The 70,260-nt window shown below is 34.5% G+C and overlaps 4 protein-coding genes across 16 annotated transcripts; 2 read left to right on the top strand and 2 right to left on the bottom strand.

The window, feature by feature from the left end:
- The first annotated feature begins 15,760 nt into the window (after nt 1-15,760).
- DDB2 (damaged DNA binding 2) lies at nt 15,761-21,295 on the top strand. Of its 2 annotated transcripts, XM_078321758.1 has the most exons (12): nt 15,786-15,930; nt 15,964-16,086; nt 16,723-16,813; nt 17,198-17,328; nt 17,498-17,620; nt 17,724-17,812; nt 18,165-18,285; nt 18,416-18,507; nt 18,607-18,736; nt 19,140-19,388; nt 20,422-20,618; nt 20,822-21,295. In XM_078321758.1, exons 1-12 carry the CDS (start codon nt 15,847-15,849, stop codon nt 21,063-21,065), a joined length of 1,674 nt encoding a protein of 557 aa, XP_078177884.1. In that variant the 5' UTR covers nt 15,786-15,846; the 3' UTR covers nt 21,066-21,295. The 2 variants fall into 2 exon arrangements, with proteins under 2 accessions (XP_078177883.1, XP_078177884.1); XM_078321757.1 differs by having other exon boundaries at nt 15,761-16,086.
- A 317-nt stretch (nt 21,296-21,612) lies between these two features.
- Nucleotides 21,613-28,194, bottom strand: RUS5 (root UVB sensitive protein (Protein of unknown function, DUF647)). Of its 2 annotated transcripts, none has more exons than XM_078321760.1 (15): nt 27,930-28,194; nt 27,797-27,847; nt 27,153-27,292; nt 26,419-26,519; nt 26,156-26,214; nt 25,983-26,029; nt 25,803-25,881; nt 25,496-25,568; nt 25,059-25,148; nt 24,684-24,743; nt 24,264-24,377; nt 23,886-23,946; nt 23,648-23,766; nt 23,274-23,375; nt 21,613-22,152 (listed from the first exon to the last, which is right to left on the bottom strand). In XM_078321760.1, the coding sequence occupies exons 1-15, from the start codon at nt 28,067-28,069 to the stop codon at nt 21,883-21,885; spliced, it is 1,506 nt and encodes a 501-aa protein (XP_078177886.1). In that variant the 5' UTR covers nt 28,070-28,194; the 3' UTR covers nt 21,613-21,882. The 2 variants fall into 2 exon arrangements, with proteins under 2 accessions (XP_078177886.1, XP_078177885.1); XM_078321759.1 differs by having other exon boundaries at nt 27,797-27,862; nt 27,930-28,121.
- Nucleotides 28,195-32,827: 4,633 nt separating this feature from the next.
- Nucleotides 32,828-37,993, top strand: LOC144572409 (flocculation FLO11-like protein). Its single transcript, XM_078321989.1, has 6 exons — nt 32,828-33,490; nt 34,361-34,478; nt 34,908-35,022; nt 35,651-36,321; nt 36,831-37,185; nt 37,581-37,993. The coding sequence occupies exons 1-6, from the start codon at nt 33,295-33,297 to the stop codon at nt 37,824-37,826; spliced, it is 1,701 nt and encodes a 566-aa protein (XP_078178115.1). The 5' UTR covers nt 32,828-33,294; the 3' UTR covers nt 37,827-37,993.
- Nucleotides 37,994-38,079: 86 nt separating this feature from the next.
- Nucleotides 38,080-49,616, bottom strand: LOC144572407 (villin-1-like). Of its 11 annotated transcripts, none has more exons than XM_078321980.1 (22): nt 49,407-49,616; nt 49,036-49,135; nt 48,839-48,907; nt 47,600-47,836; nt 47,131-47,308; nt 46,347-46,479; nt 46,053-46,215; nt 45,215-45,365; nt 44,954-45,039; nt 44,276-44,431; nt 43,670-43,738; nt 43,383-43,451; nt 43,164-43,277; nt 42,528-42,656; nt 41,924-42,071; nt 41,803-41,813; nt 41,256-41,396; nt 40,761-40,883; nt 40,440-40,502; nt 38,946-39,092; nt 38,493-38,607; nt 38,080-38,375 (listed from the first exon to the last, which is right to left on the bottom strand). In XM_078321980.1, exons 1-21 carry the CDS (start codon nt 49,454-49,456, stop codon nt 38,494-38,496), a joined length of 2,451 nt encoding a protein of 816 aa, XP_078178106.1. In that variant the 5' UTR covers nt 49,457-49,616; the 3' UTR covers nt 38,080-38,375; nt 38,493. The 11 variants fall into 11 exon arrangements, 8 of the variants coding, with proteins under 8 accessions (XP_078178106.1, XP_078178111.1, XP_078178107.1 ...); XM_078321985.1 differs by having other exon boundaries at nt 48,839-48,912; nt 49,407-49,465; XM_078321981.1 differs by lacking the exon at nt 49,407-49,616 and adding an exon at nt 49,226-49,269.
- Nucleotides 49,617-70,260: the final 20,644 nt, after the last annotated feature.

Genomic DNA, 70,260 nt, shown 5'->3' on the forward strand with positions numbered 1-70,260 from the left:
CATCTGCTTGAGGCCTCACTACTATCACCTGATGTAGGCGAGGTTCTCCTTGGTGTATTCTGATACGGGTGCTGTCGAGCAGCTTGTTGCCTCTCCCAGTGCTGACGCCTTTGTGGTGGATTTGGAGGTGGTTGGAAATAGCCTGGCTGTGCCGGCCTTGAACCCATCACTTGCACTCTAACCCTTCGAGTGTAGTCGCCTTCCCTTACCCTTAAATTTTTAGGCATTGTACGCGGGTGTTGAGAGGCTATCAATAGTGTGACATTATCAAACTGGTTTGCTTGCAAGCCATAAGGCATAATCTCCTTGATAGTTCCCAGCCTTGCTGTTATGTTGTTCAAAGCTAATGGGTTCCAGAACTGAAATGGTAGATTGTGCAGCCTAATCCATGTTTGATGACCTGGGGGCTGAAAAGCCATGCCAATGGTAGCCGACCAAGCTACTACTTCAAACCTTGCCCCTGTCATGTAGTACGGACCCTCTTGCACTACTGCATCTCTTGTCAGTGCATCTTGACATACAAGGAGGATAGGTGTTCGACCTTCCTTGAGTATCCTGTAGCGGGCGAGTGGGCCTCCATGACGCGCTGCTAGTGTTGCTTGGATGTTCTCCGGCATGTCAGCCGTTACCTCACCCTCTAAGATGTTAATATATGCAGCCCTCTCTAAATACGCATTAACCGGACTTACTTGGGAGTAAGCCGGCAAGAAGACGTCAACCTCATCTGGCCTTTCATCAAGAAACAAATCACCCATGTCTAAACTATCTCTAGTTGCTTGAGCGTATGTTCTTCCTGGTTGTGTTGGTTTTGTTACTGGAGGTTTGGGTTTAGGCTTTACTTCCCTTGGTTTTATAGTTGAAGTGCACCTACCAGCCACATGACCATATTTAAAGCATTTAAGGCATTTCGTAGGCTCTCTACATTGTGCTTTTTGATGACCTGACGCAAAACATCTTAGACATTTTCTTTCCTTGAACAGTTTTATGTAAGCCTTTTCCACCTCGGGGGATGAGAACTGCTTAGTCTTTCTGTTGAGAGGGATTCTTTTTTTCCATCGAGGCATTGCCGTACGCCATCCTTCATCTTCTAGCTGTTGTTGTCCTTCATTGTTGGCTGCTCGGGGTCCACCTTGAAGTTGCCCTAGAAAGCTCTCCTGCTTGCTCTCTACTGTGGTTTTTGGGTTGGTTGTTGGTTTCACTATTCTTTGGAGAATGGTGTAAACACTGTTGATCGTCGTTGTCGGTATTGTTGAGTTGTCTCCAGGGTTTTTGTTTCCTGGGTCGCCTTGAGAATCGCCTCCAGGATCGCCATTCATTTCTCCTTTTTTGGTCTAGAATTTTTCTTTTCTGTTTTTAAAGTTATTTTTGCACTGAATTGGTAATTTGCTTGATTTTAGGCAATTCTCTCAGCAGCAGCCGGGCTTGAGCTTTATTCTTTTAAAAAACAACATATATGTAAGTATCTTTTAGAAGCATGTATTAATATGACAGAGATAAATAGCACACCTTTTATTCATTTTTTTTCTTTTGCAAAATAGTTCTTCAGTGCGTAACAATGTATTATTTACTGAGTGTAACAATAAAAATAAAAAATGTTTGTCTTTTTTTTCTTAAAATAGATCGTAAAGAATTGTTAACTTGTGATTTATTCCTTTTTTTTTCTTGAAGAGGATATACAAGTACCTAGTCCAAAACAACATGAAATTTAGCATAATCTGATATGTTTCTATTAGAAAATTGATGTGCACTTGGTGAATACTGCTAACATTCCGGTTTTATTCTTGAGGTAATAGATTTTATCCATATTTTGTAGGCAACTGTCAGAAAAATAAAATTCAAGTTCTGAGATGGAAGAAGATGAAACAAACAATAATGCAAGTTTTTGGAGTTAAATTAACATACATAATTATCCTACATTCCTACATAGATAGTTAAGTGATTGTGCATGTTGTTTGAACCACAAAAGTTACATGATTCTTGGAGTCATTTACCGCTCAATGTGATTTTCATATTAAATAGTAAATAAATTCAAAAAAAAAAAAATTGGTCTATAAATACATCTTGCTCGTCGACATTCTATATTCACCATTATTTGTTACTTTTGCAAAATAGTACTTTGGTGAGTAACAGAGTATTATTTACTAATTGAGTGTAATAATAATAAAAAAAATAATGCTTGTGTCTTTTTTTTTTTAAATAGTTCGTAAAGGATTGTTAGCCGGTGGTTTATTCTATCATTTCTTTTTCTTTCTTTTTTTGAAGAGGAGATGCAAGTAACAGTCCAATACAACAAGAAATTTAGGAATCCGTATCTATTGGGAATCATAAAGGCCAAACAATTACGTCTTATTTAGAGATTAAACAATTACATCTCATCTAGGGGTCAAATACTTACACCCCGAGGAAGAAGAAACAATCTCCACCTTAACCTAAGACCGTCATATGTCAAAGAGACCCAAAACATAATCTTTAGTGCGGAATACAATACCTGATTCCATGTCATTTGCCATGAAATATCAAACCCTAGGTCAGAGAAGCAACCGTTTCCGTGAGCGCGAGACAAGACTCTAGCAAGCTATTCCTTTCTCGCCCTTTTGGTTTAATCTTAGATTAGGTCTTTCAAAGCAACAAGATCGCTCTTGAGAAATTCTTTCCAAGTTTCTAATATATTTCTCCTCTCAATTTTTTGATGGTGGAAGAAAGGAGAAGGCTCTCAGAATTCTATCTAAGAATAACCTCTTTTTAGAATTCTGAGTTGAGTTGGTTATCTTGTGCCCTGGGGACCCATCTATATATAGTTATACACTTTTGACGATACGAGTGCGTTCGCACTCAGGTCCAGTGTGGGTAAGCCACCCGCACTCTCGTTCAGTGTGGTCCAGTGCGTCCGCATTAGGCTCGAATATTTTTCTGCATTGAACTTCTAAAAAATTGACTAAGTCCTCAGTGCGGGAGTGGAGCCCAGTGCGTCCGCACTGCGCTCGGACTTTTTTCCTGAAGTTTTCAAAAAATTGGCTAAGTATTGAGTGCGTCCGCACTCAGATCCAATGCGGGTGAGCCACCCGCACTGGGCTCCCAAAAATTGGCTAAGTCTGGAGTGCGTCTGCACTCAGATCCAGCGCGGGAGAGCCACCCGCACTGGGCTCCCAAAAGACAGTTTTCTCAATTGCAAATTTCAGAATCAGTCCGTTAATGATTTGATCTTTGTCCAAATTGTTCTACACACTTATGGACTACACCCTATTGAATACATTGATTGTCTAATATCTTAAATCCATATTATATCACTTTAATTGTGACAACCATATATGACAGTAAACAATTCATAATTATATCACATATATGCTCAACGTTGGATTAATATCCAACAATCTCCCACTTGAGCAATATGTTATACTCTTTTAATTATGTATTGTCAACCTTATGTGCGCACATACTTTTCTGTCATCCTTATGTATTCCTAAACCAATTATGTCCATCAATTACATTAGCAAAGGACTAAAGCAGCTTTCGTCACATTTATTTTAGTCGTGACTAGACCATCAATAATCTCAGTACTAACATAACCAAATGACATGAATCATGATGTGGATGTGTAGCATAGAAATTACACGCAATTGTGATCTTACGTGCCAATTTCTAACTAGGTCTCCCACTAAAATCTTGAAACCGAATTTCATAAACTTGTTGTAAAATGCAAAATTCAAATAATCAATTCGCAAATTACATACTCAAATGTAAGGTCAAAAAACTAAATTAGAGACAATGTATACAACAATTCTTTTGCAATGCCATGCATATTACAAAAATAACTTATTTCATTATCCAAAATTATAAAATAGAACATCAAAATAAACAAAAATTAGACTCCCACTAAAACTGAATTTCCTCAATAGCAATTACCCCCATACGAGCAACATGCTCTTCAAACTTATTGGGTGGTAATCCTTTCGTGAGTGGATCCGCTAACATGGAGTCTGTCCCTATATGTTCTATTGTCAACTGACCATTATGTACTCTTTCTTTTACAACCAAGAACTTAATGTCAATGTACTTTGACTTTGATGAACTTCGGTTGTTGTTTGCGTATAGCACAGCCGAATTATTGTCACAATATAATTTTAGTGGTCTCTTAATAGACTCCACTATACGTAGCCTAGTGACAAAATTGCGTAGCCATACACCATGATTCTATGCCTCATGACATGCTACAAATTCTACGGCCATTGTGGAAGATGCTATAAGTGATTGTTTAGCACTCTTCCATGAAACAGCCCCTCCAGCTAACATATAAATGTAGCCGGATGTAGATTTCATGCTATCTTGACATCCTCCAAAATCAGAATCGGTATACCCAATGACCTCTAACCTGTTCGATCTCCGATACGTGAGCATGTGGTCTTTTGTTCGCTTCAGGTACCTCAAGACCCGTTTGGCTGCTTTCCAATAATCTAGACCTGGATTTGATAAGTATCTGTCAAACATGCCAGTGATGAACACAATATCCGGACGCATACACACTTGTGCATACATAATGCTCCCAATGACTGTGGCATATGGATACTTTTGCATTACTTTCTTTTCTAAATTATTCTTTGGGCATTGGCTGAGACTAAATTTGTCTCCTCTTGCCACATGGGTATGTTCTGGTTTACTGTCTTGCATGCCATATCTTTTCATAACCTTTTTGATAAAATTCCTTTGGGATAAACCTAATATACCTTGGGTTCTATTCCTCAGTATTTCAATCCTAAGACAAATGATGCATCACCAAGATCTTTCATCTCAAAATTCTTCATCAGAAATTTCTTAGTCTCATGCAACATATTTATATCATTGCTCGCAAACAATATGTCATCCACATATAAAACCATAAACACAAACTTATTCCCACATAACTTGAGGTATATACATTCATCCACAAGATTTGCCTCAAAACCAAATGAGATAATCACATTGTGGAATTTGTAGTACCATTGCCTAGACGCTTGCTTTAGCCTATAGATGGATTTCTTGAGTTTGCATATCATAGACTTTGTGTCTTCCGACACATAGTTTTCTGGTTGCACCATATAGATTGTTTCCTCAATGTCACCATTAAGAAACGATGTCTTAACATCTATCTTATGAAGCTCCAAATCGAAATGCGCCACTAATGCCAATATAATCCTTAAAGAGTCTTCCAATGAATCTGGAGAGAAAGTCTATTTATAATCGATGCATTCCTTTCGTGTAAAACCCTTAGCGACAAGACGTGTCTTATATTTCTCCACATTACCTTTCGAATCTCTTTTGGTTTTAAATATCCATTTACAACCAATGAGTCTCGCTCCTTTAGGTAATGAAACAATTTCCCAAACGTCATTGTTAGTCATAAATTTTATTTTCTCATTCATGGCATCGATCCATTTTTGAGAGTTAGAGTCTTTCATGGCTTGTTAAAAATTTATGAGGCCATTTTCTAACATACCAACATCAAACTCATGCTCTTGAAGGTAAACTACATAATCCAAAGATATTGCAGACCTTTTCTCTCTAGTGGTCCTTCTTATTGGCACTTCTAAATTTTCTTGAGAGTTTCCAGCATTGTCTTGAACAATCTGGCCAACAACAGCATCATCCAGAATTTCTGAAATTTCACTATGTGCTGTTTGATCTTGTTGAGTTTGGTCTTCAATAATGGTTTCGTTTTTTATAATTGTATTTTGAGTTAAAATGGGTTCAATATCCACAAAACTCTCAACACCCGTGGGAATATTTTCACATTCATCTTCGAATTCAAAATCCATTATTGTATCTCCCCCCCCCCCCCCCCCCCCCACCTCCACAAACTCAACGTCCTCAAAAAAAAAATTATTTCCTGTATCAAAAACTGAATATTTTGTAGGATTGTAAAACTTATAGCCCCTTGATCGCTCGGGATACCCAATAAAATAACAACTAACATTTCTCTCGTCCAGTTTCTTTTCTTGAGGCTTATAAGGCTTTGCTTCAGTTGGACATCCCCACACACACAAATGTTTCAAATTAGTCTTTCGCCCATTCCACATCTCGTATGGGGTTTTGTTAGTTGCTTTTGTGGGTACTTTATTTAGGATATATGTTGTTGTTTTTAAGGCTTCACCCCATAGATTCTTTGGTAAAGTAGTACGACTAATCATACTTCTTACCATGTCTTTAAGCGTTCGATTGCGCCTCTCAGAAACACCATTCATTGCCGGTGAACCGGGCAATGTATACTGAGGCACAATCCCGCATTCATCTATAAAATGTGCAAAATGCCCTTTACACTGTTCACCAGATCCATCATATTTTCTGTAATATTCATCACCACGATCAGATCTAATGACCTTAATGTGTTTGTTAAGTTGTAACTCAACTTCTGCTTTGAAACTTTTGAACATGTCAAGGGCTTCAGCCTTTTCTTTAATTAAATATATGTAGTCATATCTTGAATAGTCATCTATGAAACTAATAAAATACCGGTGACCATTTCTTGTAGCCGTTGAAAACAGACCACAAATATCAGTATGAATTAATTCCAAGACTTCCGAACACCTATTGGTTTCATATTTTCTAAAATTAGTTTGTTTCCCTTTTATGCAATTAATACAAACACCAAAATCTGGAAAATTTAAGGGTTGGAGAATGTCATTTGACACAAGTCTCTCAATTTTATTCTTAGAAATGTGACATAATCACTTGTGTCATAATGTAGCTGAATTCTCATTAGTTAATTTTCTTTTCTTACTATTTGTATCCACATGCAAGGTTTCAATATATGAGCTATTGACATCCAAAGAATATAGATTATAAACATAAAGAAAATCAAAACCAACTTAATTTGAATCATGAAACAAACTAAAGTTTACACTTCCAAAAGTACAAATCCATACTTATCCAATGCAGAAATAAAAATTAAGTTACATTTAAAAGATGGTACAACAAAAGTCTCATACAAATTCAAATAAAATTCTGATTTTAATAATAATCTATAAGTCCCAATAGCCTCAACCTCAACTTTATTGCCATCGCCCAGAAAGATGAATCTCTCATCATCACTTGGCTTCCGGCAATTTAGGCAGCCCTGCAAAGATATACTTATGTGGGTAGTTGCACCTGAATCCATCCACCAAGTATAGTTAGATACAAAAGATAAATTAACTTCCGTACAAACCATAACAAGAGATTTAACTTTCTTAGCACGCCATGCGTGATAATTATGGCAATGAATCTTCTTGTATCCAATTGCACCACAGAAGTAACAGGCAACTTTCTTGCCCTTATCATGTTTCTTGTTGGTGGTTACTGCAACATCCTTATTATCCTTATTCTGATCAGATTTCTTACACTTAGCTGAAGCTTTAAATTTGGAAGTAGCAGCAACATGTGCACTTTCTGTCTTATGTTGTTTCAGTCTTTCCTCTTCTTCCACACAATGGGAGATGAGTTCATTGAGTGGTCATTTGTCCTTTTGACAATTGTAGCTCACCCTAAACTGTCCAAAGTGTGGAGGAAGGGATATCAATACTAAGTGCACCAAGAGATCATCAGAGATCTCCAACTTAAGTGCCCTTAGCTTTGAAACAACGTTAGACATCTCCATGATGTACTCCCTAATACTTCCCTTATCTTTATACTTCATTGAGACAAGTTTAGTCAGGAGTGTACCAATTTCAGACTTTTCATTCTTGACAAACCTTGTCTCAACTTCAGCCAAAAATTCCTTAGTATTAGTAATCGTATCAGAAATTAAGCCTCTAAATACCTCTGGAATGGACATTTTCATAATCATTAGACTCACTCTATTAGATCTATCCCACTTTTCCCCAATCCTTATTTCTTTTTCGGTTGAGGTATCAGTAATTTTGGGACGATCTGTTCTGAATGCTAAGTCTAAATCCATGACACCGAGAGTTATCATAACACTCTCCTGCCAATACTTGAAATTGATACCATTTAACATCGGAATTTCTTTTAGGCTAGTAGTAATGCTAGCTGAAAATTTCGAACAAAAAACACACAAAACAACCACGATTTAGCAAAATAAATTCTGAATTTTATAAATTATGTTCAAACAAAGGCTAAACCTAACCATCTTAACAAAGTATCTGTTTTCATTAATTGATTACCGGAGGGTAAAAGAATTAACTTCTTATGATACTTTGGTGCAATAATAAAGTATTGATGATTCAATAACATATTGACAACATGCCTTCCGGAGGGCCAACATTATTGACATATGTATTAATCGTAATAATCATCACTATACTTTAATATTACTAAATTGTACATAAAATTTCATCAATCACAACTTTCCGGAGGGCCGATGAATGATTACTTCCATTAAATGTACACTTAATTTCCTTTTATATAATGAACTCAATTAACCTTGTCAAAAGAGGCACCGAAGAGTAGAATAATGACTCAATTAATCAATTCAAGATATATATGCTACTACAATGCCTTTGTAAGAAACATAATCTATACTTTAATATAAAATAAAACTGAAATTAATACATGATCTAGAGAGAGATTAAAATTGGAAGCACCTTAAAAAAACCTTTCAAAATTAGAAAGATTTCTAATTTTGTAATTTTCGTTTCAAAAATTTATCAAAAAAATAAATTTTCCAAAACCCTAATTTTCATAACTACTCAAAAAATGCTAAATTAATGGCAGCAGAATCTTGTGTGGCCAAGATAAGCCCCACAAAGAACTCCAAGATCGAATCTTGATTAGAATTTTGCGATTTCAAATGGAAATCTTCGAGCAAACCCTAACCAACTTAATATCTTAAAATTAAGTAGTCTTGATCTTAATTTAAAACATCTTTTGTGCTTCCAAACTTTAATTTTCAGAAAAAAATCAAGAAGGTCGACGAAAAATCAATCAATCAATTCCTAATTCTCTCTAGACCCTTAAAGACCTAATCCTTCGGCATAACCTGGCTCTGATACCACTTGTTGGGAATCATGGAAGCCAAACAATTATGCCTTATCTAGAGATCAAACAATTACATCTCATCTAGGGGTCAAACACTTACACCCCGGGGAAGAAGAAACAATCCCCACCTTAACCTAAGACCGTCATATGCCAAAGAGACCCAAAACATAATCTTTAGTGCGGAATACAATACCTGATTCCATGTCGTTTGCCATGGAATATCAAACCCTAGGTCGGAGAAGTAACCGTCTCCGTGAGCGCAAGACAAGACTCTAGCAAGCTATTCATTTCTTGCCCTTTTGGTTGAATCTTAGATTAGGTCTGCCAAAGCAACAAGATCGCCCTTGAGAAATCATTTCCAAGTTTTTAGTGGATTTCTCCTCTCAATTCTTTAATGATGGAAGAAATGAGAAGGCTCTCAGAATTCTATCTAAGAATAACCTCTTTTTAGAATTCTAAGTTGAGTTGGTTATCTTGTGCCATGGGGACCTATCTATATATAGTTATACACTTCTGGTGACACGAGTGCATCCGCACTCAGGTCCAGTGTGGGTGAGCCAATCGCACTGGGTCAAAAGGAGCGTCCTGATAACTGCCTTAGCTCCGAAAATAGTCTGTATCATGAGTGCGTCCGCACTCTGGTTCAGTGCGGGTGAGCCACCCGCACTGGGCTTAAAATAGAACTTCTGAAATTTGACTAAGTACCCAGTGTGGGTGGTTCACCCGCACTGGAGTCCAGTCCGTCCGCATCAGGCTCGGATATTTTTCTGCATTGAATTTTCAGAAAATCGACTAAGTCCTCAGTGCGAATTGTTCACCCGCACTGCGCTCGAACTTTTTTCCTGAAGTTTCCAAAAAATTGGCTAAGTATTGAGTGCGTCCGCACTTAGATCCAGTGTGGGTGAGCCACCCGCACTGGGCTCCTAAAAGGCTCCCAAAAATTGGCTAAGTCCTGAGTGCGTCCGCACTCAAATCCAATGTGGGTGAACCACCCGCACTGGGCTCCCAAAAGACAGTTTTCTCAATTGCAAATTTCAGAATCAGTTCATCAATGATTTGATCTTTGCCCAAATTGTTCTACACACTTATGGACCACACCCTATTGAATACATTGATTGTCTAATATCTTAAATCCATATTATATCACTTTAATTGTGACAACCATATATGACAGTAAACAATTCATAATTATATCACATATATGCTCAACGTTGAATTAATATCCAATAGTATCACCCCAGATACCTGAGGTGCAAGCTATAAATCTGGACCGTTCTTTTTGTGTGGCACAAATTTCAAAGCATATCCCCTACAGTCACCACTTGTTCCGAATTGAGTTTGGCCCAGTTGAGATTAATTTGGACCGTTCATTTTTTAAAATTGTACCTCAGCTACCTGGGCGGATACGGACTCAAAATTAAGCGTAGTATGATATGTTTCTATTAGAAATTGATGTGCACTTGGTGAATACTGCTAATATTCCAGTTTTCTTCTTGAGCTAATATATTTTATCCATATTTTACAGGCAATTGTCAGAAAAAAAAAAAAAAATCAAGTTTTGAGATGGAAGAAGATGAAACAACAGCAGAGCGAGTTTTTGGAGTTAAATTAACATATGTAGTAAACATAGATAGCTAAGTGATTGTGTACATTATTTGAAACACAAAATTACACGACCCTTGAAGTCATTTATTACTGTAGCACATCCAAATTTGTATAAAAGGACGAGGTGTACACATTTTATTGTAAAATATTCAAAGGAAAGAACTGACCAAATATATATGAGAAGGGATCTAATTATACTTTTTTTTTGTGACACGGATTACATCTTATATTTTCAAAGTCTAAACAGTTGACTCAAACTGTTCAACATAATAGATATATTAAAATGTGCTTGTGGATCAAATTTTACGTTTTTTTTTAATTTTTTACTATTTATTAAGATGGGTACAAAAATTTAATGGCCTGAAAACAACGATTTTGTAAAAAATAAATAGTAAAAATTTCAAAAAAAAAAAAAATTTGATATGCAAGCACATTTTATATATCCATCGTGTTGAAAGGTTTGGATCGACTGTTTGAACTTTGAAAATTTTGAGAGTGTAGAGTGTAATTCGGTGTCACCAAAAAATTGTGTAAGTGGATCCCTCCTCAATATATATGTAGGGGGGTTGGCTACTCTATTTACATAACTAAGTCATTTTTTTCGTTTTCAAAATCCAAAAAATCGATTTGAACCGTTAGATGTGATCTCTATATTGAAAATACTTAGTTGCAAAAATGAAGAACATAACTGTTACATGAGCAAAATCTCAACCTCTGAACTGAAGAATCCTTCATCGTGCTTGAAAGTTGAAACTATAGATTGGTGTATCGCAGAGCTAAGCCAGATCCAGCCCAAAAACCAAAAACAGAGATTCAGTAACAAGTCCTTGCAACATTTTATTTTTCCAAAATCAGCAGCACAATCGTATATAGAAGCCCTCCACCAAAAATAAAGGACTCGTAAGGTTTCCAACAAAATAATTATGACCGCGGACTTTCATAAAAAAAAAGCAAAAAAAAAAAAAAAATTACGGGCAATTTGACAAAGCCAGGAAGGGATTTATTGTTGCAAAGAAATAAGTCGCTTCTTCTGTGGTGGACAAACAGCACAATATACAGAATTTTTTTTATAAACCATAATTAATAAATGGAAAATTACGGAACCAACATGGTTACTTTTTTTTTTTTGAACAACCACAAGGACCAAATGGCTCATTCGGTCTCCAAAATTGCCTTTTTTTTCTAGACCGAATGGCTCATTCAGTCTCACCATGTTTTTTCTTTTTTTTTCCAGTTTTTCATGGATGCCGTCACAGAAGATCCGAATAACACATTTTTTCCACTGACTGAAATGGTCATTCGGTCTTGTGAATGGGTTATTTTTTCCCCGTAGCAGCTCTCCATTTTATCCTTTCCATTTTCTCTAGTTGGTTATTTGTATTTATTGGTTAACTTGAGACTATTTCATTATATAATACAAACTAATTTTAATTCATTTTATAAAGTTGTTATTTGGTTGTCTTAATTCATATGTAGATGTGTTTTAGTTAAGATAATTAATAATTCAAATAAAATGAGGTAAAAGAAAGCGATCTTCATTTAAATTAACGTAATTCAGACATTAAAAGCTGGTTGTTAAACTATCTATGTTCATACAATGACGTAATTCACATTTTATTAGTAAATAATTTATATTTATTTATGAATAAATATTTTATTTTCTTGTGAGACAAAATTATTTCTGAATTAAATTTGAATTATTTTCAAATTACAAATTTTTAATTTATCAATCTGAATCCGAATAATTTATTTCAGATTTTTAATCTATCAAATTGAACCCGAATAATCTATTTGTCACTAAGTATCTGAACACATTACTCTGACAACTTGTTAACACATAAATAAAAAATATTTTCTAAACAAAGAAGTATCAATTATTCAAAATTAATAATACTACTGCAATATATTTAGAAGATTAGCACCAACAAAAATAAAATGTTTCTGTGCAAACGGAAACTTGTGATTTAAAAAAAAAAAATCAAAATCGAATGGTCAATTCAGGATGGGGGATAATAAAAAAAAAATCAAGACCGAATGACTAATTCAGTCTAGGAAAAAAACATTCTTACACCATCGGTCACACGAATCCTTGTGTAAACTAAAAAAAACTGAAAAAAAATGGTGAGACCGAATGACCCATTAGCCTTAAAAAGATTTGCAAGGTAAGTAAAACAAAGTTTATCTTGTAGTTTCTATTGCCTTATTATCTCCTATTTTTTATTGAGAATGGATATGAGCACAAAAATTGAACTTAAAAGTATTGTTTCCGTGGAAAAAAAAAATTCAGTTAGTAATGCGATCGAACAGGACCTTAAATGTTAATTTATGTGGACTGCTAAAAAAATAATGAAATGGCTTTGTTTGGGAAAACTGGAAAAGGTTTATGTACGCTCCGTTGTATTTTGTACATTATTAATTTGTATTATAGATTGTACCGTTACAAAATCATAATGTGTAAATATTATTTTTATATTAATAAAGAGGTTCAAATATTTTTATTTTACATGTTTCTATCATCCCTTCATCTATAGAACTGCAATAATTTAAAATTTAAAATGTAAATATCAAAATAATTTCGTTTATACATATCATTTTTTTTATGCACACGTAAAATATCATGACATTTTAAATTTGTTTTGATTAGTGTCAAGAGCTTGCAAAAATACACCGATGTTGATAAATTCCAGACATTGATTTTCGAACTTATTAATTTGTATAAAACCTAAATTGTAAAGTACTATTTATTATGTATATGTATAGAAAATAATATAAATCTTTTTTTTTAGTGAAAGAAAAAATAATATAAATCATATCTAATGATTTTATTTTGACATTTAAATTTTAAAATTTTATTATTAGAAAATTAAAACGTCAAGACACGATTGAGACAAAAAAAATATTTTAGAAAATTAAAACATGAAGAATAATTGAGATAAAAAAAAATAGAGGCATTTGAATAACATATTCGTCGAATTGACTGACTATTCAGGCTGAATCATTCTTTGAAATTATGTTAAATTGTTAAATAAGTGAAACTATAGATTAGAAGATTAACTTTGAATTCTATTCACACGGGAAAATATTTTATGTACGTAAATAGTCAAAACTAACACTAATTTGAAGCAAATAAAAATAATACTCAGGACAAAATATAAAATTAAGATGAAAGTACATAAAGACCGAGGTACTTAGTTGCAAAAATGAAGAACATAACTGCTACATGAGCAAAATCTCAACCTCTGAACTGAAGAATCCTTCATCGTGCTTGAAAGTTGAAACTATAGATAGGTGTATCGCAGAGCTAAGCCAGCTCCAGCCCAGAAACCAAAAACAGAGATTCAGTAACAAGTCCTTGCAACATTTTATTTTTCCAAAATCAGCAGCACAATCGTATAGGGCTGTAAACGAGCTAGCTCGGGCCGAGCTGGGTCTCAGCTCGGCTCGTTTATTTTGGCCCGAGCCTGGACCGAGCGAGCTGGACCTAGGTCACCCGAGCCGAAATCCCTAGCTCAGCTTGTAACAAACCAGCCCGAGCTAGTTCGCGAGCTAACGAGCTGGCTCGCTGGGCTTTATTGGGCTGCTATTATACAAATTCAAAAATAAAAAAATAAGAAATTTCATTCAAAAAATTTAAGAAATTGTCCCGCAGGCACATCTTCAAGCAACTAAAGTCCATATCCTTTCTTCCCAAATCGAAAATACATCAATTTTGCATAATTGCGCCTTTGAAAATGAGACTAGACTTAAAATTACATGGGACTAAACCCTAAATCCACTGTAGCTTAACGAGCCGAGCTGACCCCTGGCTCAGCTCGTTTATTTTGGCCCGAGCCTGAGTCGAGCTGGCTCGTTAACAGCTCGATCCACTACCGAGCGAGCTGTTAGCAAGCAAGCTAGAGGCGAGCTACGAGCGAGCCACGAGCCGCGAGCTTTTTTGACAGCCCTAATCGTATATAGAAGCCCTCCACCAAAAATAAACGACACGTGAGGTTTCCAACAAAATAATTATGACCGCGGACTTTCTTAAAAAAAAAAAATTACTAGCAATTTGACGATTGCGTATCCTCTGAGATATCTCAACTTTTGCGTGACCGACGTGTTCGGTGCTTATTCGGGAGTGATGTAGGGGTCAGTATTATGTGTGCTTTGAGATTTGTGTAGAACGTATTTAAACGGTTGGAATTTTCCAGATGTCACGCAAAGTTTGAGATATCTCAGAGAATACGAATTCCAATTTGACGAGCCAGGAAGGGATTTATTGTTGCAAAGAAATATGTCGCTTCTTCTGTGGTGGACAAACAGTACACGTAGCATCCTTACGTCCACAAAAACATCCTTCTTTGAGGCACAGTGTTAATTAATCGCTGTGCCTCAAAGAAGCCGTCGACTGGCTGGACTTGGCTCACTTACTATAATAGCACTTTAGCATTCGTATCTTCAAGCAAAATTAATTTAGTTATTTTCTTTTTTACGAAATCATTAGTAATTTAATTTCCAATGAATGGTCAATGCAACACAGTTACACAGAACTAGGGCTTTACAAAAAATTCATAGTTTTTAATTCGATTCGGGTTTAATTTGAAAAAGTTAGTAAAAAATTTGATTCGAAATAGTTCGAAATTATTTCAAACCAAATTCTATTCTCATCTCAATTGAGATGAACTTTTGTAATTTGACATATTTTATGTCCGATTAATGAAATCTGGAGGCGTGATCTCCAAATTTCTACTTCAAAAAATTCAAACTAGATCCAGTTCTTTCGAAATAGGTTCGCGAATTATTCCAATTCGAAATTTAAAGTAACGTGAACCATTAATTTTTGCTGATAACTTAAAAGTTTAAACATAAGCCCATCAACCATAAATCATAATTCATAAGTCGTAATTCTTACTCTCAGATTTAAAATTTTAGATGACTTACATCTCACTTTCGACGACTACAATTACTCTTCCTTATCGTAAAAAAATTCGTAAAATATTCAAAATTAAGTTTATAAAAAATTCAATTTAAAATTAATTTAAATCAAATTCAATTCGAAATTAATTCAGATAAAACTCAAACTCAAACCGAAACCGACAGAAAATTGAATTCGTTTGCAGCCCTACACTAAACTCTAGAAAATTTTCCTCGAGACTCGACCACAACAGTAGAATGTAGAACAAGTTCAGCCAATAACAGCTTCTCTGACATGCCAAAAGACAAAAAAGGAGAAGGAAAAGACAGCTTCCTGTTTATCCCCTTTTCTCTTCCCGCCTTCTCTCTCCTCGGCTCCTTTCACTCTCTCCTGAAAAAACAATGGCGCCTAACACTACAAGAGCGCGATTCGTACATACTAACAGAGAAAAAGAGGAGGAATCCTCCGACGAAGAACCAGTCGAAGAAGAAGAAGAAGAAGAGGAAGATGAAACGGACGAAGAAGAAGAGGAAGATGAAACAACAAAGGTAACCACTCGTTCGTCTTCTGAGAAGGAAGAAAAAATAGTGAAGGAGAAGAAGAAGGAACCTATCACCATTAGCCTTAAAAAGGTTTGCAAGGTAAGTAAAACAAAGTTTATCTTGTATTTTCTATTGCCTTATTATCTCCTATTTTTTTATTGATCGATTCTGAGAAATTTTAACATCGACAATAGATTTCAATACTTACTATGGCAAAGAAAACATAAAATCGAATTTTAATTTGTACCACGTGAGTAAAAATTACTTCTTTTTCTTTTGGGCTTCTACTTGTGTACGGATTATAATGATTGAATTAAATTCGCTACTGTTTCTAATGGCGCCTTTTCCTTTTCGAAGATTTGGTTGTGTCCCGTTGCTTGGATGATCCTTCAATGTCCCTCCCCTATATAAGTACTCTCAGGCGCAAAAGATAGTCTGAACGCAGAAAACCCCCTTCCCCGGTCTAATGTTGCTAGTAATCTTTGCAATTACACGTCAGTTCCGTTTATTCTTCATTTGGGTTGTAAAAGTTCCATAGTATACTGAATTTTTTTGAACGAAGTGATGATTTATAAAGTGCTTTGCCCCATTTATTGCTGATTCCATTGTCATAGAGTTCAACCTCTGGCCGGATATAACTCTTTTGTAAGAAATTAGGAAATAAAACATGGATTTTCCTTTAATTTGGGTTGGATTGGCTAAACCTTTAAGCCCTAAATTGACTAAATATGACAGGTGTGCAAGAGAAAGGGACACGAAGCTGGATTTAAAGGAGCAATATACATAGACTGCCCCATGAAACCTTGCTTTCTGTGTAAAAAACCCGGTATGCAGTCTGTACATTCTAAGTTTTGTGCAAGCTATACGATACATTTTTATTTTACTTGCAAATTGCATCTTTCTAAGTCGCCTGTTTGCAAAGAAGGACCAACTTTTGTGGTGCTTTTCATAGATAAAACACAAAATTTAATTGTGTTAACGTCTTCATTTGCACAACCTTAACTGAATGGTACTGAGGGTAAGCTGAATTTAATTTTTTATCCTAAAGTCAAGGGCATCTTCTTTATTCTTTGGTTCAGTAACATTAGTTCAGCAGTTTTTGTTATTTGCAACAAAAAAATTCTGCTGTTACTTTCAAGCACAGAAATATTTCATAATATTTAAATGTAAAAGATTGTCATTTTGAATTGTTTTGATTTGATGTCTGAAGGGCATACTACAATGACCTGTCCGCATAGAGTGACAATGGAGCATGGCGTAATACCAGCCCAGAAAACGAATACAAAGACTTCAATTGATTATGTATTTCAACGAGAACTTAAGGCCAAACTCCGTTATATGGTAGGCTGTGTATTAATTTGCACAAAGGTCCTTATGCAATGCCACAACAAAGGCCCTCCTAATTGAAGTTACAACCCAATGTTATCGCTGGGTTTGATTTTGATTTTGATCTGAAATTTTACTATCATTTAGCAATAATTTTTTCTTAATTTTTTCATTTTTATTTTAGGTGAAACCTAAATATGTCATACCAAATCAGTTGGAGTGTGGAAATGTTAGGTTTCACGCTAGGCGTATCACATGTCTTGAGTTTCATCCAACTAATGACAATGTTATATTGTCTGGTGATAAGGTACATATGTCACTTGCACTATACATGTATACTATCAAACTCTTCATGCGCACACAATGTTACTGGGCTTTTGATCATTTATTGCTCTTATCTTTTTTATTAGAAAGGAGCACTTGGGATATGGGATTATGTGAAGCTACATGAGAAAACTGTATATGATTCCATACATAGTTGCATTGTTAACAATATCAAGTAAGACTTTTATTGGCCTTTTTTGCAAAACACCTTAGGTATTTGATCTAGATCTCCCTGAAACTTCTAAATACAAAGTAGTTACCTTGTTTAGGCATAAGTCGTGCATTTAAGTGGGTGTTGAAGTTTTGTTTAGAGTTTTAAATATTTTTCATTTCATTTATCCTCTTGGGGCTCCTTTTAATTTTTTTTATTCCTTTTCTTAAATTATTCATAGACCTTCTCCATGGCACAGCTGGAATGTAAGCACATAAATAAAACATAAAGACAATTGTTTGTTGGCGGTGCAATTAAAGATCTGTCATTTGTTGCATTGGAGAATTAAGCTGTTGTTCATTTTTGCTTGGTTTAGGTTTGATTTGAAAAATGATGATAAGTTATATATGGCGTCTTCTGATGGTACAGTTAGCTATACTGACATTGTGACAGGGCTTTCTTCTTGCTTGTTGGATCTAAACCCTAATGGCTGGCATGTAATTAGCATTTATCTTCTCTTTTTACATTGAAGTCACACTCTATTATTTCTGAGTTCTGGTGACTAATCATCCTCATCTTCAATTAAATTGTAGCATTTTTTGTTTATTTGCTTTCTTGTTTACAAAGGGCCCTAAGACATGGCATATGCTTTATGGTATGGACATGAGCAATGAAAAGGGTTTAGTTATAGTGGCTGATAACTTTGGATATCTTTACATGTAAGTTTATTGTCATTATTGATATTCCTTTTCATGTCTTTTCTGGCATACCTTTATTTATTGAAGATGTGGCATTGATTTTTTTTTTCATAAACAAAGGGTGGATAAATGCTCAAATAAGATGGTAGAGAAGCCGATACGAATACACAAAAAGGGTAGCAAGATAACAGGCCTCCATTTCAACCCAGCCCGACCTGATCTGCTTCTAAGCTGTGGAAATGACCATTTTGTGAGTTCCTTATTACAGCCATGACATTTTTAAGCGAGGCCCAACATATTTTGACATTTTTTAAGTTGTCCTTATATGTAATTGAAATGGTTTGTCCCTCAAAATGTTGACAACTTTGACCCTCTAATTAGCATTTATCTTTAGTCTTGAGCCCTGTAGGTTAGTTGTAAGATACAAACTTTATTCAACTCATTTATGGCTCACTGTATTAAAGTTAATGTGCATATATAGGGTGGATTGCAATCATTGTTTGACTTGACCTGACCTTAAATTATCCATCATATAGGATTTGAAAGCTCAGAGTATATCGGGTGTTGTGACCTAATTGGACGCCGGTGTGATATGCAAATATATGGTACTACTGTTTGTAAATGTACCCTCCTGACTGTCACATGTTGTACAGGCCCGGATATGGGATGTGAGACGGCTTGAATCAGGATCTTCACTCGCTGACCTGGCGCATGTACGTGTTGTTAACTCAGCATATTTCTCATTGGCAAGTGGGACCAAGATAATGACAACATGTCAGGACAATCGGATCAGGGTTTGGGATTCTATATTTGGTAACCTTGAGTCTCCAAGCAGAGAAATTGTGCACAGTCATGATTTCAATCGCCATTTGACTCCATTTAGGGCTGAGTGGGACCCCAAGGTACTTAATTGTTATAATTTCTAGAGAAATGAATTTTCTTGCCAATAGTTGTTTAACTCAGCATCACCAAACTACTGAGTGCACTGTTTTGAGTTGGTGTGCAATTTTGCTTTCTGTCCTGGTGTTAACTTATTTGACATAGCACAAACTTTTAAACCCATAGTATCCTGTGCAAAGTGAGTATAATTTTCTTTTTCCATTTGCTTGGCTACAATCTCTAACAAGCAATGTTAGCAGAACCGGACAGGACATCGACCCAGTAAAGCTCCGGTTTGACGGTTCATTGGTCGGACCGATGGTTCAACCAGTTTGACTGCTAATTTTTTAAATATTGCATATTTATTTATAAGATATAATTATTATTATAAATAATTATGTTTTATGTAATAAAATTTGTAATATACATATTAACAATCTACTATAAAAGTAAATTTATATATTACAAATAATAATTTTTTATTAGAAAATAATATATTTATTGTTGCTCAAATGTAGAACTCATTCTTAGAATTAGCATATATAAAATATCATGAAATATTTTTTTTCATCAAAGAAATTTTATAGTTTTAGACTTCATATTAAAATTGAATGACTACATATAAATTCTTTAGTTTTTATGATCAAGTAAACCTCTAATGATCCATATTATAATTAATATTTTGTTTTTAAAAAATAATATTGCAACAAATGTTGGATCATTCTCAAACACATATAGTTATTTACAAAAGTATATTACAAAACATAAACAGCTACACATAGTTAGCCACAGAATAATACATATTATATTTCACTTTTTCTTCTAAAAAGTTGCTAACTTTTTCTGTTATGTTTCTTTGCAGAAAGGAGGGGGTCCTATTTTGAAATAATTATTAGTTTTTTTTTTATTAAAGCATCACATTCTGAGTATTGATTTATAAATCGACATCATCAACAGGCATGAAGTCTGTTGTTTACATTTTCTTGTAGCTTTGTTCTAAATCATAACAATTCATGTGATACCCACCTTATGGCGTATTTTGTAATATGCACTTAGGATGAGACAGAAACAGTGGCAGTAATAGGTCGTTATATAAGCGAGAACTATGATGGTGTTGCGCTGCATCCAATCGATATCATTGATACTGGTACTGGGTCACTTTTGGCCGAGATAACAGATCCAGACATAACCACCATTACCCCTGTTAACAAGCTGCACCCGCGAGCAGATATCTTAGTATCTGGTAGTTCAAGGTAATGTAACATATATATTATCATTGTCTTTCTTAATCAATTCTGTTGTGGCTGCCAAAAGAAGTGTATTTAGTTTCTCTCATCATTGGCTGTGCACATGATTCTGTGATTAAAAATGGGTCTTGCATGTCTTGAATTATCAACAAATTTGAACTGGATATTAGGATTTGTTTTTTTGAAGTTCTTTTTCTTTTCTTTTTCAGGTCTGTATTTGTATGGAAGCCAGAGGTAGAATCAGAAGAATCTCATTCTGAGCATTTAAAAAGGAAGCAAAGAGAATTTATTTACGGCAGTGCTACTGGTAAAAAAAGCAACAGTAAAGGTCCCTATAATGATAGCAGTGATGATGAGGACAGGTTCGGCAAAGATGGGAAGAACAAGGCCAAGAAAACTGAGACTAAATTTACCCATAATGCTACAAAGGGGAAAGGTGCATCCAAGATGTAGTGATGGCCTTTCGCATTGTTACAGTGGCTAACCTTGTGTTGTTGCTATGCAATCAAAGAGGGTGATTTCAAGCTCTCTGTTTTTTATTAGATTTGGTTTAACAAAATGCATTAGTGATAGGCTGTGTTGGAGCCTGGGGCTTCAAATTTTGTATGTCAAATGTTAGTCCTATGTATATTACACAGTTCAGACTTCAAACTGATATGATATTTTAAATGAGTTGTTTGTAATGTCGTTTCTTCTTTCATTTCCCAAAGCTAATGTGGGTTTTAAAAGGCTTTTATGTGTTTTATTATTTGATTTCATGTAACGTGCGAGCTCTGGACGTTTCAGTTTTCCAAAACCTTGCTGAAACAATGTAATTGTTGATTGAAACAGTTCTCGATAAAACATGACTGCCGTGAATATTTAGTCTATAGTTAGGAGCTAGTAATAATTGCTCGATTGTAGTTCTCGGAACAAGGGAAATACAAGAACACTGTATGGAAGTAGTGGATAGGAGGTGATGTTAATCTAACATTTTCTGCCAAAATGCAGATTAGATCTTCCGAAGTTGACTGCAGTGGCAACTCATGTTTGCCGCAAAACAGTGAAACATACAAATTACAACATAATGAGTCTGGTCCTTAATTTAAAATATGAATCGGACCATCATATCTTTCATATAATAAGAGTCTTTATATGAAGAGGAGGGTTCAAATGCCTCCATGTTTTTGTGCTTCCATCTCTCTCCATCATATTTTTAAGATGGGTAGGAAAAAGAACTGCCAGATTTTTAAGTTTCTATAGTGAGTCTTTAGATGAAAGTGTTAACACATCAATCGAGATATGCTGATTCATCAGAGATAAACAGTCTGCTTGGCACCTTTAGGATAATCAAGTCTTTATCCCAGCCAGCTTCTTCTAGCATATCCAGGAAGTCGGCAAATCCATTTTCCAATTTGATAATGCTCTCTTCCAACAATTGATAGTTCATTGACATCAAGTCTACTGATTCATCCTCTTGCAATATCAGTTGTGATCTATGCTTATTCAACCAGTATGCGTGCCATAGGCTTCTTAATACTGTCATACTGTTCGCCCCCTCCTGAATTGAAGGAAATGATAACAATGAAAATGAGGAGTTCAGGAATTTAAATTATTTGCAGTGTTTTAAATTGTTATTTTCATCTGTTATTTTCAAAGTAAGGCTGTTGAATTGTTCTTTTCATCTGCTGTGATTGTCATATCAAGAAGTAAGGCTGCCACTTTCGTTTTCCTGAAAAAACATAGTAGCTATTGCTACCTAATTCTAGTATCATAAACAAACATTTTATTTTATTAGTGATTAAAAACAGAAAAACTAAAGTTTGCTTGTGGAGGCTTTTCTAGCAAAAAACACTCAATATTTTAAACTATATCCAAGTTACCTGCTAAATTTCTCTTTGTCGAGTTTGCAACAATTTCTGGCCATCTAATTAGGATGCTTTATAAGCCTTTTTTTTAATTAAACTAACGAGTAGAATTAGTGTGTTCTTAAGTTCACCAAGTTCCTTTATGAACTCAATTCTAAAACCTATCGGATTGACTTCAAACGACGAATCCAAACAGTTGAAATCCATCTACCTTATGAGTAATGCATCTACATGCGAATATTTTAAATTTTGAAATTAATTTTACATAGAGTCAAGTGGTTAAAAAAAGTTCAAAAAAATGAATACATTAAAATTAATTTATAAACTTCTAATTTTGACCGCTTGACTTTATACTAAATTCATTCAAAAGTTCAAAATTTTCGCATAGATACGCATCACTCCTAAGGTAGATGGGTTTCAACAGTTCAGATTCATTGTTTGAAGTCAATCTAATAGATTTTACAGTTCAGTTCACAAAGAAGTTTGATGAACTTAAGAACACCCTAGTTCTAATCTAAACTAACAACATCTTTTACTAGACCCGAATTAGAAATGTAATCAATTCAAGTCAATGCCCCTGTTGTCCTCAAGATTGTTGTACTCATAAAGAGATTTCTTTAACAGATGAAAAAGATAGGAACAATTCACAGTGCTTGGCCTAACATTAATTCTAGCACCTGGTCATATAGCCATGCTAGTCATTTAAAAATCTGAGGGATGTTGATATTTGCAAACAAGTAAATATGGAGGAAAAAATTGCTAAAACATCATTTATTTGAGAATAATTATTTTGGTTCAGCATGTGAAAACAAACCTTGAAAGTTACAATGAGAGCTAGCCCTTGCTCACTGCTGTTTCTCTGATCCACACTTAGTATGTATTTTTCTTTCTTGTACAACTTCAGAAGCATTTTCACCTATTTGACAAGGTTCCAAAGATAATGAGCTATGCACACAAGAAGGGGCGGAGCCAGACTTTCAAACTATGTAGGTCAATCATATAAAATTTTCATGCTGAGAATGGGGGTCGAATTTACAGTACCCATGACATTTTACTCTAAATTATATTATATAGAAAATCATACATAAATAAAAAAAGAATGGGGAATTGACCCCCATTCATTATACTTGCCTTCGCCCCTGCACATAAGTGTCAAGGGGGGCTGAACAAGGAGAGCGAAATAATTACCCTATCATATGATCCATCTTGACCCACCATAGTCTCAATTGATGCACCAAAAGAAACATATGGCCATGTGAACCTCTCCCAATAAAATATGTTCTCTTCTTTGTTGCAATGCAGATACCCTATATTATTAATAGTCGAAAAGCTCAAAATGAATCACAAAAGGAGGGGAAAAAGGTTGAATCATTTATGAAAGCAACATCATCTCACAGAAAGTCATTGTAAGGAACAGAAAGCTAACCAGGAACTTTGTCAAATGAAACATGAGATTTAACAAGAATTCGAGCTCTCTTTAGGTTTATCTGGCAAAAAAAAAAAAGCCTTCTAATAAACCCACAATGTCGAGCATAATCTTAGTAGATATTTTATGAGCAATGAAGACTTTACAATTATCATCTATACCACAAAGCATAGGAGACACGAGCCTAACATCATTATTTGCATAATTCTTCTGAATTTAGGATAGTGTAAAAGGTATGCAAGTTCTGCAGTTTTGGAGACACTTGGAAATTTTCCCTAACAAACGATGAGGTTGTTATACTAATATAGGAAAGTACAAAGTCAGAAGGGCTTTATTGTCGATCCAAGAGGAAAAATTAGTAGAGAAAAACAACCTTACAGTGCGGAATTTGAGAACAGATAGACACTTATATCGAAGCCAGAGATGGAATAGACGCACAGTTAGCCACGTAAATGCCAGGTTGGTATATGACGATTGCACTCCAGGTGTATCCTTATATCATCGAAGTAAAAATTTCAGTGTACTCGAAATATAATTTCATGTGTACCCATTCATAAATCCAAAATGTTTGTATCCCAGCAAAACGAGAAGATATGCCTAAGCATACCATCTCGCTCACTTACAGCTGTCAACAAGTATGAGAAAGATAAGAGGAATACCTTTGTGTTCTTTGGTCAAATTAGGAGAGGGCATATGCATAATGCACACGTACCATGCTTCAAAGGGTAGCACCTTTTTTGTGGGGACAACAAATAATATTATATCCAAAGAGAAGTTAATAAATAAAAAGGCTCGTACCAAAATTAGAATTCCAACAAGAAGACCAACGAGCTGCGCTGCCACTTCCCAGACTTCTTCCTTTACAATTTCATATTTTATTGATGGAGTTAGGAACATCAAAAGAAAAGAATGAAGGAAAACTGAATATGTGTGCATATAGCCGTATGGGTAGATACTTATGTACCTTTCTTGATAATTTTTGTTCACTTCTTGTGCCAAAATTGAATAACATAACATTTAAAAATGCTAACCCACACATGTAACAGCAGCGTACCAGTGTCAGACCTGACATGTGTAGTACTGAGTAACTTTTGAATTGTAACTATATACTAGTGATTTGTGAATATCTTATTAGAAGAACAATAATGTAATGTATAAAGAAGAAAAGGATACCTTTGCGGCTATTTCACCAAGATTAGAAGAGATGGCGAAATGGTTTTGGATAACCCGAAAAGAGGGATCTTTAAGTCCTCTTGCCACTGCCTGGTTCATGTTTTAATAACTAATAGATTTAAAATTTCATCTTGTCCCAACACAACCTCAAAATTTTACAACCCTCCAAAACATGTGAAAAAATCACTTGCCTCCTTGTTTCTTCATCAAAAGGCCCTAATTATCCCTTTTTGCTCCTTTGTGAATGAGAAAATAAAAAGTAACACTAACGAGGCTTTATTGAAGACAAATTTGAAGCATTGGAGGGTACTTCAATGTTTTGCAAGGGCAAAAACTGATGTTTTCCATGTTTTGTAATGGCATCCATGGAAGAATATGTTATGGCATACAAATGAAATAGCCCTTAAAATAGCATGACCTGTTTATGAATAGAGTACCTTGGTAAGGTTCCCTAAGGATGCAAGTGGAAGGAAATACTCAGGATAAAGTGGTGTGCTCAGTTCGAATATGCTACATGACAAGAAGTTAATCCTTAATCAAAATTTCCAGCAGCTGGGAGTAAAACATTATTTTCTTTTCGAATTACACCTCTCGTTCTCTGATTTCATCCAATGTTAGTTACATGGCCAAGTGTTGTTGTTATTCACATGTATCATAAATTAGTGTTGAATTTTCTCAAAAAAAAACAGGTTAATGGAGCAGAAGTCATATTAATTACGTAAAAATAATAGTTCAAGGGCAGACCTGCCAGCACTACCAATTAAATCAGCATACATGCGCCAGCCTCTTGGATCATCATCAAATAAATTGCCAAAGCGGCCACCTATTGTGTGGAAAAAAGTACTTTTCAATTCTTTGTTGACAAATGAATAAAGCGCACAAAGTAACACTAATAAAAAAGTGATAACCAGTCCACTTTGTTACCAATAAGAAAGCGTCCAATAGCTCCTATTCCATCTTTTGACACCCATCTGTAAGTATCAGAAGGAAGAAAGAAATGTAGTAAAACAAAGAACCTTTATGCTAGCTTTACATTCTGTTTGAAACTCGTTCCAAAAGCACTTCATTTGAAATCTGTTGTTTTTTTAAGGACAAACCTGATAGCAGCAGCAGAAGCAGCAGCTGCACTCCCTGAGAAAGAACCTACACCTACAGCCTATTAAAGAAGAAATGAAGTTTTATTTGAAGCAAAATAGGAAGCTTGGTACAATGAACCTTCTAATAGAAAGTTACTAATGATCACTTTAATTCATAACAATAAACAATTTGTTCAAAGGAGAACAGCATGACATTATTCATATAGTGGTTCTATAAATCTCCAAGAAGATGGCATGAACAAATTTAGAGACAGATACAATACCTTGAGAAGACTAGAAGTGACTATTGTATGACAAACCCATCCAGTCACATTTGTGGGCAATTGCAAAAGCATGTAATCCAAATAATCATCTGAAACCGAACCTGGCAATCAATCCAACAACAGATAAAAAGCGCCTTTAATTGCAAATAATGCCTTGTGTATTAGTGACCAGCACTTGAATCGGTTCATCAAGATGGTTGGTGAGCTTAACTAAAAATTTATTGGAACAGCTAAAAATGACGAATCACAACCGTTGAAACCGATCTACTCCATGAGTAATGTGTTTATATGTCAAAATTAGTAATTTATAATTTTATGTAAAGTCAGGCAGTAAAAAATTGATGAAAAATAAATGCATAAAAATAATTCATAAACATTTATTTTTTTACCACTTGACGTTATACTAAATGAATTCGATAATTTGTAAATTAAAATGCATAACACATGAATAGATCAATTTCAACTGTTCAAATTCATCATTTGAAGTCCGATCTAATAAATTTTGGAGTTACGCTTTTGAAAATGAATAACAATAAATTTGATTTATTGTTATTCATTTTCAAATATCCCAGAAAATTTCTGGACGTGGATTGCAAATACAAGAAATATTGAGTATGATTGGCACAAAAAGCAGAAAGAGTAATCAGAACAAACATATTGTCTTGAAACATAAATAAAATTTCCACAACATAGATAAAATAAAATGTTCTAAACAACTATCTCATTCCCCTTACCAGGATATCCAGCTGGAAGTACAAATTCCTTGAGAAAACTAGGAACTACAAATAATTTATCTCCTCCAGGTGATTTTTCCACTTCAGATTCATTTCTCTCCCAAACTGTTTGCAACTTCAAGTCCTTGTTCAATAAATATCTGTTGAGAGGAGAGGATTCAATTCAACACGTCTGTCTAGAAAGAAACTGACATGCTTGATTAAAGTAGTAATCAATTGGAATCTTTAATACAAAAAATTAAAGAACTTAAAATTTGTTAGTTGGGATTTAATCAGATTAATTTTGGTTAGGTGCTTTGGGGCTCAGTCATTCAGAAATCTGGGAAGATAGAAATCTTAAAATTAGAATAAATATAAAAATCTTCTTAAGTCTCAAAGAACATATGATGCTCACATAAATTTTAGATTTCTTAAAGATAGTAATTAACAGCAATTGTATATATCAGCAATAGCTCAATTTATAATTTATCAGAGTCTCTAATCACCATATCTTAAATCTTAATATAATGCAAGCAAAAATGAAGTCTCCTAATTTCGTATGTTCATTCGGATATTATTACAAAATAATTTGACTACATCAATATTTAGAGAACTTTCAAAAGAGAGCAGGAATATTTAATTGCAATCCTTCTTCAAAGAAGTACCTCTTGGAAGAACCATCGCTGTACCTCTCGACGAGCAGAGAGTGCGGTTTTCTACAATTCGAAACACTTCGTTGTTTTAGCAAATCGATTTTCTAGCAATGACAAAAAAATAGAAGTTCAAGGAATGTACTACTTCAGTTTAACAGTATGTCCGACTTGCTTGTCTGGCCCATTGTCGACTGAGAAGCACGCTCTAATGGAGGTATGAGAGAGCGAGAATGGGTTGGGATTTAGATACGAAGCGCGGATATGGACTGTCGGATAGCTTATCATTTTCTCTTTCTTTTTTTTTCTTTTTTTTTTATTCTCTCTTGAAAACGGATGGCCCGATGGAAACCTGGATAGAGAAGACAGATCGAGAGGAACTAAAGGATCGGGTTAACATAAAATTTTGGCGGATATTTAGAGTGTGTCTATGGCACTATGCATGTTACCATTTGGTTAATATTTGACTTTTCAAAATTATAACGGTCGATCCGAATTGTTCATCTTCTTCTCCATATTAATACGTGTTTGGAGACCAAATTTTACATTTTTCAAAAAAAATTTACTATTTTTTTAGATTTATTGAAAATCACTGTTTTTGGATGGTCCAGAATTTGCAGATCAAGTAATTTTCTAAATATCTAAAAAAATAGTAAAAAAAATTCAAAAAATGTAAAATTTGGTCTCCAAACACATATTAATATGGAGAACAAGATGAACGGTTCGGATTGACCATTAGAATTTTGAAAACTCAAATATTGAGACGTAGCAACATGATGGATATATTAAAGTCTAAATAGTCGATCAAAACCATTCAACATGATGGATATATTAAAATATGCTTGCAGATCAAATTTTACATTTTTTTTGAATTTTTTTACTATTTATTAACGATTTTGTAAAATACTTAATAAATAGTAAAAAAAATTTAAAAAAATATAAAATTTGATCTACAAGCTCATTTCAATATATTTATTATGTTGAACGATTTTGATCAACTGTTTGGACTTTAAAAATTTTAAAAATATAAAGTATAATTCGATGTCACTAAAAAAATATGCAAGTGGATCCCTCCTCAATTAAAATACACACTTAACCAGTTAGAAGAGATCATAAAAAAAAAGTTCGAAAATTCAATTGGACTCTCAATCACACAAATCCTATAACAAATGTCACTTATGGATCGATCGCTGAAACTTAAAAAATCGGTAAAAACAAGTATAGAGCCATTGGCAATCGTTGGCTTATTTCAGTTAAATAGGATCTTGATTGCTTTGTATTTTTCTTTGCATACTTAATTTGTTGTTATTTTTTTTATTGACCAAATCTTCTCTTATGATCACAATATTTCATATTTAACTAACTTCAATTGGTGGTGTAGAGAATTTCACCACGAAATTCATAAGCTTTTATAACCTAGAACACCATCACACGACAGTCCGACATGCTTAAGGGATCCAGAATAGATTAATTACCGTAAGGACGGGCGTCAACGGGTACGATATGGATCAAGTTGAGACATTTTTATATTCGTACTTGTTATGATAAGGAAAAAAATATTTATTTTTATTCGTCTTTTTAAATATGGTACGGATTGGATAAACAGAAAAAAAAATATCATTGATACATTTCAATTCGTATTTCCAGTAAAATATTTTTAAAACAAAAAAAATAAAAAAAATAATAAATACAATTAATTTCTATTATAAAAATTTAATAAAATACAATACTATATTGTATCACACTATCATGTATCATCTTCGTAAATATATATATCTATATATATATATATAGAGAGAGAGAGAGAGAGTGATTAATGTGCATTCGTATGCATATGTCCCGATATGCATACGGTCCAAATTTGAAATTTCAAAATCCAAAACCTCGATCCGAACCGTTCATCTTGTTCTCCATATTAATATGTGCTTGGAGACCAAATTTTACATTTTTTTTTGAATTTTTTTACTATTTATTAAGCCACTTTGAAAATTGCTGATCCAACGGTGGCTGTTGATTTTACTGTTTTGTTAAGCCACCGTTGGATCAGCAAATTTCAAAGTGGCTTAATAAATAGTAAAAAACTTCATAAAAATGTAAAATTTGGTCTCCAAGCACATATTAATATGGAGAACAAGATGAACGGTTCAGATTGATGTTTTGGATTTTGAAATTTCAAATTTGGACCGTATACATATCGGACCATATGCATACGAATGCACATCAGTCGCTCTCTCTCTATTTTAAATTATCTTATATAAAAATGGGTAAGATAATGAAAAAAATCGTTATCCATACCCGATAAGTTAACAAAAAAAATCTCATGCTTACCCATATTTTTGGATATGATATGGGTCGGATAAACAGGTAAAAAGGTGCCATTGATCCCCTACGTAAGGATGGTTTTGTGAATAATTTTTCTTTTATAATTGAGACTTGCATAGTGGTGTCAACGGGTACGGTACGAGTTGGGTGGAAGCATTTTACATTCGCACCTGTTAAGATATCGAAAAAAATCTTTATCCTTACCTGTTTTTTCGAATACGGTACAGATTGAATAAACACATAAAAAAGTGTAATTGACATCTCGATTTGTGCTTTCGATAAAATATTTTTCAAAACAAGAACAAAAAAAAACATAATGAGTACAACTAATTTGTATTAAGAAAATTTAATGAAATACAAATCTTTATTGTATCATGCTTTGTATAAATATATATCTATATATATAATATATTTAAAACTTATCTTAAAATAATAGATAAGATAACAAAAAAAATCGTTACTGTACCCACTAAGCTAACAAAAAATGAATCTTACTCATACTCATTTTTCGATTACCAAACGAGTTGGATAAACAGATAAAATGATATCATTGACACCCCTAGACCTGCATATTGCTCCGATTTGAAAACGCTCGAATATATTTCTGACAATTAAAACAATTTTCCTTTTGGTGTAGTGGAGTAACTGAGCAACCAACTATAAGCAACAGAATCCGTATCCTCTCCGGTATTGCAGAGGATCACCCTCACTTTACGGTTTCAGATTCAATTTCAACCGGTTTGGTATTCGGACTGCAATAGGGGGCAGTATTTTTGGGCTTTGAGATTCGTGCCAAGTTAAAAAGAACAGTTCAGATCTAGTAATTGTAAAAGATTCCCTTATCAGGTATTGGAGAGGATGTGAATTCTAAGCAACATGCATGCCCTTTACATTAACACACTGTTTGAGTTAATTTATTTTGGACCGTCTGATCTAATTTTGGGCCAAGCTGGTTCACGCCTATAACTCACGAGGCTCTTTAATATTAGTATGAATTTAAATCAGACGGTCCAGATTTTAACTCAAACTGTGCGTTATTGCAGATGCAGAGCATGCGAAAATCAATTACATGAATAAAATATTTCACAGGGGAATGTAATGTATTTTGAAAATTTGATGTTCTGTATCGCAATTGTAATTTATTTGCTATGTTGAAAGCAACCTTGAAAATCAATAGTCGGCTTGAGTGAAGTCATTCTATATCAAATGTTTAAATAGTATTTATTACGTTATAACAAAACTGTTTAAAAAAAAAAAATTGAAACCTTTGATTACAATAGTCACCAAAAATAATAATTAAAATCTCTTAGCCAGTTCCAACCCAGTCCATTCCAGCCCGATCGGACTCGACCCATAAGAGTTTCGAGAAGGCCTTAAATGGGCCCTTTGACATATTTTCAACTACGTATTGAAAAACCGAGGGAAATCCAAAATTTTCGAGGAATGGAAACGGAGAGGATTTACTATCACATGCAAAATTTGAACTGCGAAGGCATCCCAAGTAATTTTCAACAAAAGCAAGGGCAGTGAGAGCGAGATGTCCAGGGATGGGACAAATCGGGGCGTACGTAGTGGTTGGCGAGGAACCTTCATACACCAGGTCTATTAAGGTAGAACAACGAGCAACCTTGGATGCAGGTCCCACTTTATAGCTGCTGTATCTATTACACCTCTCATGTACCGGGTTTATCTCTTAATTCCTTTCAACCAAGAAAACGTTCTAGATGCTCTTAGAGTAACGTAAGTGTTACAGGAACAGTGACTGATACACGGGGACCACATAAATAAAAGCTTGAGAAACCATACATTAATGGTAGTATTAAACGACTGTGAGTCTGTGATCAAGGAGCATATACGATAACATAACAGCATCAGGGGTAATAACTAGGTCTCTGTAACTCTGTTACTCCGATACTAGTAACTCCCGGTCGGAAATGTTTTGTCCTCTCCATTTCATGAGTACTGAAGAATCCATTGATTCCATTTATGAATCAGAACTCAAAATTTTTCTAACTAGACAAGTCAAAATTTTCCACTTACAGATATATATTCTCAGATAGACAATGAAGTAATTTCTACTGTATTAATGGAATGCTGTATTTGTTTCTAATTGGAGAAATTGCGAGAAATGGTGCACCGGACGTGGCTACGGTGCTACAGGTAGCTAAGAGGCCTCCGTGCTACGGCTCGGATTTCGAGTTTTCAAAATCCTAACGGTCGATCCGAACCGTTCATCTTGTTCTCCATATTAATATGTGCTTGGAGACCAAATTTTACATTTTTCTGAATTTTTTTACTATTTATTAAGCCACTTTGAAAACCCCTAATCCAACGGTGGCTTAACCCAACAGTAAAACCAGAAACTACCGTTGGATCAGCGGTTTTCAAAGTGGCTTAATAAATAGTAAAAAAATTCAGAAAAATGTAAAATTTGGTCTCCAAGCACATATTAATATGGAGAACAAGATGAACGGTTCGGATCGACCGTTAGGATTTTGAAAACTCGAAATCCGAGCCGTAGCACGGAAGCCTCTTAGCTACCCGTAGCATATTAGCCAAAACCATGGTGCACCATTTATTTACAATGATACTTATATGAGTTTCATTAGTTTTATACTTTTATTCATAGTATTTTTTTCCCCTGTATTAATGGAAGAGAAACTGGAGTCATCCAGTTTAAGAAGACTTGAGAGGAGTGTTATGATTCGTATTTACAGCAGCTGTCACATGCCCTAAAAGCCCCCCTCTCACTCCTCACTTCCTCTCTATCATCTCAATCCCAAATCAAACTCATCCGTCGTAAGCTCTTTCCTTATTCAAATATATATCTTTTTTTCATATATATCCTTCATTGTTTTTTATTTTGCAACTCATATTTCTCGCTTGTCACTCACTCTTTCTCGCCTCTGTTTGGCCCCCTTTCTGCTTGCTTCCCACTTACACTAAGCTCTCACGCTCAAAAATAGACAGCCAGGTAGCTAGATCTGGCCTTGTCGCCATTTTACCCTTTTCTCTTTCACCTCTTTCCTTATTTGTATTTATTATTCTTTTTTGAAACCGCAAATCGCGCAATGTTGGGTGAAGCATTGACAGTACTGTAAGAGAGTGTGAGTATGGATACGTCGATTTTTGTGAGCTGCTTCTGAAAATCCGATTTTGAAGTGCCATTGTTGTTTCTAGAGGGAGAATAAATGAATTTGAACAGGAGTTACAATATGGGGGAGAGAGAACGAGAGACTATGATTCGTAGCGGGAGAACGCTCGGAATGGTGATTAAGGAGAAGGATGAGGAGCTGGCGCTGTTTCTAGAGATGCGCAAAAGAGAGAAAGAAGAGAAGGAGAAAGAGAGAGAGAAAGACAAGGTGGGAAGCACCGATCCAATGCAAGGTAACTAAAGCCCCTAATTAGTGCCAATCAATTTTTTCCTTCGGAATTTTTTTTTAGCCCTAGTTATTGTTTGAACAAATATTTTGCTATTTGGTACAACTACCATAGAAAATAGGAAATAATCCAGTAGACCATCCTGGAATAATCTATTCCTTCCGTTTGTAATTACAAAATGTCCCGGGGGTACATATGCAAACCAATGGACTTCAAAATATGAGTATATTCATTCAAGGAGAGCAACAATATTTCATTCATGCCCTCTTAAAACTTGGTATTTAGCTTCTATTCGGCATGATAGGTATCTCATATGCCTTAAATCGCTGTATCCTCACAGATTGGTGAATTTTCAGCATATATGCCCTCTGATAACTTTAAATTTGCATGTACACCCTCAGAATCTAGTATTTGTATTGTAGCTGAGCAAACCTATGACCTTTTATTTATTTCTTTTGTGTAAATCCAGAAAGCAACAGATAAGATAACTCTACAATAGTGATTTGTATATGTCCATACAATCTCTCTGTTCGTTTGATGTGACCTCTTTCTTTTGTGACTCTTGTCTAGATATAACAAACAGCACTTTTAAAAGCCTAAGTTGAAATACAAGCAACAGGCTTAAATAAATGAAGAGAAGTGAAATCGGTATCATTTTAGTCTGCAGTTTTATATACTTACATGAATGGGTGATTTTGTGTTTTGACCAATGCTGTTTGATATCGGTACTGGTATTCTCTTATAAGACTGGACATTTGTATGGTTTTCAGGGAGGCACCAATTCAAAACCAGATTTACAGAGTTAGATATTTAAATATTGTTGTTTATTTCTGCTGTTTCTGAAAGTCCTTTCTGTTTGGTATATTTCTTAAACAGAGTTGAAAGGAGGGGCTGTACCACACTATAATAAAGTACTTCCTAATACCACATTAGTACGCAAGGCTGGAATCGATGATTTTCTAAACTCCGATAATGACAAGAATGACTATGATTGGTACTTGTGACTTCACATTCTCTTCTTTTATGGATTTCTTCTGAGATTGTTATGCAACCTTTTGTTTCAATACCTTATTCCTATCTAAATGCTGGTAAAATGATCTTTGCATATGTAGCCTTGTAAATATCACTATTTCCATAAGCAGATTATCAAATGAACCTTTTAAGTGGCAACTAAAAACTACCCAAACCAAAAAAGTTATCATACAGTACAGCACCAATAAGAAATTTGCTGAAAGAAGGGATCACAACTAAGAATAGCATATTCATCCAGGAAGAGTAAAATAAAGTGGACTTTTTAGTATACCTCAAGATATCAGCTAACTGAAGAGAAGCAACAGGAAAAAAAAAAAACAAAGCAGGCTAAGGAAAATGTGGGACCATTATGCAAATTTATCCTCACAACGTTGTGTTTGTTTAAATTCAGGCTACTAACACCCCCAGGGACACCGTTGTTTCCATCTTTGGAGTCACAGACAAAAAAATCACCAGTAAGCCGAGTTGGCACCCCCAAATCCCGTCCGACTGCTCTTAAATCCAGGGTACCTCATACCTTCTCTCTTACAATGTGCTGTTCAAGTCCAAAATATCTGCCAAAATAATATAGTCCGAGGCCAATGCAAAGCTCCAGAAGGCTCAAACTAATATGTTGTAAAACTGATACATTATTAGAATTAAACTTTGTGAGATATAGTATTTAACACTTTAAGCATTAGCTTTTGCATATATTTATCTTTATTCTGGACCTCGTGCGCTTGCATTTGCTGCACTTGTACATTAGAGATAAGGTTAACTCAGGGAAGGGCTTGAACAAAAGCCAAAAAAATTGGGCATAATTGGAGAAATTAGAAGTTCATGACCCAATTTTTTTCCTCTGTGTTTTGTACTAGGATTTTGTGTTTAGTTAGCTTAGATATTTAAATGTTTAATGAGGGATTCATTTGCACGAAAATTGATGCCTCTGTGCCTCCAAACATTTGGAGGGATGATAAAGGCAATTGATGTGGACAACAACTTCACTGTGTTGATTCTTATTTTCAAGGCAAATGTATTTCAACATTTCATTTTAGCTTTCTCTCGTGTTAAATTCTTATGTTATAACGGAAGCATCAATTTTCCCTAAATGATAAATTTGTTCACTACTGTTCTGTCTGTTTTGCCCTTGTATAGTTAGCAAATCCTCAAGATCCACCTTTAAGAGGCAGTACTGGTAGCAACCCTCCATCTCGTACTACCTCATCACACAGCCTCACCACCACCCGCAGACCATCCTCGTCAGGTGGCCCCCCGTCCTCCAGACCAGCCACACCAACAAGTCGTACCACCCTCTCCACACACTCCGCTCGACCCTCTCGACCCTCCACCCCCACTTCCCGACCCATCCTGCCATCCAGAACAGTGCCAGCCAAGCCTGTACCAGCAGCATCCAGACCTGCTTCCCGCTCAACAACACCTTCTCGGTCCACTGTGCCGACCAGATCATCTACACCGTCTCGTGCCTCCAGTGTACCAGCCTCACAGCCAAAACTGGTACCGAGCCGTTCTTCTACTCCTACCAGACGAAACCCAAGCAATGCAAATGTAACCACTCCAAATGTGGGTCCAACTGGTCGATCTGCACCTGCTTTGCTTAGTAGATCAGGTATAACTGGTGGGACCAAACCCTCATCAGTTGCAGCACCAGCTACGCGTGCGGCATCTCCAACAGTGAGGTCCCGCCCATGGAAACCTTCTGACATGCCAGGGTTTTCACTCGATGCGCCACCAAATTTAAGGACCAGTTTGCCCTCAGATAGGCCCTCTTCAGCCTCTCGAGGGAGGCCTGGAGTCCCTAGTGCCAGGTAGGCATAAAAGATCAGAAAGATTTGCCAATGAGCTCTTGTGTTTTGAGAAACATTTTTATGTTAGAAATCAGTTGTTATAGAACAAATAAGTGCCAGCATGAATGATTGCAAGTTTGGGTAACATCCCAAGGAAAGAAAAAAATGTGTTGTTACGTACACTGGTTAAGGGACTTCTCTCATTTTTCTCAAAATAGACAGGCCTTACGTGCAAATACTCAAATGCTTGATTCTTTTGCAATATAATGATCTGTTGGGGCATCTTTTACAAATTTCTCAAAAAAAAGATTAGATTCATTTTTAAATATTAAATTTTGTTTATGAGCAGAAATGCAAATTGTTCAAGTATCTGGATTTTTTTAGAAATGCTTTACTCTTTTGCATAACAAAAGAACCAGTTTGGCAACAAACATGAAAAATAAAAATGCATATTCGTATGATGTCATCTTCATATTTTTTTTTTAGAAATTTCTCATATTTTTAGAACTGTTTGTTTTGTATGATGCCAGGTCATCTTCAGTAGATATAGGTTCCCAGCCAAACCCCAGGGGGAGGCGCCAATCATGCTCCCCATCTAGGGGTCGGGCCCCAAATGGTGTCAGTGCTCCAGTGTTGACATCATCAAGGAGAGGTCACATGAATGGTAGTACTGAGCCAAACTCTAACTCTAGCCCGAACCCAGTCGTTATAGGAAACAAGATGGTTGAGCGAGTAGTTCATATGCGACGGCTGGCCCCACCTAAGCAAGAGACTGGTTCCAATGCTGTTCTCACGGGTAACAGACCTGCTCTTTCACCAGATGGTAGCAGTGGATTTGGCCGCAACTTGTCTAAGAAATCCCTTGACATGGCATTGAGGCATATGGTATTTCTCTTCTCTCTAGATTTTTTCCTTGTATTGCTCCTTTGCACCCATACCCCCTAGACCTTTCATATTTTACATTTGTAGAGATATCAAGTGCATGGATAATCTTGTCAATAACAAGAATTTTCTTTTACAATTTCTTATTTACTAGTGGATTAAAAGGATATTAAGTTTGCTGAAGTGGACATACCAACTGTACACTTTGAAAGATTTTAAGGAAATGTAAAAGGTTTGTTGTTTACTCTCCATTTTGTTTTGGTCAGTTTTCAGTCTCTCCCTCAAACAGCCCCAATAACATTTTTCAAATGGAGACCAGGTCTTGGAATTTCTGTTCATCATAGTTCAGCTGTTGAATTTGTTAACATTTATTATCTTAAAAATGCGCAACTATGTAGGATATAAGGAAGAGCATTCCAAACAACCTACGACCACTAATGACAAACATACCCGCATCATCCATGTATAGCATTAGGTCTGGTGCATCAAGCGCGGGACCGACACGAAGCCACCAGGTCAACGTGTCAGACTCACCTCTAGCCACAAGTAGCAATGCTAGCTCAGAACCAAGTGTTAATAACTTGATATGCTTGGAAGGTGCTGAGATTGATGAGGATTTTGTACAACAACCAATCAAATTGTGACATATCTTGTTGCATAGTGCAATATTTTGATGTTCTTTTTTCTGATCTAGATTAGATTGTTTTATCTTTTGGAAGAAGGATCTTAAATTGCTTCTAGTATTGCTGTCTAGGCACTGGACCTTTATGATGCTCCTATGCTATATGGAATCGCATTGTGATATCACGTTAGCTGTTTGTCACTGGGTCATTTTTTTTCAACTTTTCAGAATTAAATTTTGTCATATTTATTGCTTTCGGCCTAATCTTGACTATGTGTAATTAAAAAAATTCCAGAAGCATTATATGCATCTTACGTGTTAAATTTGTCAAAAATAAAAAGGTTATGATAAATGCTACAGCTGTCCAGCAAGCATTATTACATATAAAGGCAGCACATAGTAGTAGTACGTGGTCAATAAATTATACAAATAAAACATGCAACACAAACAAGAACAGCTAATTTTGTCCAAACCAACAACTCTATTAACTTTTGCCCTGAATGCTTCTGACAAAATAAAATACAGGGAATCCTCCAAATGCTCTTTTTATGTGTTATGCTGTTCCGTTGACCTAGTAGGAAAGCAAGTTAAATGGTATCCAGTGAAACAGATAATACAAACATCTCTAAAGTGGCATAGAATTAGCTTTGAGAAATAATGTTCTGGTGAAAAAAATATCAAATTGAACCTTAAAAAAGATCTAGATCAGACTTGAGTTTGTTCTGCCTCCACTTGGGCAGCTTGTCAAATTGATCTTTTGTCATTCCAAATTTTTCTTGGAACTCCTCTGGTGACAAATAATCCTGCAAACCCAAAAAAAGTCCAATGAGAGATCACTTGAAAATCAGAGTTTAGACATATTTTTATTCTAACTTGCTAACATGTCCATAATTCCCATCTTATTTTCTTCAGGTGCTATTTAAACTATTTAAATATTGAAAAATATATCATAAGTGCAGTTATTTGTCGTTACATTATTTTCGATCCCTTACTGGTGGATACATTGACAGTGCTAGAAATTACCAAACAGCAGGGGCCATTTCTCAATTTTGCCAGAAATAAAGGATTCTATTGCAGATTATCCTGAATCCAAAGAGATTTTTTTTTTTGAAACAGAAAAGATTTATGAGAAGAAGCATACCTCACGGCGGGTCACATCTATACCCGCTACAGGTGTCTTACTATTCACCTTCAGAATCTCATAAGGATATACCACAGTGTCTATCTTTTGCAATTCCGTTGCCTGGCTCTGGAACAGTCGCCTCGTCACCGCATCCTTCTCGTCCATCTGTAATATACAACATTTCTTATTATTTTATCGAGATGTGATTTTGATTGCTCAGGTAGAACTGCCCAAGAATCACCACCTGCCAGCCTATTTTTCTCTAAATAGTAATAATACCTTTTTCTGGCCTATCTTTTCTTATGGAACAAGTTACTATGGCTTTTTTTATATTCAGTAACCTTTTCTTGATCTGTTGATAATTTGTTAGATATTTTTGCAGGCTTTACTAGCCTTTAATTCTAATATTTTTTATATAGATATTCTCTTTAGAAAAGCATTTTTGTACAGTAATTAAGCCTTTATGAAATACAGAATTTTTGTAAAAAATCCATATGAAACACAGAATTTTTGACCCCACATTGCTACGTCTTGAAATGCATCATTCCTACAGTAACTTCGTTAAGGGTGTTGATGGGGTATTGTATGAGTCAGGTGGTGTTTCATATCCACATCCCCGTCTAACATTAGTCTTATCCGTATCCTACCATTATTCGTTAAAAGTATTAGCCTTACTGTACCATATCCTTACTGGCTAAAATATTGTATAAAATCAATCTCATCATAATAATAATATATTATATAGTTAAATATACCGATAAACATTATCATATGGAAACAATTTGGGTCCAACCCCCATTAGACTCAAATTATGGGTTCCCATACCGTCCAATTCGCTTTAAATTTTGTGCGCACCTGCTTTAATATTCGTGCCAATTTAGCTCGCGCGGATCAGACGGACTGGGAACCCATCAGACTCAAATTTGTGTCCATGGGTGTCGGACCCAAATTGGTCCCTTATCATATATGATTTTATATTTATCAATTACCTATAGAGTAACTAGGTTTGGAATAGTTCTTGTACACTTATCCGATAAGCTAACGAAAATAATTCTTACCACACCCTTACCCGATAAGCTAACAAAAAATAATTCTTGCCATACCTGCCTTACATGATAAAGGTAGAATAAATGGGTAAAAGGATTTCATTGACACCCTATACTTTGTACTGTAACAGTTGAGCCCAATATTGGTATTTCAGCAGCTGCATTGTCAAGTTGGTATTAAGTCTAATTTCATACCAAAATCTTTTTCTTTCAACTTTTCCCTCATGCACTATCTTTTGGTGGTTTTAGGTTTCATCAAGTCGATTATGTGGAAAACCTAAAATCACCAAGAAAATGTGCGGGATTAGAAAAGAATTGGAATTAGACTAATGCTAACTTGACAATGCAGCCACAGGAGAACCAATACTGGCCCTGACTGTTACAGTTAATCAGTACAAGGCAAGTACTCCTAAATAAGGTTATCTAGCAAATTCGAAGGCCTTAATTGCAGTTGAAGAAAGACAACCTCTGTTTTAGGTGAAGATCCTTTTACGAGGGCCAGCTTTCTCTCAAATGAATTACCGTACATCTGCAGATTTAGTTCAATCCCAAAGAAAAAGATAACAAAAGGCAACAGAAATAAGTTGTCACAGCGAACATATAACAAATTTATAATAAAAGTTGTAACATAACAATCTTGGACATTAGTTGCATCAATGGTCTCGTTGTTTTAGTAATATTGTAAAATTGTTGCACTATAAGGACAGTTTCTAGAAAAATACCAAAAAGAAGAAGAAGAAAAAAGAAGTAAATGAATTGGAAACAAAAGCATTATACAAGTGGTTACATTTGTTTTAGAGGGATCCCAGTCAAAGAAGCAAGTGAAGAATGGGGGCTCGCTACCTTCACCAATTACATAGATCGGTGTACCGATTGACTGTTGATGTATAATCTCTGCCTCAAGATATTTCTAAAAATCATTACATATAGATGTTATGTTAGGAATAATTTTGGATGTACATCCGCAAATATTAAATATGATGTGTCCTAGAAGCTAAGAAATGTCAATTTCCTACTTCTAAACATGGAAATACCAAAAATCCCTCCTCTCCTAATTTCCTTCTACTTAAATGGAAGAAAAAGCAAAACTGCCCATCTCTTCTTCATGTAGATAAACAGTCACAAAGGAGAGGAAGGTTAAACTTTAAACACCTTTGGAAGTAAATGGGAAACTGAGGAATCATTCAGCAGAGACTTGGGTAATAATTTATCATTTTGCAGGATGAATGCATGAAGTCTTTTGACATTTTACAAAGTATCAGGTCAAATCTCAGAAAATTACCTTGCCTAGAAGAAGCGCTTGATCCTTTGATTTGAAGTTGGAAAGCAATCCAACCCAAATAAATATTTCATTATGAGAATCTAGTATGAGGGCATCTTCTGTAGTTAAATCATCTTGTGTGAAGTTGTAAATCTCCTTTCCCTGATAAAGAGGTTCATATGTAATAGCTAATTAGCATCTATTTTCCAGCAAAACACCTTGGGAGTCTTTGCAAACAACACTCAGAAATTGCAATTGCAAATGATAACCAAACATTTTATCCTATACTTTGTAGTAGCTAAGTAGCATACAATTTTTTTATTTCTATTTAACAAAGACACCCAAACAATTTTTGTTGATATTTAAATAGCACTGAACCATCAGATTGTGTGGATCAAGATTTTGATTGAGGATTTGACAATTTTGATCCAAACTCTAGTGAGTGTTTATACTGTCTAGGCTAAATTGAACTAAAATTAAGCAGATTTAGATGTTAATTTACATGAACTAATGTGATATTCCTATTTGAGCTATAAAAAGTGTACGGGTACCTTAGAAATGATCGTACCTTGTAACTATCTGGTAAAGAGAGCAACCAAAACCATCCGTTAGAGCATGGTCTACGAAACAGAAAAACCAACGCATTACTTGTTGAAATGATATTTAGGTTAAAGTATTATGCATGGTACCTTCTTCAAGGCTTCCAGTGAATAATCTCGGATCTTCTGTTGCAAGTCTGGTGTGCCTTTCTTTAGGGTACTCTGATTTTTTTCCTAATATTCGCCAGAAATCGTCAAGTTCTGAATCTTCTCTCACTAAAATAGACTGCTTCAAAGGCTGTCCAAAAGCAAACGCCAGAAAATAGATTAAAACATTGGAGTTCTATATTTGGGTAGATTTTTTTTTTTAATTTTAACTCATGTTCTATATAAAACATAAAAGGAAAATCTTTTCAGGTGTATACATCATGAAATTGGTTCCATTTTTATTTTCTAGTTCTAACAAAGACTGCAATAATTAGCAAAACCCTAGAAACACATCAAGGCATACTAAACAGAAAAACTCTGGAACACAATATTGGAAAAGATTATGTTACATCAAATAGTACGCATCATCTGCAAAGATGAATATTTGACAGAAAAAAAGTAATTAGGATGATTACTGAAACAATAGTACCTCTGCTTTTGGAAAAATACTGCAGTGTAAGTCAAATCTTAGAAGTACTTAAATTATGCAAGGACTCTCTGCAAAGAAAAAGTAGGATCCTAAGGAAGTGGGTTAAATAACACATACACTGAGCCTATCAAGCATTTGATAAAGGAGATCCTCATCATGGGGTGTAGAATAACCTCCAATCCATGTGTAGAAAAAATCTCCCTCTTGTAGTATGTAACAGTAAGATGAATTTAGTGAACTCGGCACCTGTGCATTAAATGAATAGGAGTGAAATAAGTAGTGAAGCCCTCGTTTAGTTCTATATTATATAGATGGACCTTTTGTAATTGCACCTGGCATACCACCATATATGCCATTAAATCATTAATACCCATCTTTTAACAATGGATGGAATTTTTACTCTATTTCAATCAAGTTGCTTCAATACTAATTGTCAGTCTGAACCAAATATTTTAATTTTCTCACCGGCTGATCTGAGTTCATGTTGGCCTAAAAGGAAAAGAGATGAGTTAGGGGCAAAATTACCAGTACTTCACAGAACATGCCCTTTCCCATAAGGTCGGATATTTAAGTTACTTGCAAATTGTGATAGATATTTGATGTTATCAGCAAATAGACCAAGAAATGTATTTTGAAAAAAAAAAATAACATAATTATAAGGTACTTCATGTAACCTAAATCTACAATTCAAATAAAAAAATAACAGAAAATGAAGATTCTAATACAAAATTTTGACCTGACTGTAATACTTACAAGGTCAACCTCAATTGCTTGCACACTCTCATAACCTAATCCTTGAATCCTAAATAAAGATGCATTTTGCTTTTCTTTGTCAGTCGAGTTTTTGTACACTGTGCTTCTCCCCCCCTACATATCAATGCAAACACTGAGCTAAGCTAACAACACTACGGAGTACGGACAATTGCAATATTTTATGGATAATACAAAAACAAATGTAGGATTTAAACAAACCTTAAGTACAATCAATGACTTCAAGATTGAGAAAAACAAGTCCGGTTCTTCACTTTCATGCACTTGAGCCTGAATTTCAGATCTAGAGCATAAAATTTTGATTGAAAAAAGTACTGTACTGGATATTTTGGACTATATCCAGATCAATGTCTTTCCTGCTACACTATAACAATAAATTTTGTTTCTTGTTTTGAGTTGATGGCCCTAATATGTTCTACTGCTAGAAAGTAAGAAACCTAGTACAGATTTAGAAAAGGAAAAACAGTAGAGTAGATAGTAATATATACCATAACGGCACAGACTTTGACTGAGTCAACCATATCAGTTGCGATAGAGACAACATCTGTTCTGTCTTCCTACAACAAAAAAAGAGAAAATCTTAAAAGGCTAAAATGCATCAACAGCACCTTATGCAATCTTATTTTTCATTTTCACATTTACAAGTAAAAATCGTACATTGCTAAATGATTCTAGCAAAGTCTCAAACACAACAATATTTGATATTAGCAAATGACAACAATTGTTTCTGTGATGGAAAAGATACATTAGTTAATTGTGGGCAACTTACCTTTAATGATTCTTCAGTACATAAGCTTTAGATTAAACTCCAACATTGTATAAGTTGTTTATGAAGTATTTAATTGAGTGGTACAGAAAATTTGGAGCATTTTCTAATATTGCATCTAATCAGTTCCTACGTGCAAATAGATAGGAGATACTGGATGTCAACTGTAAACGTGAGATGTATTGGTTATCATTTGCACCATATCTTGGGTACTATTTGGGAATGCTGCCCCCAAAAAAATTTCATTTCTCATTTACAAAGATCCTGCATATGTAGATAATTTCCTTCAAACATTTAGATTTTAGTTTTGTTGGTAGTTATATTGTACCTTTGTGCTTTCCTTGCCTAACCATGCATAGAATAAATGATACTCCTTTGAATTGTGTGTATAATTATACTCTACAATATAGCAGTCTGCAGTGCACAGTTTATCCTTTTCTTCTGTCGGAAGCAACCATTTTTTATGAAGATCAACCAGCCAAACCTGACCAAAAGACATGAGCTTAAAAATGAAGCATTAAAATAAAAGGAAACTTTTCTTGTGTTCCTCCAATCTGAGAAGTGTCCCGTATGTCCCTCTTTATAGCAAAAAAACTAAACCAGATATCCCTGCACAGCAGGCAGGGTCAGCTTTGGGTCGGGCCAGGGTTTTCCCAAAAATGTGGCCCGTCCCCGCTTGCTCCATAAAATGGACAAAAGGCACATGTAACTCCAGTAGGCTATATGCACTTTTCTGTCAATTATACATGCCATTTACAGTTTTTGATGTCATATTATCAAACATACTAAATTGGGATGGGTTGGGCCCTTTTAGAATGCATCACAGGTTCACCTGACCTGGCCAAACAGGCATGAGTTTTGAAAATACCAAACCTTCGTACAGTGATTATTCAAAAAATCGTGTTCATGAATAGTATTCTATTTGTTCTAGAAGCTCCGGGACATTTTTGAATTAACATACAAGGTTAATTGAAAATTTAACAAAAAGTTAAATAGAGAAATTAACCTTAAGGTCCCCACTACAATCGATGGGTGGCTCAGAGTGGTCATCTCGGAGTTCCTTAACGTCATAACCCTTTTGCTTAAATATTGCTAAAACCATAATACAACCAAGAAAGTTATCTTATATTAAAAAAAAGGAAAAGAAGATTTTACTTCAGAAACATATGTAGCGAAGTACTGACAAGGTATATCTTTTCATGAGGAACTGTAGTATTTGAACTAAGCAAAATGTTCATTGGAACTTCTAAGAAAACAAATTACGTACCAGCTACTTTCTCTTTTCCTTCAACATATAATGTTGGAGATGCATTCTGGGGCCAATTATTGAAATAAGACTTAAAATCAGCAATTTCGTTTCCTTCATTTAGAAAAGTTGTACGGGTGCTAGTTGATCTCCCTTCTGAATGCACATAAGCCTGTAAAGAAAGCAATAAATTTCAATGAAGTATATAAATTAATGAGAAACATCAATATGAGCAGCCAACATTCAGCCATACAAGTAAGGTTCAGTAGTATTCCAGGAGGTTCTCAAAAGGATTTACTCCCTTGCTGTGCCTGTAAAATACTGATACTAAATTGACACGTACTGATTTAAGAGTTTTATACCTCTTTTTCAATTTTTACAAGCACAAATTAAGAGTGCCATTTGATTACTACAGTTGTTTGTTATTAAAAAAATATTTTTCTCAATAATTGCCAAACTCCAGACTCACTGCTTGTACATCATTTTGACTCGTTGAATTTTTTTTATTCTCAAGCATACATCCAATGACTGTACTGTATGCTGCGGTGATTAGGAGTTTTCATAGCCTGAAGACTAATTCTCTAGTTCAGTAGGGTAAATATGTAACAATATATTTACTTATATGGTTTGCATGCTCTTTTCAACATGACGTACCTTTCCTGTCCAGTGTAATTAGTACCTCATCTTATTTAGCATACTTGTTGATCCAGCGGTGACTTTTGGCAGTTCTAATGATATTTAAGTTTTTGAAAACAACAACAGCAACATTTAGGAGCATACTTATAACAGTCACACAAAGCAGAAGCCTAAATCTGGGCATACTGGCCAAGATCGAAATCATCGGATTATTAAAACTTACTTCTACAGAGGTAATAGAAGCCTTCTTTTCAGAGGACGGAGTAGTCTTCCCCATCCACAGATATAATTTTGAATAACAGTCCAATAAATAGCATTTGTCTGAACTCAGCATCGCTCGATCCAATGTGTCACCCTCAACAGGCAGCAGCTTCCCTCTATTGACCCTAAATGTGGAAAAAAGGTTCGGAAATATGCCATAATTCTTATAAAATATAGCATTTCTAATTAAATATTTCCTTCTTTCTCTTTTCATCTAAACAGTAGTTTCTACAAATGTAAACAATCCATGTCATACCAAGAAAGCTTGACAGACTCAGGCTCAGGCTCTTCTAAAGCTTCGCAAGGCTGGTCCCTTGAAATAGGAGCATGGCCTCCAAATAGGCTCCAAAACTCACCAGCATCAGGGTCTCCAACAAATTTCCCATCCTCTGTTAAAATTAAAATGCATAACAACAAGAACTGATAGTTCAATCACCTTCAGTGAGGATCACTACAGGACAAAAATAAATCTGCAGGCCGAGTTTCAAGGAAGGAACGAAGGTTTAGTTGCAATTTTTCTGATGCTTAATTGAGTCTAAACTGGGTAATCTGGCAATGAATTGCAGAATAGAGTGTTTTCTTACCACAGATTAGTTCAGTTACTATACATATGATAATTTGAGGAAGTTGCAAAAGAAATGAGCTAATAGAGCAAAAATGATAAATATAGCAGTGAGGATTGGTGAGCAAAATATCTTATCTTAGATCTTAGACCTTAAAAAAAATGAATACTAAATGCATCAATAGTTGCAAGCTAGCAACCTTAGACCTAGTTGGAATATGGTAGGGTTAAACTATAAAGGTTGAGGCGCAGCTCCTTTTTAATTAAAGCAAACTTAACAAATGACAGTTACAAAACTATACCTGATTTTATTAGGTCAGTAGATGAGGCCAATTTAAGATAATTGATGCACAAATGGGTTTTAGTTGAGGCACAATTGCAGAACCAAAGTTGATTCAAGCCACCACCTTACATGGCCAGAGATAATTTGGGGTTAATTGCATTTAATTTAAAAAATCTACCTGAAGTGTATATGTACCTATAGTGGCAACTTGGCAGCGTCCGCCATGTTGGTTCTCTTTTATGTATTGAACAACATCTAGTGCTCTGGCCCGTGATTTTGAGCTTGAATTACATCCACTAAAAAGGAACATCTTTGACTTCGTATCTATTATAAACACCTCATTGTGATTTAGAGAATGTCTTGAAAATGGCACCTGATTTTAACATAAAATAAACCGCTAAAGGTTTTAGTAAATTAAAAAGAATGTGTACATACAGGACCGGTTTAACCTTATGCCATGAAGTACTGTGGAACCTGCAATATATCTCTAAGCCCCACAACAACTGAAATATATAAATAACCCTAAGCTCCAAAAGAAGTTTTTTTATAGGTATACAATGATCACATTTCACGTCTATCGAATCAATAAAAAATTATAAAAAAATCAAGGTGACATGACCGAAATACTAAATAACTCTTAAAATACTGATCACATAAAGCACACCTCTCGAACATGAATGACATGGTCTCCTCTGCAACTAAACATAGTAATTGGGTATGAGTGGGGCCCGCCTCCAATCGTTTGAGTAGATAAGCTTCCTTCAATTGGAATGATACATGGTCTAAAATAAGACAAGAATTTCTCAGATTCCGAGCCTTGGACCTCTCGATATTGTACTGTGCATGAACCTAGTGCCATGTCTAGTTCTATAGCCTTCTCTGATGCCAGGGCACAATCCACCTAACATGTTTATGAACAGATACTGAGGTCTATTATGCACATTAGCCATTGTATACTACTTCCTTTGCAAATGAGGCCCAAAAGTTTTGACTTGGCAAGATGCAATTAAATTTTGGATATTTATTGAGGGAAGTATGTACCATCAGAATTAATGTCCAATTTTGCGAAGTTTTACCAAATATTCCAGTTTACTTGAAAGTAATCCCCCGAGCATACAATATTATATGATTGCCACTAACACTCGACGTTACCTGTGCTGCTTCCAAGTGACACTCAAACAACAGAAACAAGGCTAAGACAAGCAAAAGAAAACAGAATTGTCTCCTACTTTTTCGGACAAACTAGTTGAATCTCACAGCTGCTGCTAGAAGTTTCAATCAAGTTGATTTCTATTTTGGTTTCAACTTCTAAATTTTTTTTTCTATATTTATTTATCTAATGACTAATAATTGACTAATAATAAATAGAAACTCCCTTTCCCAGACCCCACAATGTGTGGGAGCTTTCGGCACTGGGTACGCCCTTTTTTTTTAATAAATATTATTATTATTTATTCATCTGCTGATTAAGAGATTTCTCCCGTCCCCAGCCCTTTGTGCACCTGAATATTGTGTCTGTGTCCATGGTGTTTCAGAACTTGTACCAGTTCTTTTTCTTGTTCATGCCATCTGGGACAAGTACTGGTACTTGTACAGGTGTGCACAAGTCAAAGCTAAATCTTGCATCCTAAATTCTGTACACAAGCATAGAATACTGGTACCTAATGTTTCTATTTTCTTAGCATCATAAGACTTCCAACTTATTACAGGTATCATTAAAAAAGGAAGTTTAATAAACATAACAAGAATTTGGTGTACAAAGAAGTAGATATGAGACCTTCCAATGGAACTAATGATTCTTGAGTTCTTAAAGTTCTTAAAGGTATATATTACTAATGAAAAAAACACTATTCTATAACATGCGGGTTATTCTAAAAATTAACAAGAAAACAACTGAATGTACCTCATTGGCATTCTCCCCAAGCCAGTAGTGTACAAAGTTCTGCCGGACTCCAGTTTTAAGCACATTGGTCTGTTCTAAATTATAGGAGTTATAAAGCAATGTTATCAAATCTTTTATCTGAAGGCACAAAAAGTGTGTGTGTGTGTGTGTGTGGGGGGGGGGGGGGGGGGGGGGGTAAAATGCTTGATATTACTTACATGCAAGATTAAGTAAGCATTCCCAGAAAAAAACTTCCCCTGAGAGGATTTTGGAATTGGTACTAGGCTAAGATTCACGAAGCACCAGATGTCCAACCCCCTGAGCCAAAATAGGGGAAAAATTAAGATGCAGTATTTGAAGAGTAAAGCTAAATCTAATTGAATGAGCACTGAGCTTGGCCTGATATACGTTTGATTTGGCACTTCAGTATAATTCATTTCATATAATTAAATAAATTTCGCTAACAACAAAATTACGAAAATCAAACTCGGGAGGCTGAAGATTGACACCCGTAAGCATGATTATAATTGCAACTAAAGACATACAAAATAAATAAAAAATATAAATAAGAGAAGACAGGAGATCCTACGGCTTATCACCAACTCCCCGAAATGCTTCGTCCAAACCCTTCATTGCCATTCTTCCAGAATCAAGAGAAGGAAAAATTATATTCGAAATCGGGAAGACGAACTTTTCAAGAGAAGGTAAAGGTAAAGGTAAAAGGAACGAAAGGAAGCATTTTAATAGTAGCTGTCGGAAATTATAATCGGAAGACACCAAGCAGAGCAAATTGTTAATCGTAGACGCAAAAGACAAAAGCAAAAGCAAAAGCATAGGTCGTACCTGTCCAATCAAGAAGAGGTGATAAACGGCTCCAGTAATTAAATTAATAATATACTTCCTAGCTGGCTGCTAGTTAGTAGTAAATGAAATTATTCCCAACTGTGTTTTTCCAGTTGTTTTCTTGAAATCCTGTTCGGCTGTACAGTGGGAATGGGAATAGGAACGGGAATGAAAAAATTTTGAACTGAAATTTACTGTTCACGTGGGAAAAAAAAATTCAGTCTGAGTGATTTTTTTTTTCCCACGTGAACAGTATTTTCGGGATTACATCCGAACAGACCCTGAATGAGAAATGAAGCAATCCATTCCCGATTTTTTTATTAATAAAAAATAAAATAAAATAAATATTGAAAAAGGTATCGTTTTGTTGGAAAATCGAAATCTAGGAAAAACGAGATAGTTTATCTCATCCAACTACAGTGTCTGGACGAGATAAACCATTACGTCAAGATTAGTACTCTGCTAATCTCGTTAATAAGAAAAAGAAAAAAAAAAGTTCTTGGATGGGGGGTAGTTATCCCGTCCAACACTGTAGTAATTTTTTTTTTGGTTTCATCTAAGAGAATGAAAAAAAAATAAAAAAAAATACTACAGTGCTGGACGAGATAGATTATCCCGTCAAAGATATATTTTTTTTAAGTTAAATCACTAATTATGATCAAAATTAACGGGACGGGATGGTTTATACCATCCCATTTTCCTTAGTTACGATATATTTTTTTTTTATTTTCTATTAATAAAAAAAACGGCAATATATCCATTCTACTGAGTAATGACTGACGACTTTTAAGTTTATATTTTTATAATATTTTTAAAATCGAGAGAAAACAAATTTTAATAATAAAAAAATGCCCTGAGAAGAGTAAAAAGTTTTGACATTCAAATGAGTTCAATGATGATGATTTATTGTAGACAGTTTTGGAATTATATTTCGATGGTATTCGGAGCTATCTATTTGTTGAAAATAATTCATTTTCGATAAACTTTGAACTGTCTTTGGTTATCACTCAATTTACTATTAATTGATGATATCGATAATATTCTGAGTATGACTAATATAACATCAGTGTCATTTCAGTCTATATAACACCAACTCCAAAACCTATCAAATTGAGTTTAAATGATGAATCTAAACTGTTCAAACTAATTTACTTTATAAGTGATGTATTTACATGCAAACTTTTTATAGTTTCGAGTTATTTTAGTATCAAATCAAGCGTCAAAAAAATTAAAAAATGAATGTATTAAAATTAACTTAAAAACTCACACATTTGATCGCTTGACTTGATACCAAATAAACTCAAAAACTTCTAAATTTTACATGTAAACTCACAACTAATGACGTAGATCGGTTTGAACGGTTTGGATTCACCATTTAAACTCGATTTGATAGGTTTTGAAGTTGGTATTATATAAACTGAAATGACACTGATGTTATATTAGCCATACTCTAATATTCTCGATTAAAAGTTAGAGTAATTACATTGTCCTCCCAGCTCCAGTCCCCTAAGTGTCCCCCTGTTTCTAACTAACAAAAGTAGTTATTAATCATTGGCAATAATTAAGAATCAGTTATCCCGGACTAACTGTCATTAGGGACTAGCGGCGCCAGTCCATTTATTAACCTTCCTTTTTTGAATTTTAAAATTTTTCTTTTTCCTCCGCGCTTTCCTTCTCCAGGCAATCAAAGACGATCAGAGACAATTTCTTCCATTTTTCTCAAGCGATCAGAGGCGTATAAATCTCAGGCGATCCATCATGCACTCCTCTCTCTGGTGATATCGTGCATTCCTCTCTCCGACGTTGTTGTACCTGTCTCAAGCGATTTCGCACATGTTCTCTCAGGCGATCGCAAGCGTTTTCCATTGATATCAAATCTATCTCAGGCGATCTGAATTGTCAGGTAATGTTTATATTTTTTGTTTTTCCTAGTTTACGGTCTTGTGTTATTTGTATTTGATTTAGGTTACTAAAAGTCATTTGTGAATACTTTAGGGTAATTCTATTAGTATGTGATCATAATATATGTTGTAATTTTAGGATTTGACAATCTAATATGAATATTTTCATAGATCTGGATTGAACAGTTTGTTGGATGTTTTATTACATATTTTTATGCTGATGTTATGAATACTTATTTCATTTGATTTTATCATGTAATATTGTTACTGTGAGTACTTGTTTTTTCATTGTTTATTATGATACTAGTAATAAGTATATCTGTTATGAGGGAATGTTTATGTATGTGTATATGTTATATGTTATTAATGAATATACATTATTGTTTGTATGAATAATTATGAGGTAGATATAACCTTTTATAGTATTAATGTTATATGGTAATTAGATTTGGTAAAATATAATCCCTTTATAGTGTTCATTTATTAATACTTGAATAATTTGATATGAATATTTGTTGTTATTGTTCATGTCTTATTATGTTGTACTAATTTGTTTCTTGTTTTTTAATAAAAAAAAACATAATGGACTTTGATCTTAATGAAAAGGCTGGTGATGATTTGTGGTTAGAAAATTCAAATGGAGAAATAGATGAGGTTGATATATATTGTTATTTTGAAGAGCAGTATCGTGCTAATGAAGTGCCGAATGATGATGTTGGAGTTAGAGAGAATATATATGGTTGAGATTTGAATGTTGAAGCTCTTGATGAATTGAATGGTTTAGAAGATCAAGTTGAAATAGATGTTAATGGTAGGATAGAGGATCAAGTTGAAACAAATGATGTGATAAGTGATGGGGATGATGGAATTCATGACTTAAGCCCACCTGCTATGGATGATTAGTTTGAAATATTGGAAGAAGCAAGCCAGTACTATGAACTATTTGGAAAGTAGTATGGTTTTGGTGTTCAAAAGTTCAAATCATAATAATAAAGACCTAAGCCAGCACTATACTTTAGCATGCAGCAAGTGTAAAAAGCCCAAAACAAGTAATGAGGGTCGTATTCCGAAGAGGATGAGGGCTGTTGTAGGGACAGGTTGTAAGGCTTGTATAAAATTGAAAAATACAGACATTACTGGAGGATGGGTAGTAGTTGAAGTTTATCTTGAGCATAACTATGTTTTACAGCTCGAATCATCGTTTCTAATTTCGGGTTACCGTTATATCCCAAAGAGGTTACATAATTTATTGAATTTTCATGATGAACAGGGGTTGTCTGTGGCTGCTAATATAAATTTGGTAATAAAATGTGCAGGTGGATACCTAAGGTGTCCGTTTACAAAGAAATATGCTCGAAATCACATAGATAAATACAGGAGGAACAAATTACAAGCACTTGGAGGAGACGATTGTCATTTGATTTTTGAGTACTTTCAAAACAAGCAAATGATTGATCGCAACTTTTACTATACTTACAATTGTATAAGTGATAGTCGTTTATGGAACATCTTTTGGTCTGATGGTTGAAGTCGTGCAGCCTACAAGTATTTTCACGATGTTGTTATTTTGGATGCAACATACTTGACTAATAGGTAATGATCTTATGATTTAATAATTTTTTATAATATAATACATGGTATGAATAAAATGTTAACATATTTGCAAAATTTTATGTCATTATATTTGTTTTTGATGTATTCTTTTGTTTGCAGGTATGCTATGCCACTAGTATTATTTGTATGTGACTACTTCATTGGTTAGATATGAATACTTCATTTATATTGTCTATTTATTTATATTATTGTCAATTTTTACATATTTACTATTCATATATCATTAGTTAGAAATGAATACTTCATATTAGTAGAAGTAGAAGTAGAAGTATTTATAGATCAGTATGCTTATATGTAGAAGTATTCATATATTCTCAATTTAGATATGAATGTAGGGTTTAGTAGCATATCGTAGATCAGTATGTTGAAGTGTATATTTTGAGAGTTAGATAGAAATACTTAATAATTAGTATATATATTCGTTGTTCTTGCTATTTGCAATTTGGGAAAATGTCGTTTTTAACATACGGTTGCGGTCCCCAATCTAGGCTGTTGGAAATTGTTAGACGTCGTTAGCAGTCCCCACTAGTCATTACTGGTCCCCAAAATTAATGGTCCTCCAATAGTTTGTGTTTACATTTGACCAATATTATAGATACAAGTAATACTACTTAAATCCATAGGTATGAATACTATACCTTTTGACAATGAATAAAATCGCGTTAGCCCTATTGGTTGTCGGCAGTTATCAAATGTCAAAGTTAGCTAGTGGTCCCCTGTCACACGTTTTTTGTCTTTTAGAGCGGGGGACGTTTAGGGGACTAATATGGGGGTACTGTTAGTCGATCCCTAAAAGTTATGTTTTCATAACATTTAGAAAAACAAATAACAAGGCAGAGAGGAAGAGAAAAATACAAATCTTATTTATCAAAGTTTCTTTCAACGCGATTGCGAAATCAGTAAAATATTTTTTTTACCTCTCTTTAAAGGCTTGTTCCACACATAAATTGTGGTGGAATAGAAGAAAAGTGTTAGAGTTGTAATGAAATAGTAGTTGAATCAGGGGCGGACGTAGGATTTCTGTCAAAAAGAGCAAAAATTGGATTCAAATAATTTATCTGGTTCAAACCCATTAGCTAATCGGTACTATATATAAAAAATTCCACAAGATAAAACCCAAATTTATTCCAATTCAAGAAATTTTAATAAATTAAAGTGTAAGGAATATATAGTACAAATGTAAATTTATGGCCTTAGAATATGTTACTGATGCTTGCTTATCTACAAAAAGGAAAGAAAATAAAAATTTAATTTCATTCAACAAAATAAAACAAAAGGGCCTCCATGCTAGTATTTGATACCTGATAAATTTGAGAGTGCAAAAAGTTTTGAAAACGAAAGTCTTGAAAACAGAAAGTCACCTGGGGCAGAAAGTACTTTTTATGAGGTTCGTTTATGTTTGAAGTCCGTTAGTATTTCTTTCGAAGACGGACACAAGAATGGGAATACAGAAAGTCAGAGGTTCGATCCGATAGTATTTGATTGATGAAAGTCAGGATTTCTTATCAGTTTGATTGGAAGACTTGAAGCAGGTCCAGGCTCGTTAGTATTTTTCAAACTCAGTGAAGTGAAGATTTGAAGTAGGTGAAGATTTGAAGTAGTTTTGGTTTTAATGAGTCCAAAGAGAGGTAACCTATTCTTTAGGGGGGGGGGGGGGGAGATATCACCAGGCCTATTTTTTTTCATTAAATCTGAAAATTCAAGGGGGCAATTGCCCGCCCCCCCTCCCGAGCTATATTGGGTTCGCCCCTGAGTTGAACGTGAATGAAATAGAGAAAATATGAAAAAGTGAAATTGGAATAGAAATATTGCCTTTTTTACAAGTTGGAATTGGCTGAGTTCTCATCTTCCACTATTTCAAATGTAGGTAATGACTTTAGATTAACAAAGATTTGATTGCGAAGATGTATTTATAACCTTGTTTTAAAAAAGAGAAAGAAGAAGATGATGGCTTTTGATAATACTTTGCGATTTGTTGAAAAAAAATATTTAGCTCTCCGTCAAATATATACGAATGCTAAGACTCTTCTGTTTTTGTTTTTTTTTTGGCTAGCTAAAAGTTTGTAGACATTATATTATTCAGAGAAAAAGATTACAGTCAAAGTTGTACATACTAATAGCAAATTAGAAACAAGAACAAAACTCAGTTACATATAGTAATACTAAAACAAACATTTGTGATATGTCATTGTGTATAAACAGTGTGGCTCATGGGTGCAAGAGCAAATTCGAGTAAAAAAAAAAAATTAAGCAGCCTTCGAAATTAAAACTCTTGGTGTTTGATAACACTGTATTAGATACTTGGTCAAGGATATAACAAGACATGTCAGATGAGATGGATTAAGATTTGACAAAAAATTAGACCTACAACTTAGCACAAAAGTCCAACTATATTGGGCTCATTAAAATTAAGGATTGAGAACTTGGAACATGAGTATAATATTCTCAAATGCAGACATGCTCTTTAGCAAAAAGTTATCAATATGAAGGATTATTTTTGTTTCAAAAGTGGTGTTTCTCTTTCCTAGGGTTCTCTGCAAAACAAAAAGCAAAAAAAGGACAATTCGCAAATTGAAACGAAGCCGAAGGTTTGAGAGTCAATTCATGATCAGCTGCTCCATCCCTATATATATATATAGGGATGGGCTACGCTACTCCATAGAGTAAATTGAGTTGATGCTCCACGCCACTATATTTTTATTTTGAAAATCCAAATGACTGATCCGAACCGTTAGATGTGATCTCCATATTGAAATGTGCTTGGAGACTAAATTTTACATTTTTTTGGAATTTTTTTACTATTTATTAAGCATTTTTCAAAATTTCTATTTTGTTGTGAACAGTAAAAAACAGTAAAATTTTCTGAACCATTGGATCAGCAATTTTGAAAAATGCTTAATAAATAGTAAAAAATTCCAAAAAATGTAAAATTTAGTCTCCAAGCACATTTCAATATGGAGATCACATCTAACGGTTCGGATCGGTCGTTTGGATTTTCAAAATAAAAATATGGCAGCGTGGAGCACCAACTCATTTTACTCCATGGAGTAGCGTAGCCCATCCCTATATATATATATTGAGATGGTCTACGATGAGTTGTAAAGTAAAGCGACTATTTTATTTCACACTTATATTTTGCGATTTTAAAGTTCAAAAGGTCGATCCGAACCGCTCAACATGATTTCCATATTGAAATGTGCTTGGAGAGCAAATTTTATATTTTTTTGGAATTTTTTTACTATTTATTAAGCCACTTTGAAAATCGCTGATCCGGTGGTCCATAAATTTTTACTGTTCATCCGGATTTTCAAATTTTCAAAGTGGCTTAATAAATAATAAAAAAATTTCAAAAAATATAAATTTTGCTCTCCAAGCACATATTAATATGGAGAACAAGATGAACGGTTTGGATCGATCATTTGGACTTTGAAAATGAAGATATTGCGTGAATTTTTATTTTAAAATCCGCATATATAAATCCGCATATGCGGTATGCATTGACCTTCTGCCGATTTTTTATTTATATCAAAAATTAAAATTAAATTTCAAAACACATCCATTTCGTCGGTTTTTTTCGAAAAATATCCAATCCGGAATTTTTTTTCCGGAATTAATCTCTAAAACCGGAAAAAAATTTTCCGGACTCTCTATTCTGTTTCAGAAATTTTTTTCCCGGTTTTAGAATACGGAATTTTTTTTCTGAAAATTATTTATAAAAACCGCGGAGTGTCGTCTCTCGCTTTCACTCAGCGCGTTTTCGCTCTCTCACAGTAAGTTATTTAATTTATAATTATTTGAATTTATAATTTATAATTTAAATAAGTAATTATTTAATTTTATATATTTAAATTTAGAAGTATTTAATTTTTAATTACTTAAATATATAATTATTTAATTTTAAATTATTTAAATTTTGAATATTGTCATATTAATTAAAAAAAATCAAAATGGTGTACAATAATTTTATTAATTCTAAAATGATTTAGAATTGTTTTAGGAACCTTTTTCCTTTTCGGATCCCTTACGGAGCTCTGACTATCTGATCGATCGGTTCTTCCAATGAGGTAATTTTATTTTCTTTATGTTATTTTTCATTTAATTTATAATTAATTAGTTCATTCCAAAATGATTTTTTTTTATTTTTTATAATATTGTCCAGAAAATTTAGAATTTTTTACAACCTTCCAAAATGGTTTAGAATAATTTTAAAAAATCCAAAATTGTTTAGAATGTTGCCCTATTAATTTATGAAATTCCAAAATAGTGTAGAATAATTATAGAATATCCAAAATTGTCTAGAATATTTTTTAGAGGCAACACAATTTTTAATTACTTATATGCTGTTATTTTTTAAATTGCTAGACCAATCGAAATTAAAAATGACAACTATTTGTGTGAAAATTTATATTGGAGGGGAAATCCAATACAATGATGACGGGGTCTATTACAGTACCCGAGCTAAATACTCATTACCGCTAACCGTGAACCACAGTTTTGATTATCTTCTGAATGAGATTTACAAATTAGTTGGGTACAATTCTAGCAATGCAAATATGGAAATTCAGGCCAGGTTTAACATGTCCACTGATGGCCAACGTGACTACCAATTAGTACCGGTAATGAACCAACAATCATTCGAAATGATTTTAAGAATTGTGTCGTCTTTTCCACAAAGGTTACCGGTTTTGGAGTTATATGTAGAATTGGAACCGAACTATACCAGTCATATGCCCGAACCTCGACCCCGACCCAGTACCAGTCGGAATCCTATGGATGCCGACCCAATACCAGTTAGATCCCGACCTAGCACCGGTCGGTACTCTGTGGATGTAACAATGAGACCCCAACCCAATATCGATAGCAACTATGTGGATCAACCAGTTATACCCCGATCCAGTACCAGTCAGAATCATGTGGATCAAGACCCAATACCAGTTAGATCCCGACCTAGTACCGGTCGGCACTCTGTAGATATACCAATGAGATCCCGACCCAGTTCCAGTGCGGTCCGCAGACATGTACGTGATTATTCGCATGTACCTGTGGATGCAATTGATTTTGATAGTTTGGCGAGTGGAGATGAGATGCTCTCCGGTGAGTCGTCGGGTTCCAATGATGATATCGGACAGCCCAACCAGTCACAACCACAGTCCCGTCAAATACAATCCCGTCAATCACAGTACCCAATAACTGGTCGGAAAAATATGACACATCCGGTTGACAGTTTCAATGACATATCCAGTTTTCGGCCTGCGGATGTCAATTTTTTCAGCAGCTCAAAAAAAATATTCAATAATCCATTGGCTAAGGGTGTAGTTTATGAGTCGAAAACGACTCTAAGGATAGCAATCAATGAGTTTCATCTTGAAAAGAATTGTGAGTGCAAGGTTCTTAGAAGCGAACCTAGACGTTACGAGGTGGTGTGCAGAGATGCTTTTTGTAAATTTAAGGTGTGCGCGAAGCAGAACGGTCTTTCAGAATCTTGGATTATTACCAAACAAGCACTTCCCCATACGTGCACAGTATCGGCAACACGTACTGATCATTGTCAGCTTACAGCAGAGATGGTTGCCCTTGCTATTGATAAGACCATTAGAAGGGATGTGTGCTCTTCTATAAATCATATTCGAGATATCGTCATGATGAAATATGATAAGGTAACCCCAAGTACAACAAATTATGGAGAGGCCGTGAGCTTGCTATTGCAAATCTATTTGGGAGTTGGGAGAACTCGTACAACTTGCTTATTCCACTATTGGAAGCCATCAAGAGAAATAATCCAGGAACTGATAGGTACTTCCACAGAACGGCATAGGCATTTGGAGCGTGTATTGCAGCGATACTGTTCCTCAGACCAGTGATTAGTATCGATGCATGTTTCATGTCGGGACGGTACCAAGGTAGGCTGCTAATGGCATGTATGTACGATGCTAAAAAATGCTCGTGTGCCATGTGCCAACTCTCCTATCCCACGCAATGCCTGTACATATAATCGGGGTATAATAAATGATATATAATTAACCAATTATAAATTTCAGAGTGAGAAATGTCGATCCGCTGGGAATGTATCTATACTTGGAGTGCTCGTCTCTTGGAACCAGAACATTACGATCCATCCCCTCCACGTGCTTGCCAAACAGGTAGACGGATGCCATGCAGTTCTCCTGGTACCATTTTCGATATCTTAGTAGGTCATTTATATCTCACGGATGAACTACTTCGTACACACGCTCTGCATAATGTGTCGCCTCGTTTACATGCCGACGGTGCACTTGCGCCCAGTTGGCATTCCTCTTTGAGCCCCATTTCAACCTGTTTACAAGGTTAGTAGAATAAATAAGTAAATAAGTACATAAAAATAAATAAACCACATAAATAATGCAAATATTACTTGTGCAGCTCTTGGTGCTCGTGCATATCCTGGGAAAGCGGTGGCTCTATCTATTGCCATCTTCCAAACTGTCGCATGCAGCGATCAGGATTGTGATGCTCAACAATCCAATAAAAAATAAGAGGACCGCGGTACAAGTAGTACGGCTGACAAATTTAGAGTTGCAATGTTAGGTAGAATTTATAATTGTGATGACATGAATAAAAGAAAGAATACGACTTTATTACAATGTACCTGGTCCGCCCGAGTTCTTCTCGAAAGGTGGTGGTAAATAGATGCATACGGCTGCCAATTCACCATGCTATCCGTCAGTTGCTAAAGCTGGTTGCGGGGGATACTTGGACCGGAGGTTCCACCATGGGACGAGTTTTCCCAATTATGTGGGCCTTTCCACATGTCAGCAAAGGCTGGACATGTATCTTCTGTTTTTGTGCCTCATTTCGGTTGAGATCCCGGTAACGGCCGATGAATTTGAAATTGGGTCCACGACCAGTGTTGCAGAAGCATGGTGGGACCATGCGTGGAGTGGCATGAAGGACTGGATGCGAGGCAGAGATTTCGATATAAATAGGCGAGAACAGCTCTGCCCCAATTGTAATTCCTCGCCTCGTCCAAGTTTTCAATCATGCTGAGATACCACAGCGGTATTCCGTCCCCGCTACTGTCAGCAAACATTATATTCCCTAGCATGTCGAGGAGAAATCCACGGACATACCTAATCGTCAATTGTAGAATCTGAGTACTTTATTTAAAATATCAAATACGAATAGGGTTGTAAATAAAAAAAATACTAACCACTTCAATTGTTCGTCGGTCGCATCTGTTGGTAATTTTTTGAAGCGCTCACGGAGTGCTTTTTTGGCCACAAGCATGTCGCACGTATCTTTTCCCCTCTTTTTCATTAACCCCTTCACTTCATTATCTTTGACGCCTAGCAACTCATACAGCCGGCCTTGAAAATTCGCCGAGTCTGTAATTCCCGTTACCGGATCCCCCGTAATAGGCAAACCCCACAGACAACTCACATCCTCCAAAGTAACTGTAATTTATTTAACTTATCAGTAAGGAATTAAAAAAATATATATATTTCAATTAGTTAATACCTGTCATCTCTCCGAAGGGAAGATGAAAAGTGTGCGTCTTCGGACGCCACTGCTCGACAAGTCTGTGAATGAGGGCCGCATCAAGGGCGATATCAGGCAATGTCGCGATCTGATATAAGCCCATTCGAATTAAAAACGGTGCATACCTCTCATCATACTCGCATTTGTGCCGATAATGTCTCACAGTTAAAATATCCGTACTCTAAAGTAAGAAAAAAATCAATTACAATATAATTTGATTACTTACAGAGTTATGAAAAACGAAATAAGTAAATGCTTACCTCCTTAGACGCCTCAGATACCCTATGATTGCCGTGAACTATCCACAATAAGGGGCTAAATTTATGCTTAAGTACTTCGTCTGCCATACTACAAAATTCGAACAATATTGTAAATCACCTTAAATTTTTCAAAATTATTCTACAAAATTTTGTTATTAATCAAATAATTTTCTAAATTAATAGGGTAATTTTCTGGACCATTTTGGTATTTTTGTAAATTATTCTACACCATTTTGATATTTTCTAAATTATTTTAGACTATTTTGGAATTAAAATAAAATTATTCTACACATTTTGCTATTTTCTAAATTATTCTACACCATTTTGATATTTTCTAAATTAATAAGACAATATTCTAAACCATTTAAAATGAACTAATTAATTATATTTTAAATTAAAATTAAAACAATATAAATATAAAAACCTGAATCGCAGATCTGATCGATCAGACAGTCAGAGCTCCGAAAGGGACCTGAAAAGAAAAGAGATTACTAAAAAAAATTCTAAATTAATCGAATAATTTTCTACATTAATAGGATAATTTTCTACAACATTTGGTATTTTCTAAACTATTCTAGACCATTTTCGTGTTTTCTAAATTATTCTAAACTATTTTGGTATTTTCTATATTATTCTAGACCATTTGGTATTTTCTAAACTATTCTAGACCATTTTGGTATTTTCTAAATTATTCTACCCCATTTTGGTATTCAAAATTATTCTAAACCATTTTGGTATTTTCTAAAGAGTGAGTCTATGGTACTATGCATATTACGATTTGGCACTGTGCTACGGCTCTATATTCGAGTTTTCAAATCCTAACGGTCAATCCGAACCGTTCATCTTGTTCTCCATATTAATATGTGTTTGGAGATCAAATTTTACATTTTTTGAAATATTTTTACTATTTTTTTAGATTTATTGAAAATCACTATTTTTGGATGGTCCACAATTTTCAGATCAAGTGATTTTCTAAATATCTAAAAAAATAGTAAAAAAATTTCAAAAAATGTAAAATTTGGTCTCCAAACACATATTAATATGGAGAACAAGATGACGGTTCGGATCGACCGTTAGGATTTGAAAACTCGAATATAGAGCCCTAGCACGGTAACAACCCGTGATATGCATAGTACCATAGACTCACTCTTTTCTAAATTATTCTACACCATTTTGGAATTTTTTAAATTATTCTAGACCATTTGGTATTGGATACAATTCTACACTATTTTGGTATTTTCTAAATTATTCTAGACCATTTGGTATTTCCTAAATTATTCTACACAATTTTTTAAATTTCTAAATTATTTGGACATTATTCTAAACCATTTAAAATTAAATATTTAAATAAATAAAAAAAATACCTTCAATTCGGATGAAAGAAGATGGAGGAGTGAGTGGGGAAGGAGAGACCCCGCACGGGCCTTTTGTAGGCCAATCCCGAGTCCGGAAAAAAAAATTCTGGATTTGGGAGCTATTTTCGAAAAAAAAAAATTCTGGATTCTAAAACCGGATAAATTTTTTCCGGATTTAGCATCGTGTTTTCAGAAATTTTTTTTTCCGGTTTTAGAGGTTTAGTTCGGAAAGTTTTTTTCCGGAATGGGTATTTTTGGAAAAAACCAGTTGAATCGGATATTTTTTGAAATTTAATATAAATTTTGAATATTTATAAAAAAATCGGGACCTTCTACATACATGAACAAAACTGCATTTTAAAGCACTGCTCATAGCTTCTCTCTCTTTCTTTTTTCTAATGGGTGCTATATTAAAGATAGTTATTCTAATTTTGAGAGTTAACACCATGTTTGTGTAACACTGTGAACTTTTAAAATTCAGATTTAATTAAAATAATAAGTGGTTAAATCGAATAATATATATATACGTATATACGAAATTAGTGACGTGGATGGTGAACAATAATTATACGATTAATTGTGTTAAGAAAGAGGAGCAATAGGTGTTATATAAATCATTTAATCAATATCGAACAAGTGGAGGGTTTATTTTGCAAAAAGACCACTTACAAGTGGGGGCCCTTGTCATTCCTTCCTCTTTCCCCTCCTTCCTTTCCTTTCCTGCGCCCCCATCTCTTCTCCCTTTTCCTTTGTTTCCGCCAAGAGAGAAAGACAACGAGAGAGTGAGAGAGAGACAACCCCCGGTGACCGTATTGCCCGAAAACGGAGATTTAGGAAGAGGAGCTCAAACCTCGCACATCCATCCGTTCCATTGGTAATTCCCCTTTCTATTTCTCTCTCATTTCTTGATTCCGTGTTTTTAGGGTTTCGGTGAAAACCCGTAGAATCGTACCAAACTGATTATTCCGTGCCTTTGTTGTTTCTATAGTGTAAATTGATTGATTTCGTGTTCCAAAGTGCAACCAAATTTCCAATTTATGGATTTTCCCAAAAATTGATTAGGGTCTAAATTGTAAAAGTGCCGGAATTTAATGAATTGACCTATGTATAGATCCTAACGAGCACGGCTAGCGGGATTGACGAGCTTACCGAGTCGCGAGATCGCGGACCCTCTACGTGCCCTACGTAACCAGGTGCGGGGGTTCACGGGATCTGTTTTGGGGTTTATTCGTAGAACTAAATAACGGTGCATATTATTATATTTATGTTAATTGCTTGATTTAAATAAACTGTGCATAGCATGTTGAATCTCTGATTGAAAGCATTTGTTGCCGCATTGCATTAATTGTGATATTAGTGTAATTGAATTGTATAACTGTTATGATTCTCATGTTGGTACGGTTTATCGATTGTTGATCTGTCGTTTTGAATAAGTGAGTGGAACCACAGTATGACTTGGATTGATTGTGTGAAGTGAACAGTGTATCATAGTGGAAAGTCTAGCTAGCTACTAGACTTTCATCCAGGACACTTATGCGCATCTGGAGAATGGCCCTAGTGAACCCAGTACCGGTTGGGTAAGGGAAGTGCAGTGTAATTTTAGGTAGAACTGTGGTTCAGTGATTTAGTGAAAGTGTCAGTGATTTCTTTTTGAGAAAAGTGATATTCTGTTGCATATTCGCGGAATATGCCCGTGTATATTTTAAGTGATGAATTGATGAGATTGTATGACTTGAAACCAGAAAATAGAACTGTTAAGCCGGAGGTGATCGATAGTTGATATCTGTACCTCATAACCAGACATATATATATTATATCTGTGAAACCAAATCCTTCTGGAAATTCGTTGATTGATGTTGATGAGATGTGAATTGAAATCCGTTTGAATCTATTCCCGGTACATGTGCATTTATTATTAATGGTGAATAAATAAATAGATACCCTTTTGCTAGTGTATTTAGTTCTGGTGATGGATTTCTCACAAATCCAGTAGCCCTTTAAATTCTGCACTGAGAAAATGGATGACAGGTTTTCTCACCCCCTCCCCTCGGGGAATTTTTCCCCTTTGAATTGATATGTGCAGGTAAACGCGAGTGAAGTGGGACTCGGGCTCGACACGTGAGTATAGGCCGGGCTAATAGGTTATGCCAAACCCTTTTTATGCCATTTTGAATGTGTAGTTGAACCCGTAGTCGGTTATTTTGATGTATAGGTTATTATCGAACCGTATTATGTTATAAAACCCTAACGGTATGTTGTAAATGGTTGTTATGATTTAAATGTTGAAATTGCATGTTAAATGTCATTAAAATTTCTAGTGAATGGGGAATAATTGTTTAGTTATACGGGGATTTGATCGGGTTTGAAAACGGGGTGAAATTTCACGAAAATGGGCAAAGGAATGAAAAACAGTACCCTTATTGCGGGCCGCAATAACCCTATTGCGGGCCGCAATGAGAGTAGACAGAGAAAAATTCGCAGATTAAAAAGCCAACCAGGTCATTGCGGGCCGCAATGAATGGAGGCAGCAGCGCTTTGCAGAGGCTGAGAATTTTGGAATTTGTTGCGGGCCGCAATAAATTCATTGCGGGCCGCAATGAATTGAGGCAGAGGCGATTTGCAGAGGCTGGAAATTTGGAAGTTGTTGCGGGCCGCAACAGTCCTATTGCGGGCCGCAATGGGTTCTGAAAAAAAAGCTGTTTTGGGTATAACTTAGTCAAATTAATTTGGTTTTGAACCAAACTTGTTTTAAATCAAATCATAAGATAATTTGACTAATCTGGGCCGTCGGTTAAAGGATTTTCATACCATCTGAGGTGCTTCGTAACCTCAGACAACGCTCGCAGGGGGCTGCCGCCCCCCTGCCACCCCCCCATACTAATAGAATCAGGCCCACCCACATAAAAATATAACGATATATATATAGATCTGCATGAACGAAACCGCATTTTAAAACAAAACTGCGCGACCCCCTGTTCCGGGGTGTGACAGTTTGGTTGTGGCCTAAAGGGTGGAATAAGAAGTTTAAGCCTCGTTATTCCACCAAACGTGCCTTAATTGAGCCGGACTAAGATGGCATAAGCCAATCTTTAGGCCGGCCTAAATTAAACCACCTCATATGGTGGTTTAATTTTTATTCCACCTCGTGGCCTAACTTGAATGATTATAATAATATTTTAGTTGTATATAATTAGTATATTATCATTAATAATTATTATTAGTATATAATTATATAATTAATATCTTATATTATTAATATATTAAATAATTATTATAATAATATTATATAATTAATATCCTTTTATTAATAATTATTATTAATAAATAATTATATAATTATTATGTTATATTGTTAATATATTAAATAATTATTATATAATATTGTAATATATTATAGTTATTATTAATATATTAATATTGTGTAATTAGTATCTTATTAACGATATATAACTATATAATTAATATGTTATATTGTTAATATATTAAATAATTACTATAATGAGGACGGTTCAAATGCCTCCATGTTTTTGTGCCTCCATCATGCCTCCATCTCTCTCCATCATTTTCAAAGTTCAAACAGTCGATCCGAACCGCTCAATCTAACCTCCATACTAAAATATGTTTGGAGATCAAATTTTATATTTTTAGGATTTTTTTTACTATTTTTTTAGATAGGTACAAAAATACTGTTTTTAGATGGTTCAGATTTACTGATTTTGTACCTATCTAAAAAAATAGTAAAAAAATTCCTAAAAATATAAAATTTGGTCTCCAAAAATATTTTAGTATGGAGGTTAGGTTGAGCGGTTCGGATCGACTGTTTGAACTTTGAAAATGATGGAGAGAGATGGAGGCAAGATGGAGGCACAAAAACATGGAGGCATTTGAACCCTCCTCTACTATAATAATATTATAATATATTAATATTATATAATTAGTATCTTTAGTCACAGGTACCAATGCACCATTACTAGTGTTGGTACCATTACATGTAAATTTCACATTTAAGGTAAATTCCTACTTAAAATAGCATTCAATATTAATCCCTGTTGGAAACCTGAGTGAAATAGTTGGAATTATACTATTTTTCTAAACTATTATATATTGGTTATAGATAAAGTTTTCATCGAATACAATTTTCTGGGAGAGAATGAATAATTTATCATTGTCAGATTAATCATGAAAATCTTAACCAGACAATCTTAAGCAATGGAAAACGAATTGTATTTCTTTATTTAATTTTCAATTTGTCAACTTTATGCCCTTGTACAGAACGAATTCTAAAAATTTAAAAGGTTAGAAATGTAGGCATTCGAATTGGGAAATGGGGATCAATAAGACAATAACACAATTTGAAATCATCATCTCAAGCAATTCAATAATTTTTATGATCAAACTCGCTATTTTTCCAGACGAGCTTAGGTTATGATAACCAAATTCAACAAGACATTTTATTTACGTGCAAATTATTTAGAGAATTAAATTATTGATATAAGATTAATACAATATAATATTGTGATACAATAGAGAAAATATAATCATGCATAAAAACAAAAAATAAATTACGGATGCTAGATTAACATCTACTCTTAAGTTAATCCTGAGCTGCTACTATCTACTTTTGCTATGCTATATATTAATCTAGTTCAGTTCTATGAAGTGTAATTAGAATAGAGAGTCAAACTAAGAGCTACGCACGTAGTGTTTTGAAATTACTTGGGCGGGTCAAACCCGGTCCGGTCCGCCCGTGACCTGTACCCGTCCAGTCCGGACCGTGCCCGGATTTAACACGAGTCCACGGGTAATCCGAGTAACCCGGTCCGGTCCGTGTATCCGTGATACCCGTAGTTGTTACCCGTGATACCCTTACTCGTTACCCGTGATATCCGTACCCTTTATCTATGATACCCATATCCTTTACCCGTACTACCCATACCCTTTACCCGCCTAACTACCCGGCCGGATTTGAATTTTTTTTTTTTTAAATTCAAATTTCATCCCCCAAACAAAACTCTTCAAATGAAATTTGGTTTTTTTTAATAGTTCCACTTCAGTATAATTGTAATCAATCTAAAGTTTGAATAATAAAAAAAAAATTGATCCCATGCATAAAAAATCTAAAATAAATGGATTGTTTTGAGTTAATTTCGAAAATAGATGGATTGTTTGAAATATGACAATTGTTTGTTACGGTTTTCTGAGAGCTAACAATATCTATTTTACTAATCTGATTGTTCTTTTAAAAATATAGAAATTTTGATCTTTAAAAATTTAGTTTAAGTTTTCGTTCAACGGCAGATGTACAACGATCAGTATTTTGTTTAGTATAATTTAGGTTTTTGTAGTGTAATTATTAATTGTATAATTTTTTAGTTTGCATACAGAGTAATTTAGCTCTTTGTATAATTATATTATATTATATAATTGTACAAAAACCTAAATTATATATAATTATATGTAATTATATTATATGTACATATACATATAGAGTATGGCTAAATTGTTACCGGTAGCACTTCGACCTAAGTGCTTACAGGGTCATATCTTAGTATTTAATGTTCAACTGACAAATTCAAACCGTTAGATGTTCAATCTATATTAAAATGTGCTTGGAGACCAAATTTTACATTTTTTGAAATTTTTTTACTATTTATTAAGATGGTTTGAAAATCGCTGTTTTTATTAAAATTCTGCACCATTAAAAAACAGCGATTTCAAACCATTTTAATAAATAGTAAAAAAATTCCAAAAATGTAAAATTTGGTCTCCAAGCACATTTTAATATAGATTGAACATCTAACGGTTTGAATTTGTCGGTTGAACATTAAATACTAAGATATGACCCCGTAAGCACTTAGGTCGAAGTGCTACCGGTAGCAATTTAGCCAAACTCTATACATATATTAATAAAATTTATGCAATAATTAATGTTATAATCTATTTATTGCTTAATTAAATGATTTTGACACATTAAATTAAATAGCATTACATGTATGTTGCTTACATTACTCACATTTTCTATACATGAACATGAAACATAAACTCTTGTTTGGTGAGTTAATGAAGAAGCACGAGAATATATCATATGTTGGTCGATCGGAACCGTTTAAATTAAAAAGCACTATATTTACTGTCTTGTATCCAAGTTTGATCAAATTTTATTTTTATTTACCCATCCATCTAGTTGATTGAAAATTGAAGTATCGCATAGTCATAAACATTTCGTGTTGGATCGAAGCCCATACATAATAAAACTTCCGAACTTTTATGTTTGTTACATTCAATGTTCTTCCTTGATCATTTTAAAACATATTTGGAAAGATTCTATTGCAGATCAACCATGGATTTCTCGCATGAAAATGAACGGTCCGAAAATATTTTATAAATTTGAAGGGGCATATAATAATGAAAGTCTATAAAAATGATATGTATAAGTATTATTTGACTATATATAAGATTTAAAAAAAAACTATTTTTGCTGAAATTTTTTCATGTGTGTTTCTGTAGATCTATTAGGTGTTATGTATAAGTAATTGATTTAAGCAACATTGTTTTAAAATAATTCTTGATTTTGATTTATATTTTATTATAACAAAAATTATTAAGTTCAAATATGCAATCATATCAAATGAATTTTGATTTATATTTTATTGGTTTAAAAAGAAAAAAAAAACAGACAAAGAAAAAAAAAACAACAAAAAAAAACCGGTATGATCCGGACCGGACCGAACCTGTGCAACCTGCCTACCCGTGCTACCCGGGGGTTGAGCCGGACCGCGTAGGATTTAAAAAAAAACCGTACTACCCTATCTGTGTTGTCCGTGCCCGTGCCCGTCCGTTGCCCACCGCGGGTTTTACCCGCCCCGGACCGTCCGGCCCATTTGCAATACACTATACGCACGTATGATGACAGCGTTGGAGTTTTAAATTAAGAATAATAATATTACATGCATGTTTCATGTAGTTTAGATATTTTGTGTATTAAATCTGACACAAATTGATAATCATTGGACGTCAATCATGTAACAATAAAATTGAACTGTTGATTTTCAAATTGTTCGATAAATGATGTCAATTAGTTTGATAAAACAACATATCTAAGCTTCAGAGAAGATACGTGCAATTTCACTTTTCTTTTTATCTTGATGTCTTTTGATCGGTTATTGAAGTTACAAATAAAATTATTATCAATATAACATATGAAATCTGAATTTATACATGATTGGTATTTTTATTAAATAAGAATTTTGTATCTCTATTCTATTATTAAGCACGTTGGGTGTCCGATCCGCCAACGGCTACGATTAAGAGATAAAATTTTGGATTTGATCTCAGCTCTCCAATTACATATTTTGTCTTCTTTTGATTAAATACATTTGTTTTATATATAGAAGTCTAAATTTAGTTAAAAACATACCCACCACATTTGCTGCCACACGATATGTTACAATTAAAATTGAATAAATTCTGAAATTTAGCGATATATTTATCCGTTTCCTTATTTTTTTTGTTTCCATATTTCTCATCTTCAATTGAGAAGACTCTACATTTCATTTTCTTATTTATTGTTTCTATACGGATCACAATGGAAATCATTTTTTTTTATTTCCTTATTTCTCTTTCTTTGTTTCTATACATATTGGTGTGGGCAATTTAGAATATATTTCCGATATAGAATATATCAATGTATGTGTGTGTGTGTGTGTGTGTTCTAAATTAGAAACAAAGAATAATATAAATTGGAACGTGTGTGTGAATATATATTTTTCTTATAATGTGTGTATGTATATATATCCTATACATACACACGATAACATTTTTTATTTATGTTTTTTGATACTATATTATATGTTGATATTGAATTGTTGTAACACTGTGAACTTTAAAAATTCAGATTTAATTAAAATAATAAGTGGTTAAATCGAATAATATATATATACGTATATACGAAATTA

Source organism: Carex rostrata, chromosome 20, assembly GCF_964058835.1.
Source record: "Carex rostrata chromosome 20, lpCarRost1.2, whole genome shotgun sequence".
NCBI lineage: Eukaryota > Viridiplantae > Streptophyta > Magnoliopsida > Poales > Cyperaceae > Carex > Carex rostrata.

What these genes read in the sequence shown, in the direction of transcription:
- DDB2 (XM_078321757.1), top strand. Translation starts at nt 15,847, where the DNA reads ATGGCGCCTAACACTACAAGAGCGCGATTCGTACATACTAACAGAGAA. An exon ending in GCCTTAAAAAGGTTTGCAAG is followed by an intron (nt 16,087 to 16,722) that starts GTAAGTAAAACA and finishes TAAATATGACAG; the next exon opens with GTGTGCAAGAGAAAGGGACA. An exon ending in TAAACCCTAATGGCTGGCAT is followed by an intron (nt 18,286 to 18,415) that starts GTAATTAGCATT and finishes TTGTTTACAAAG; the next exon opens with GGCCCTAAGACATGGCATAT.
- LOC144572407 (XM_078321978.1), bottom strand. Translation starts at nt 49,254, where the DNA reads ATGAATTATACTGAAGTGCCAAATCAAACGTATATCAGGCCAAGCTCA. An exon ending in AGGAAAAGAGAAAGTAGCTG is followed by an intron (nt 45,040 to 45,214) that starts GTACGTAATTTG and finishes TTATGGTTTTAG; the next exon opens with CAATATTTAAGCAAAAGGGT. An exon ending in AAGCGCTTCTTCTAGGCAAG is followed by an intron (nt 40,884 to 41,255) that starts GTAATTTTCTGA and finishes AATGATTTTTAG; the next exon opens with AAATATCTTGAGGCAGAGAT.
- LOC144572409 (XM_078321989.1), top strand. Translation starts at nt 33,295, where the DNA reads ATGAATTTGAACAGGAGTTACAATATGGGGGAGAGAGAACGAGAGACT. An exon ending in GACAAGAATGACTATGATTG is followed by an intron (nt 34,479 to 34,907) that starts GTACTTGTGACT and finishes GTTTAAATTCAG; the next exon opens with GCTACTAACACCCCCAGGGA. An exon ending in CCTGGAGTCCCTAGTGCCAG is followed by an intron (nt 36,322 to 36,830) that starts GTAGGCATAAAA and finishes GTATGATGCCAG; the next exon opens with GTCATCTTCAGTAGATATAG.
- RUS5 (XM_078321759.1), bottom strand. Translation starts at nt 28,069, where the DNA reads ATGATAAGCTATCCGACAGTCCATATCCGCGCTTCGTATCTAAATCCC. An exon ending in TTAATTGGTAGTGCTGGCAG is followed by an intron (nt 25,569 to 25,802) that starts GTCTGCCCTTGA and finishes CTTGTCATGTAG; the next exon opens with CATATTCGAACTGAGCACAC. An exon ending in CTCTCATTGTAACTTTCAAG is followed by an intron (nt 22,153 to 23,273) that starts GTTTGTTTTCAC and finishes CCTTCAATTCAG; the next exon opens with GAGGGGGCGAACAGTATGAC.